Genomic DNA, 72,089 nt, shown 5'->3' with positions numbered 1-72,089 from the left:
CTGGGGAATTGAGTAAGTTATATCAGTTTGTGCATCTCTGTATTTGCTCAGTATTCAACACCTTTAGGACAAAACAACTGATTTTACTGTCTGTACTGTGGCTAGCAATTTTATTACTGAGGATATTTACGATATATTTATACATAGATAGATAGATAGATAGATAGATAGATAGATAGATAGATAGATAGATAGATAGATAGATAGATAGATAGAAAAGGCACTATATAATAGATAAATAGATACATAGTCCCTCACTATTAGTTATTCTCTAAATAATGCACTGCAATCTCAAGATACTGGCCTGCTTAAAAGTTCAAGGTGGATAAATCAAGTGTAAAAAAGATACAGCCAACCAGAATTTTGGAATAATCTATTTACCAAATAACTATTATTATTAAAAAAATGCTGAACAGTCACTATTTAGTTTAGTATACACTTGTAGGGAAACTGGGCTGATGCTTTTCAAATTGCTCTCTTTGTAATTATTTGTCGTGCTTGGTTTCGTTTTGCTGTTACTAAGTCTTGATTTTGATTGTCTTTTCAGTGTCCATAGTGGCATTCAGTATGCTATTCACTAGTGATCAAAAACAATAGAACTATTTTCAAACATATGTTACTTAGATGAAATTGTTGCTGTTTGCCTACTGAATGAGCCATTTTAACAGATATTTTCAGGGTTCACCCAGGTTGGCCAGTTGTCTCAAATCTTTGGGGGCATTAGAGTAAAAGCCTTTAATGGCTGAATGCCATCCTCCATGACATGCAGGAGGACTATTGACCTTATTATAGTCTCATGTCACAGCGCTTATATATGTCTATGCCTCATCTTATGGTTCAGGAAAAACAATCTGCAACTCAGCATTAGCAAGACCAAAGAACTGGTGGTGGACTTCTGAAGTACTATGAAGCATCTGAGACCAGTTGCCATTCAGACATGGATGTCGTGCATTGCTAGAAGTACCTGGGGGTTCACATAAACAACAAAATGGATTGATCTGACAACATAGTGGCTCTGTTCAAGAAGGAGACTTAGGTTTTTTGATGTGTGCAGCAAGCTGCTGGAAATGTCATACCAGTCCATAGTAGCCATTGTGGTGATCTTCACTGTGGTCTCCTGGGGAAGCAACCTGAGCACAAAAGAAGCACAGTACCTGAACAAACATCAAGAAAGCCTGTTCCATCACTGGGCAAACCCTGGACACACTGGATGCTTTTGTGGAAAAGAGAATGATGGAAAAACTGGATGCCATCATGACAGATCTCCTTCATCTCCTCCAGGAGGCGCTCTCTTGTAGCAATTTTAGCTACAGGCTCATTTAACAACAGCATGCTAAGAAGTGTCTCTGTTCACTGCTATCTAAGAAGTGTCTCTGTTCACTGCTATCTAGCAATTCAATGCTTCCACCTGATATATTTGTTAAGTTTATTTTTATTTTTTATTGATTGATTGATTGATTGATTGGCTGTATTATCTGTCCTGCTGCTGTATGCCTTTGAATTTCCCTATTGGATTAATAAAGTTTATCTAATCTAATCTAATCTATATTAGTTAATGTTTCTGTGTTTTTTCAACATTGCACATCTTCTTTCATACTGTATTTGCTATTAAGGTATAACAGGCTATGTTCTTAAATGAAAGTGTATTAAATAAGAATAAATGTAGACTGATATTGACAATTGATATTGGCTAACTGAATTACTAATTACAATATGATGGATAGATAGATAGATAGATAGATAGATAGATAGATAGATAGATAGATAGATAGATAGATAGATAGATAGATACTTAAATGGAAGTGTATTAAATATGAATAAATTTAGACTGATACGGAAAATGAATTCAATTAAAGGACACACTAGCACAGAATATACACTTCATCCTGCTGAGTGGCTCCGTCCCGTCTGTATTGTCTGTTTGCCTCTCCCATGAGTCCTGTGTGAGCGCAGCTTAGAATGTGCATACCAGTTTACATGGATTCATGTACATATAAACATTAAAAGTTGTAAACACTATCCCTATGAACTCAATTTTTTATATTCTGTCCAAAATCACTACTTACTTCACATAGGAACAGAACACACAAAAAGACTTTAGTTTTAATAAAATAACAACAATAATAATAATAGTAATCCAAGGTAGTTGAGTTACATGTTGACTTTGTGTCATCCACTCGCACGATCTGGCCCTGTCCTACTTGGTCAAACACGACTTACTCTAAGAACCTTTTGAGCCCAATGATGTGCTTGCTATGTTGTAACAATCTGGTGGCTCATTAAATCAGGACTGCTCTCACACAAACATCACAGATTGAATCAAAACAGGAGGACAAAGGTGAATCATTGGCATAGATGGCACTTTGAATTATGGAATGAATGCCAGGTGATGTGGGCTGGTGAGAGACAAATTAACTCCTGGATTCAGTTGCCAGCCAAGTGTACAGGCATCCAGGCCCTCACATTGGCACCCTGAAATTCAAAAACGTAGGTGAAAGTGCTCAGGCACACACAGACAAATCTGAGTGGGGTTCAAAAACCAATTAAAAACAACCCCATATGACAATGTCACACATACCCATTAAATTAATAACTTAGGCAGACAAATATTAGCATTATGGTTCACTAGTACTTCCCAGTAAACCCCCCTACCGTGACAGCCCACAAACATTGTTCAGCAGTACATCAAACTCCATTTACTGCAGCACCCAGAACATCATTAAACTCCAGCAAGTTCTACTGTTGTGTTACAATTTCTGCGTTCTCTTATACTTGTAACTTAAAAACTACTAAACAAAAAAAAATGGCAATGAACCAAATATGAAATAAGCCTAAACAAGGCTTTAAATTTTCACATAACTGAAATGCAACACTAAAATAATCAATATGATGCATATCTTTTATAAATTAATTTACAGCAATTTGTCAGATTATTAAACAATTATATAGATTTGCCTTATTTTAACCTATACAATATTTGAATTAAAAATACAGTTTTAACTCAGTTATGATTAATTTTGCCAATAGACATTTTTTCACTTTAATGCAATAATAGCATGCTAACTCTGCATGTGTCACAGCTCTGTAGACATCAAACCAGAGCCTCCACTCTGAATTACCTCTGAATGTTTTCATTATTCGCCCTTAAAAATCCCCACATCACTCAACACAAGCGCAGCTCTCCTGTTAGTGAGGATCAGCCAGAAACTCTCATGTTTCATTTTAGCCAACATTCTTAAAAGTAAAGGTGCCAAAGTGGTCCTCCAGAGCACTGCCACGTGCTAACAATCTTGGGTTCCAAAAGAACCACCCATATAAAGGAGCCAGAAAGAACCTGTACCTGTTTAGATTTGTAACAGGTTCCATAAACAACCATGAATAAATGATAAATAAGATTGATAAAATACCAGTGCATTCGTGATTTTAAGAAGACGGTAACACAGGCTAAGTTCCGATTTTCTTGATCGGTCAGCCACTTTCTAAGTATAGCTTAGTATGCATTAAAGAGTTCTGTTTTGTCCGAACATTTTCAAAGCATAAAGAGCCGATTTCATACGCAAGAAACCCTTCACAGAATGAAATGGTTCTTTGCCAAAAAAAGATTCTGCGAGGAACTACCCAACCCAGTAAAATGCCATTAAAGAGCCGTAATTAATAAGAGGATTGGCACCACGGCAAATCATTAAGAGCAGCTCAAGTGCTCTGCAAAATCTTTACTATTCTCAAACATATATATATATATATATATATATATATATATAAGTAATTAGTAAGTGTTCTCAGTATGCAAACTAGATGTGAACTATTTAAGTTACACAAACATGTTCTTTCAAAATGGAATGTATACACGATTATGTGACATCTGTAGAATAGTTCGTTTGTAGTTACCAAAAATTCTATAACACGTTTTTCCTGGGAGAAAAAAAAAAAACAATGAAACAGTATACCTATAACTATTATTAATATGTGGGCACGTAATAAAAACTGACATTCGGTCCCAATCGCGATCTCTTCACAAACACCAGATAAGTCACAAAGTCAGTAACTGCTGAAAAAGCGCGACCTCTTTTAATTATTCAATGATCTTCCTTTCTCACATATCGGGGGTCTTTCTGTATTGTGAAGCACCTGGGCGAAGAGCTCATTCGGTTCTTGAAAATAATGTATATTCTTTAATTAATCGTGGAAGAATGAAACGAAAAATAAATAAAGCAATTGGAACGTTTTAGTCACTGGCCTTAAAATGAGTAATTTAATTGCCAATTTATTTTTATTTTGCGTTCATCATGGCTAGATTTTAATTGACAAGTTTTGTTAAAGTTTTAATTTAGTTTTGGATGTTTAGAAAAAAAAATTCAGCCCAACGTTATTCTTTTTCGTTAAGCAATATGGGACCGGCAGCCAGTCCTTGTAGCCCCGGCTGTAAAGCAGGAAGCAACCCGGGACTGACGGCAGGCTGGCAGGCAGTCCATTGCAAGCACAGCAAGCTTTTAACAACGACGGGCCATTTGTGAATGAAACGCGATACGGTTCAAAGGGAAAAGAAATAGGCTAATAAAGAAGGTTAAAGCAAAAAAGAGAGAGAGAGAGAGAGAGAGAGAGAAAGGGAAAGAGGGAGAAAGAACTAAAAAAAGAAAGAATGTCAGAAACAAAGATGTTGGTAATAATTACAGTATTTACATTCTTAAACTTTAGCTCATCAAATATTTAAACCCTTTCGTGCACGGCGTCGTGTTATCATTCTCGATTTTATCTAAACGTTACGATGACAGTATTAAATCACATAACTGCTTAATATGATATACTTCTAAAACTTACTGCGTGCGAAACTATTTCTTCATTTTTAGAAAAACACTGACATTTGCGTGCCACATTTTTGTCCCTCAATAGTTTTAAGATTAAACTTCGAAACATTGTCCTGTAAACTACATATCATAAAAATGAATATCTACTTGTAACGATTTCTAAAATTTAAATTATAAGAACTGTCGTTTCATGACAAAGAAAAGTGTTGTATTAAATCAAGTAACAGCGACCAGTTATTGAATATAAATAAAAGCAAACCGTTACTTGTGAAGCGAAGTTACCACAAAATGGTGCACAGTTGTTAATCGTAATATTACTACTAACTTTAAAGATTGCCATTTTAAACCATGCCTATTTCATTCATAGATGTAACCCTTTAATTAATTTTGCGTAGGAGAAATAGTATTTTAATTATTTTAACACAATAACTCGAATCATGTAAACCGGCAATACAGGGACAGTAAAAAATGTTTTCCTATTATAAAAATTACAACGGTTTTCTATTAACTAACCGTACACAGCCTAACAACGTTTTTATTCGAACAGCACTCAACAGCTTAGCTTTAAACAATCTAGACGTACTAAATAAATAGATAAATAAATACAACTGGGCGTCCCTCCCAGGGCTGGTTCTTACAGTTAATCTCAGACTCCCCACAACACAACATTGGAATTAACTAATCGTGAAAGTTGATGGTTTGGTGAAAAAAAATGTAAAAAGTAAATAAAAAATATAAATTCAAAAAATCAGTAAAGTTGAAACGTACAGAAAATTGTAATTAATGCACAAAGAAAAAAGGATCGTTTTCATCACATAGTACGCATTTATTTATATATTTATTTATTATTATTTGATGGATTGGTTGATTGATTGATTTTACGCCCTTCAACTACTATTAAAATAAGATCATTAAAATTATGTGCTTATCAATAATGGTGCATTTTTTCAGCTATGGTCTGCGTTAAAAATAAGAAAATAATATTAATTTTATATTTTCAAATTGTTCTCTACTTTAATGTTATAAAGGTAACCGTTGCAATACTTCATAGCAAAAGTGATTAATGTTTTCCAATTTATGATATCTAAAATTAGTCAAAATAAAATTCTTCACAGCCATTCAGTGTTTAAATACAAGCCATCATATGTGAACACAAAACAGTGTTATCGACGGTACCCGTTTGCATTCTCATTTTTGTGTTCAAAGTAACTATTTTTTATTTTAAGCAATTAATCAGCATAATCCCTCCCCCTATGAACATGAATCATTTATGTTTCTTGTAATTATGCATAGTGTTATCAGCCTTATTGATTGAAACACATGGGGGTTTACTATCCCCCCACTGCCGTTGTGTTCATTTTTTGAACTACTTTAAAGTATATGAACTAAATCTAAGAGTATAAGCGGATTTTTCCTTCCACCATGTTATATTCTCTGTTTAGCTTTAAGCTAATTTGTGTATTAATTGTGAAAACCTTAAATGGACATTTGTGCTAGCGTAATAGGTGAAATGACAAAAGCCTTGAGGTTGTGACCTCTGGTCCTTCAAGTGACCCTTTCGACCTGGGACTCCTGACCTTCTCGGTTAATATATCACAGTGACGTAAAGCAGCAAAAGGGCCACCTAGGATTTAAAAAAAAAAAAAAAAAGAGTTTAAATTCTCTATATTAAGTGTACTTTTGCACTTCGCGTTGTTATCTATTTATAAATGTATTAATCAAAATTGTACAAACTCGCAAATAACAGATAAGTATAACTAACAATTATTATTACTCTCTTTAAAAGTGCCGCTGTTATTTGTGATGAGGTCACAGACATTGCTAATGAAAGATTCAGTTAATGAAATCACTATGCATTTTTATACAAAATAATTTCTTGTGCAAGTAAAAAAAAATAATTAGCAATAATTTCGACAAAACAGTAATGTGTCAAGAAATGAAAAAGTGTATTCTGACTGACACTACGAGAAAATACTATAAATAATAAATAAAATTAAAAAAAAAAAAAACACGCAGCACACGCACCAAAATACAGCAATGGAAAACGAAGGGTAATTCAGAGGGAGAAGCTTTCAGAAGCTACTGAGGAGACGGCAGAAATAAAACACCTTGAGCGAATTAAAGGCAAAGAGGAACATTAAAAGCTAAACCAATTTGGAATTTCAAACAGTTTGAACATTTAATAATAATAATAATAATAATAATAATAATAATTCACAAACTTATCTAAAAGTTATTGGACAGGAATAGAATGTGCATTAAGACATTAAAGATATGTACCTAGAAGCGAAGATCTCAGAAAGAAAGAAAGAAAGAAAGACAATAATTGACTGATGATTTTCCCAAGATCAAGAAAGAAAATATTACATTTTGATATACAGTGCCTTTCCAATGCTCAGGTAGAAAAGAGAGAACACAGTATGACAGCAATTTATAAAATGTTCTGCTTTTGGTAAGTTTTCTAATTGCGTTTAGCTCAACATCAAATTCTTCAGAGGTCTTCTTATAAGTCAAAATAAAGTAACAAAAAGGTTAGACTGGCCAAATTAATAAACCGGCTTGTGCATTGAGAGAAAACGGATACATGTCTTAAGTATTCTTTGCAAAGTGATGGTGACCCGTCCACTGTTGATTTTCTGCATTGTGCTCGGATGTAGTCGGGATAGGCTCCACCCACCTACGACTTCGGGAGAATCGGGTTTAAGCAATGTTATGGGCATGTGAGTGGTATCAGGTTTAAATGTGTGTAGGCTGATTAAACAAATGCTAGTTTAGAAAATGAATAAATAAGTTACCTTGGTGAAATGTAGCTCTGCGGTGGTGCTCTGTCTCTCTCTCTTTATATATATATATATATATATATATATATATATATATATATATATATATATATATATATATATATATATATATATATGTGTGTGTGTGTGTGTGTGTGTGTGTGTGTGTGTGTGTGTGCGTGTGTGTGTGTGCGTGAGTGTGTGTAAGTTGTATTTAAAAATACATTTAATGTACAACATTAAAGTACACAATTACCACAAACATACCCACCCGCCAATACATCGTTTTTGTAATATCTGATAATTTTATTATTTGAAATATATATGAGTAATAATGAACGAAAGAAAACAAGCATGTCCATGAGAAATACCATAAAATTCACAACATTGTATATTATGAGGGTATTTTCTTGGTGCATATAGTCACAAACAAATTGAGTACTTTATAACTTTCCCGGGATACACTGCAGATTAGTAATAATACAGATAAAACTTAATATATATTTAAACAGTACATACAGAAACTACCAGACACACAAGTCTAATTTTACAGTTCGCTAAGTCGCATTTATTAAATCGCATTCACATGCAGATACTCATTTACATTTACATTTGGGGTCAGTTTTAAACCTATACATGTCACGGTACCAAGATTAATCCATGTTGATAGAAACATTTTAAGTATATCCCTAAAAACACAATTAGAGATTAGAATTGGGAAACATTTTCACTTATATCCGTTAACCTTTCAATACCTCTGCTTATAAAGAAGCTCGCTCAGTCAGAGACACGAACACCTTAAAACCTTATCCTAACTCCTGTCACTCCCACAAACGGGCTGACTGCAGTAGCACACGGTGCTCGCGTCCTGTCAAAAAATGCAACACTTGGGACAGACTTAACCACTGCCGCCGACATTTAGAGCAAATTACATCTGTCTTACACATCAATCAATACCTAAATCAAATGTTATGATTAAAAGGCTTCATGCCCCGGGCATTAAATAATCATAACATATTGATAAGGGTTTTGTTTTCCATTCGAGTCGTATTTAGTAAATGAATGCACTTACACTAGTTGAGTCAAACTTCTGAAATACGAGAGAGCCATAGCAACACTTAAACAGAATTCCTCTGATGATAACCTAAACGTGTGTCTTGTCGCTTTTTCTAATTTTTAACGTGTTTTCCTACTTACTTTTAGTGGTATATTTTTTCCCAGATCTGAAAATAAAAACTTGCCGCGCTATGCATTTTTGCATCTTTAAACAATACTGACACGAGCGTTAAAGCTCATAATGTTAAGTGTGGGCAGTACGCCTGAGTGTATGCGTGTATGCCTTTAGTTCTGTGTGCATCGATTAACTCGTATTACCGCCTAACCAATGTTCACTTCGATGTCGCGGTTTTTTTGTAATCACTAGAAATGTGTATTCCTGTCAAATACAAGGAAAGGTTCTCTGAAACTTAGAGGTTTCTGTATACATGCTGGATGTTAATAATTCATTCGGCTCTTTAATGGCATAATGCTTACCGATTTTAATAAATCTTAATGTAAGGCTTAAAATCCTAAAATTCTTAATCAAAACTTTCTAGTCACTATACCTTCAAATTTATTTATTTATGTTTTTTTTACATGATAAATATCCGAGTACATTATTTTTAAGTTGTATCGACTAACCACTTTAAAAAATAATATTGAAATTCGGAAATTGGAAATAACAGAGACAACCTGGACTGTTTTACAGTTTTCCGTTATATATTTCACCAGGCCTGATTTTAAAACAAATATATTTAAATAGGTAGTCTTTACACTGTGTTGCCTGCCAGGGAGGAATTAAAGATATTCTGGTGAAATAGTCTTGGATTGCGACTAAGTAAACAAGTGTGTGTTAAATTTTAAAAAGCGATATAAAAGAAACTGACAAATACGAATGCCTTTATTATCAACATATGCTGGAAACAACCATAATGTTTAACACTATCAAAAATGCAAGGCGATAACATTTGTTTACGGTGAAGTTAACATTAAATGTAAAATATAAACTGATTTGTGGCAAATGTGTCTTCATTAACATTTCTTAAGAAACAAACCCGAACGTTATACAAAATCAAGATACTTGCTTATCATGATTACCTGTTGGTTTTTACTCATCAATTGCTTAATGGCAAACTTACTCTGCACTTCTCGAAAAAGAGTGCATTTGAGAACACTAAACCGATTTTTAAATTACAAATGCATCCAAATAATGTAATTGCCCAAAATACATTGGAAAATAGTTCTATCAAACCACTTCTAGCAGAGGAAACTCGGGCAGTGAAAGTACATCGCCGCTCATACCAACTTGCCATTCTTTTGTTGAACGAGGCTCTTTATACAATCAACTACAACTTCTGTCTTCTATTGTGAGCTTAATAAAAAAAGATTTCACGCTCAAGTCTCCTCTGACAAAGGATACTGATGGCACCATGTTACTCACTCGGAGTCACACGTGTGCATGCAGTTATGTAATAGATAGATAGATAGATAGATAGATAGATAGATAGATAGATAGATAGATAGATAGATAGATAGATAGATAGATATACTGTATTTCCTTAGGCTTCCAAATAAATCAATTGCCCTCCTTTTGTTATATATAAAACTTGTTAATCTGACGTTTAAGAAGTTTTTGTTAGTTGCACTATAAATCGTCGTAAGTTTTTTTTAAGCACACCTACTCAAATGGTAGAAAATCTCAAGAATAATTCTAAAGTCAAAAGTTTAAAAAGATCAAAAACTAAGTACAGTACATCTGCAGATTTAGTTTTTTTTTCCTAAAGTCAGCCAAATTGTGTTATTATTTTAATTTGTTTCTTTAATGCCAGTAGGTACTTTAATACTAACGTTTTAAGTTAAGTATTAATTGTATGGCATATTGAAATGTCATGACAAAGTTTATAATAAGCCACTGGCAGTGAGCCTTTTTCTTTCCTTGCTTTGAAAAGAAACTTCCAATTGATGCTAAGAGGCAATAGGGTCGATGAAGAATGTCCTTTCCGTTTTAGAAACAGTTACTCCGCTTGGGTACAATTACTAGTGCTTAAAGGTAATGACCATTTCTTGAAAGAAAGAGTGTAGAGAAAAACGACGTGTTTCGCCAGTTAAAAAGGATCGATCTATACAAAGTTCAAAGTCCTAGAAAAATGTTCATTGTAAACAACGCGTTACTCTTTAAAAACATAAGACCAGTATTACATTCGGTTTAATATAAACGATTTTACACATAAGAGTTAAATCGTCCGAGGAAATAATCATCAAAGTTTAAGATAATAGAGACACCGCTGACTTTTCAGACTCATGTGTTCAATGACATCCTCAGAGTTGTGGCCTGCTCGTTCCAGCCTCGGCGCCCACTGCTGCCGGGATAGGCACGGTCTCCTCGCAAAAGCAAGAAAATGGCTCGACAAATGGATAGCACATTACATTTAATTAAAATGTAACATGTAGAATGGTTAAATGAATAAACGTGGGTGGAAGCCACTGTTCTAGTTTAAGAGTTTAACCCCTTCTTTTTTTATCCGTGTTCTGTTTAATAAGATGCGACACACATGTATACATTTAATCATTATACAAATATACACATGATGCACTATTATTTATGTATGTACAGATATATCTAGACAGAGATATATTTTACGTTGCGACATGTATATTTTGAAGCGCAAGGTCTCACTGATGACAATAACACGTTCGCAATAAAGTCGTCAGTGGCTGAGCGTCGTGCCAGGCTGCCGGCGAGCAGGAGATGCCGTTCAGTCACAGCCTCCAGCGAATAGGGTTAGAAAAACACACGCCACTTGCTCCCTGCATGCTCTCCCTCTCCCTCTCTCTCTCTCTCTCTCTCTCTCTCTCACTCACTCACTCACTCCATCATTCCTCTCCTTTCCATCCTTGGATTTGCGCTGCGATTATTTGATAGAATTACGAAACAATTCCAGGCACTTACCATGGGTCGGAGAGGGATATTAAAAGGACTATTTCTGAAGATCGCAGTGTAAAGACAGATGCAATGTAAAGCACAAACTGATTGCCAGTAACGCTATAGATTAGCATGGGGTCTGCAGCACACTGATTCTGATCAATACCCCTGCACTCACATACCAGATGGCTGGGGAAGGGACAAAAAAAAAAAAAAGTTCACGTGTAGTCAATCTTTAGGCCTTGCCTTCTTTATGTATAATGTTCTACTAAGGAACACAAATGTAATGGCTCAAGTACTGCAAGAAATGTTAACATTTGTGACAAACTAAAACGGTCCAATACAACTAGTCTTTAAATAATAATAAAAAATGATAACAAAGAACCTTAAAACTAATTCACAATCTACAATCTGCTTTACGCAATTAATGCGATCAAATTCAATGCAACAGTCAATCTGAACTTATATTTTGCATTCTTTAACCTTTCAATCACTGGAAATATCTTGATATTCTGCAGATTTCTATTAAGCCATGAACAGTCATGCGACATGTTTCTATCACATAACTGTGAAAATTAAATGAAGTTAAATGAAGGTCAGATGTTATTTACTGACTACGAGAGTTTTGTATAATTAATAAAAAAAAAAAAAAAAAGGAATAACGTGTTCTGCTGGATTAGCTTTGTTCATAACAATGTTCACCGATTGGGAGCAAAAGATGTGAATCACACAGATTCTTCATTCTGTAAATTAAATTAAAAATTAAATCAAGCCGAATCAAGTTTTGTTTGTCACATACAATTGAAAGGACAGTGCAATGTGCAGTGAAATGCTACACGTGAGTATTTTATTCATTCTCAGTTACCCTCCTGGAACTACAAAATGTTGTTTCATGTCAATTACAAACAAATGTTTTTTTTTATTATTTATCGTTTGATGGTTTCTAAGTTCTTACATTGTGACTTATTGAAAAAAGAAAAAAGGAGTGAAACTAGTCTATAAGGCAATACATTCAATTGCACGAATACTTTTCTATTATAAATACGAAAACATCAATTTAACTTCCGATTTGCTTCTATATATTGAAACAACACGGATATGGTTGTTTATATATTTGCACCCAGATAATCATACCCCGATCTAATATTTCGGATGGCAACTCGCTAACAGGTACAGAGCAGAGGGCAGCAGGGTTTTTTTTTTTGCCACTGTAACTTTTTCTTCAGCAAGCAGCTGAAAGTGCTCCGAAGAGGCTGAGTAGGAGAGACCCCCTGGTCGTCTTTTGACAGCTGATCAAAAAGAAAATAGGTCACGCTTCTCAAACTTCTGTTCACTCTGTCCTTAATTACTGTCTTTTTAAACAATAGCAACATCTGCGCAACCTCAGCCTCCACATGCACCCTGGGCAAAAAGGCACAACCTGTTTCCGACTCATCATTTCTTACTTTAAAATCAAAGTAGAACCGCTGCTATTTTTGTGCAAATGTGCTATTGTTGTCGTAAAGTATAACTTTCTCCTTTAGGTGTATTTAAATGTTAAAAGGTATTAGATAGACGGGATTGGAGCCTGTGTATATGTTGCAAATAATAAGCTTTCCTAAATCCAAAAAGATAATTGTTGGTTATTCCTGTAGTAGCAAGTACTTTAATGATGCAACTTCTTTCAATATTATTAAACACAGGGAAAGTACTGAAACGCCTAAAAGATAAGAAATGAACAAGAAAACAGGCACACAAACAGGAGAACGTAATATTTAGTTTATGATGTTTTATGCTTTATAACAAATTGGTGTGGTGACACTGAGTGGTAAAAATACATAGATAGATAGATAGATAGATAGATAGATAGATAGATAGATAGATAGATAGATAGATAGAACCTTTGCTTGACAAAGATCTATTTCATTTTGTAAGGGTTTCTTTGCATGTGAAATCGGTTCTTTGGGCTTTGTAAAGGTTCCTAATATGTAGACGAAACCGAAATCTTTAATGTAAAGTTGGCTACCTATATATAAGATGGTGATGGATTAAGAAAACCCTAACTTAGCCTGTGTTATTGTATGCAGCAAGAATCCTTTAAAATAGGGAATCCGTTGGTATTTTACAAATGTTATGATCGGTTCCTGGCCATTTATTGAACCTTTTTCGGATTTAAATAATTAAAGGTTCTATCTGGAGCATTCATGTGGATGACTTGGGAAACAAACATGGTTCCCCTATGCCATCGTTCTGAGCAACCATTTAGTCACCTTTAATTTTAGGAGTGTAGATAGATAGATAGATAGATAGATAGATAGATAGATAGATAGATAGATAGAAAAGGCACTATATGATAGATAGATAGATAGATAGATAGATAGATAGATAGATAGATAGATAGATAGATAGGAAATACACTATAGTATAGATAGATAGATAGATAGATAGATAGATAGATAGATAGATAGATAGATAGATAGATAGATAGATAGATAGATAGATCAGGTGAAATTAGTATAGATAGATAGATAGATAGATAGATAGATAGATAGATAGATAGATAGATAGATAGGTTTGATAGCCATTTTATTTTTCCTTATTTTTACAAAGTATTCATCTATCTTTGTTTAGGCGTACTTGTTAATGTAAAACACGATTTGACACTCAAATAACATATCAATTGAAATAACATTATGGTTACTTTTTAAACATTATCTTCACCTTATAGATAGAAATTATATATATTGAAGCTTCGTGCATGATGTGTTTCGTACGCAATTGATTAAAATTTGCCGTCCTCGTAAAAAAGGCAGAAAGTACACGCAGTGTACAGGCTAAAAGCAGAACCCAGTGGGGCGTTAGTCCATTGCAGAGAACACTCCTGCACAAGCACTGGGCCAAGTTGGACTTTCCCATTACACTAACACGCACATTACTGGGGTGTGGGAGAAATCTTAGAAGACTTTAAAAAAGTAAGGTCTTAAAAACTCGACACAGAAAATTTCCTGCAAGGCCGGAACCCGAAACCATTCACTCTTCTGGAGCTGCAAGTGCAGCACCGGGCTGCATCAATGAAGTGACAATACACAGATCAGCTGTGCCTGCAAAGTGCCAATAGAAAAAGGTGGTCTGACAGTTAATGTTTGGCTTTGCTAGTGTATATGTAGATGTTTAACCCACCCACCCAGAATGGCTGTCAAACTTGGGGACCTTTTCAACTCTGGACATGGATCATTCTCATCGTAGAATATAGTCGTGAGCTGTGGAGTACCCGGAAAAGCCTGAAAAACCTACACCATCACGGGTGTGCCTTTAGAGCTGCGAAGCAGCACCGCTAATGACTGCGCCACCATACAGTACTTTATATGTTGTCCTATAAAATACGTTTCCGTTGCATGGGTAAACGCATGCATACAGACCGGTATATATGAATGAGAATGCCTTTAGGTGTTCGGATATATATATATATAGTGAGAGTGACCGTTAATGAACGCCAAATTATTTTACAGTAGCACAATGGAAAGTCTATGTGAGGGTTTAGGATATCATTTCAAATGTTAAGTAGCCCTTACTATTGTAACATGTCTATGGTTTTAGGTAGCCTTTCAGAACTGAGGTATAGTTGCAGACACATGTATGCTATTATACGTCGACTCGCGTGAACCCATGTAAAGATGGATGGATACCTGCACGGTCACTGCTGCCATATCATCTCACTGATTAATGCCACAGCCTTTATCAATCATAAGAACGGGTTGCTAAACGGCAAGGATACCCAGCAGACTTTAGGAGGGCAAATTCCAGATGTAAAAGGCGCTCACGAAGTCTCAACCGAGCCTGCAGAGCCGAGCGCCCCTCCCCCATTTCCTTCTGTCTCTCCCCCTCTCTCTTTCCGTCCCTCCCTGGACGCTGCGGATTGGAAATGCTGCCGGGATGATTATTCAGAAGTGACCAAGCTTAGAAGGGATTGCACGAATTCAAAGCCTGTTAGCGACTGAGACCCACCCACTCCACCGTGCTAGGCTGACCGAGTAGCAAACCCATCCTGGACAGCTCCAGCTGCCTAAACAGAAGACGTAGGAGGAGGAAAGGGCTCGGACATGGCGAGGAAGAGCACTGGCCCGTCTGATAAGGATCGGTAATTTTTTTTTTTTTTGGGGATTTTTTTTTTCAAAAACCCAAGAGGCCTTAAAATCCAATAAAACCCATCCCTGGCATTAAAAAAATACAATAGATCGATGGACTGAATGAAGACTGCCTACAACGCCTATAGATGCCTGGCCAAGGATCTGGATGCTTACGCCATGAACCCAGAGATGACAATGGACAGTATAGGAAGTCTGCATGGTGGAGTAACCCATGATCAGGATTTGATGAGTAGTCCCAGTCCCCATCACGATCGGAGCACTGGAGCATCTTTAAGGATACATCAGGACTTGGCGTCTGCATCTTCGCGAACAGCTATGGTATCTAGCATGGCCACGATTTTGGATGGGGCTGGGGATTACCGTCCGGAATTGTCTCTGCCGCTCCATCACGCAATGAGCATGCCTTGTGATACTTCACCACCTGGGATGGGCATGAGCGGGACCTACACTACATTAACACCCCTTCAGCCGCTGCCACCCATCTCCACAGTATCCGACAAATTCCATCACCCTCATCACCACCACCACCACCATACCCACCACCAGCGTCTTTCTGGAAACGTTAGTGGGAGCTTTACCCTGATGAGGGACGAACGGGGTTTACCAGCAATGAACAATCTTTACACCCCCTACCACAAGGACATGACAGGGATGGGTCAAAGCTTATCCCCACTGGGCAGCAGTCCTCTTGGTAACGGTCTGGGTTCAATCCACAATACCCAACAAAGCCTCCATAACTATGGTGCACATGGGCATGACAAGATGCTCAGTTCCAACTTCGATGCGCACACCGCTATGCTGGCCAGGGGGGATCAGCACCTGTCCAGGGGTCTCGGGGGCCCCTCGGCAGGTATAATGCCCCATTTGAATGGCATGCACCATACTGGCCATCCAGGCCATCCTCAATCTCACGGGCCCGTGTTGGCTTCCAGCCGGGAAAGGCCGCCCTCCTCCTCTGGGACTCAAGGTAACAACTCGGGTCAGTTAGAAGAAATTAACACCAAAGAAGTGGCGCAAAGAATCACGGCTGAACTCAAGAGGTACAGCATCCCTCAGGCGATATTCGCCCAGAGGGTGCTGTGCCGCTCGCAGGGGACTCTCTCAGATCTCTTAAGGAACCCAAAACCTTGGAGTAAACTTAAATCGGGGAGGGAGACCTTTAGGCGAATGTGGAAATGGCTGCAAGAACCCGAGTTTCAAAGGATGTCAGCCTTGAGACTTGCAGGTAAGACAAGGTGGTACGACGGCTTATTACTACTGTAGATTTCGATTGTGCGCCTTTATGCTTTTGTATGATAATCACTAAAATGCCGACCAGGATTCAGTAGGTGTGCTTGTGTGTGTGTGTGTGTGTGTTTTTATGATAAAGTATGTTTGCAACATAAGCATGACAATTTTAAACGTCTTAACCAGAGGCTGAGGTATATGCGCCTGTGCATAAAATTTAAAAATAAAACTGCAGACTGTTTCTGTTTATATTTTGGCATTGCATTAATATTTTACCGGCATATGATTTTTTTAAATCGGTCTTAGCTATACACGAATTTTGTCAACGAATTCTGAGATACATTTGCAATAACCGTTATTTCACAAGAGCGTTGTTTCAGTGACGTCTAATTTGTCTTTTTGCATAACTTTTATCCATCCTGGCCGGTGTTTCATTAATCTTTTAATAGTGCCTTAAACATGCACTGCGAGCCGAGATTTAGTAAAACTATGTATGGCGTTGTTCCTGAAAAAGAGGTTAAAACAGGACTAATAATACAGTCTTTTAATTACTTCATGTCTGAAATGTGTGATTTTAGAAATGTCTGAACCGTTCGGTCTGATCGATACCAAGTGCAAGGCACAAGACAAAAGAACCAGTTATTTGATTCTTGATTTAGTTTTGCATCTCCCGTTATATCATGAAATTGTATATCGGCAATATCTGTTGTGAGGATGCTTAATTGTGCTTACTATGTGTGATTCCGATTCACGGGGTCAGTTTATTGTAGATAAAGTGACTGCCAATGTAACACTCCAGCGATTAGGCCATATAGTCATCCATACGCAGCGAGAAAGACAGTTACGATTTACAAAGAATGGCTGGAGGTTTACTTTTTCTTTGTTATAATGTTGACTGTTACAGCATGAACAGCCCTAAATAACAGATGATGGCTTGAGATTTGTGAGGAAGGTGTTTAGGCTTTTTTCAAGTATAAGTCAATAAGTAAGAGGAGGGTTGCAGACACATAGTTGAATGGTGATTGTTGCTTGGCGAGCAAATGATGGCTCTCGTTGTAATGAAAGCGTGTAATTTTAAAAGAGCTCTGAAAGGGGGTCGCAGAAAGAGAGAGAGAGAGAGAGAGAGACAGAGACCGAGGGAGAAAGAAAAAAAGGACACTGACGAGTCTATCGTAGTTTGTAACGAGTCTTGCGCTCCCTCTAGTGGAAATAAGTGAAATTTTACGTTCCCCCATTCCATTGTTCAATTTTCAAATATTATTTCTAATGTTGCGTTACTGCTGCTTAAAAACTGCTTACTTTTCATTTTCACCATTATAAGCGATTATTAAATATTTACTCTTCAAGGTAGTTATCTTAAAAGAAAAAATATCATAACAGTTCAGTATAAAAAAAAATAACAATGCCGAATGGAATCACGGAAAAATCATTTTTTAAAATGCAGCCCTTCTTGTTTTAATTCACGTATGCTTATTTAAATATTAACAAATCGAATTAGACATAACGCTATCTTAGGCACCGAGGTGCGAACCTTGTCGTTTTTTTAATTATTCAGTTTATTTATTTATTCAATTAGTATTCAATTTATAGAGAAATATTTCGTTAACGCATTATTTTGTTCTGTATGTTGATAACAGCACAAAATTATGAAGAGCAAGTTAAATGAAACGTTTCAAGAGTTTAGTGTTCTTCACAATGCAATTTATCTATCCAATTCCGTTACTCTTCAATTCTCATTTAACGTTTTAAAAAATTAACCCAGCGCGCGCAGGTGAATAGTATTCAGTCCTTTACAAAAATAGACCTAATGAGTTTGTCACTTTGCTTAAATAAACAAGTGAACTGTAAAGTCTGCCATTAAAAATGTGAAAGTAACAGGTCTTAATAGAGCACGTGTCCCCTGTCACTTAATTAATCAACAGAGCAAAACGTGACTGCGCTCTCAGTGTTGGTGCATTTGCCTCACATTAATCCCCACACTCTGTCGGCCTGAGCTCTGTTTTCATAGTCGTTTGTCTGGCTTTAAATGCAGCAGAATAAAACACATTTTCTTTTGAATTTCCATAAGCACCAAATTTGAAATTTGTTTTTAATATATCTTATGGCAATGTTTTGGCATAAGATCGTGTAATACTGGTACACCAATATTTGATTTAATCGAGGAGTTTAATACTGACAGGATATCGAACGTTTCTTAGTGCTTCTTTCTAGCTCATATTAATATCAAAATCTTGAAATCGACTTTTAATTATTGTCATGTCTGAAATTGTGAGAAGAATGAATTAGATTCCGTTAAAACCCAAAAGATTCATCGTATCCTGCCACGGACTGCGGTTTTGGAGGGAGCACATTGTACTCGTTTATCTGTGGGGATTGGGAAAAGATGAGCAGAAGCTGCAGCAGGCAGCTTCAATGAATTATTGATAGAAATCTCTGCATGACCCAGAGCTGGAGCTCAAAACGTCACCTTGCCTTGGGTTAACCAGGCACAATGTAGAGATGGGAGGAATGGGCTTTTGTTCCTTCTGCATCATAAATCATTTATATTCCTCATTGAGAAAAAAAAATGCAATAATAAACCGCGACATTTATTGCCTGTGTTACTCCCAGCGTTTTATAAATGGTTAATTGTAGTATTATGCTAAATATTTGCCTTTGAAACATCTTATTCCGAAAAAGAGTAATAATTTTCTTTTTCTTTCACTGTTTAGAAAAGGAAACAGCAACGCATCCACACAGAATGTGAGTTTATATTCAGGTCCTTCTCACCTGGATAAACTAATCAATTTACCGATTTATCATGATTAAGAAGGGTTAATTTGCACATTGCCCTGCTACATTAAACAAACCAGAACATCGCTCCTTTTTTATGGCGCCGTTACCGTGTCGTACTGTAGACATAATATACCGTTTATCTATAAGGTGATTCAATTACGACGTGATGTCTACATTCAATAAATCCCTGTGTATTGGACGCGATTTTTCATACATAGATTAATTGTATCAACCGATAGACGTCGTTTCTTTTGAATTTAACCTTAGAAATAGCTCGTTGACACTTTTCGTTAAAGGGTATTTCTCCCCAGCACTTCACAAGAACGAGAAACAAAAAAAAAAGTATATGACAATCTACGCCATAATTTTATTTCTTTTTATTTTACATATTTAAGAGTTGCCAGCTTGTTGAAATCGATCGTGGAGCCTAAAACGTGTCTACAGCCACGCATTAAAACTATTTACTTGTTAATCGCTACATACCTTACACAAATTCGGCGAATTTAGTACATTCAATTGTAAAAATGTTCGAATAATTAAATTCGCATGCTGTTGGCTAATCCTTTCATTTTAAGCCCACTAAATAACATCGGGTGACCCGAGTTGCTGGACATTTCTGTATGAATGGTGCTAAACAGGTAAACTCAGTGCCTCAGTGTTATACCCGTCGTCAGCCACTTACTGCTGGCTGTTAGAATAAGTTAAATTAATAATTAAAGAGCCCTACCTTGTTAGCCCCTGCCTGTAGTATTCCCAAGTGAAAGAATAACACCTTCCAAATATGCATTAATGTGAGATCCCTAAGAGCATTGAGGCCAGGCAGGAAAAAAAAATGAAAACACTGGAATATTACCCAATAAGCATTAAAAAAAAAAAGAAAAAAAGTCCCGTTTATTTTTATTCCAATCTTTCAATCGGTGGTTATGTCACTTTCTAAAACAAATGTGTGTATATGGATGTGGATCGATGCGGATAATCTCTTGAAGATTAAAAGGGCATTAATGCTGGCAACAATAACATAAACGTGTGGACCCAGTTCTCATTGATCTGGAACCTGATCCTGGCTGCTTCCAGTAAGGAGTGCGATGGCACTCCTTTCCCAGCACCCGGCTCAACAACCGTCGTGCCCTCCGTCTCATAGTAAGATAATGAAGCAGAAAGAACGCATCAGCCTGACCCCAGACAGGCTAAAGAGTTGACGTTGAGAGAGCGGATTTGAGTAAGAAGCAGCTGATAATAAATAATAAGTAAAAATACCAACATGGAGGAATCATCAGAAAATAACCTGCACCGCAGTAAAGAGGGGAACAAACAGCGGCGTCCAGCAACGGACTACAGTGTAGTGTATCTCATCTCAAATAGCAAGGCAGTGAAGCAGAAGCAAAATGCGCGTAGTGTGCCTGAACAAAGGGCCAACACCTCTGGCCTGCCGGTACTCAGAGTAAGGAGCGGAGACGGCCAAGCGAGAGGAATGGAGAGCCCCGGCGTGCTCGTACTGTAATCGCCTTCCACAGTGGTACTGCCATCCCACAGAGCAACACCGAAGGGAGTGCCAGCTCTCATTAATGTTTAGTTTTTGTCCATTATAACGTGGATTCATAAAAATACTGTGGAAGTTACATACATAAATATGGATTAGGATGTGATTTTTGACTAAAAGATTGACAGACATCTGCTAAATTATGATGACAGCACTCATTTACTGAAAAAATGAAATGCCTCTAATGTCAATTATTTCTTTTTCTGTTGTCTGGTCTTTACAAAAATAATAATCAATTTTGAAAAATATGATCCCTTTTGCTGCCTGTATGTGGTTTCATTTATAATACTAATACTAACACAGTAATGATTTGCATAAATTAAATGGTGTTTTTACTATTGCCATAACTACTACCAAATCTATAATTATAGTTATTACTTTATATGCGTGACTGTAATAAGACACTATTAAAAATGAAAGATCATGATGTATGTTATGGCTAACATTATAGAGCTTCCTACTTCTGTTAATATCAATAAACAATATTAATTATATCAATGACTTGTCATTTTAGTTTAGAGTGGCACAGAGGCTAACACCTCTGCCACAGGGCTGCGGGCTCATTGCTCGTCCCAGTAACTGTGCAGACTTACCAGGTTCCACTGTGTTTGTGTGGGTTTGGTCTGGGGAGTCTGGTTTCCTCATACCTTTCAAAAACGCGTCCATGAAATCATTTGGTGGCACTAAACTGGCCTGCTGTTTGTAGGTGACAGTGTGTGACGTGACGGATATGAGACATTCACCTCCTCCAGGTTGGTTCCTGCCTTGTACCGTTTCTGCTTCACATCCCTTGCGACTCCCTGTCTCATTTAAAAAGTGGGGTTACAGCTGTGACAGTTGGATTAATGTCTCGCTTTATAACATGTATAAATTAAACGCAATAATGATAATTGGATTTCACGTATATTTTTATTAGTTTGGTATTATCAATTATATAACAAATGCACCTTGTCAAGTTCGTAAGTTATATGCTAAAGATACATATTTAATACCATGTTTTTTATTTATATAAGGAGATTAATCAAAAGTATATGCTGAATATACTAGGCTATAATATAAATCTTCCCAATTCATTGAAATACTACAATGTCTTTACATCTGCTACTGCTCTTGCTATGGCTAGGAAAGATACGAGCGACAAGGACATGTTTAATAGTCTTTATAGGTATTATAATTAATAGCGCTAAATGACTACTGAGCATTCCCCAGCTGGAAGTTTCACCTAAATGGTGTGTAAAATAGATTCCCTTACATACTCTCAGGTTTAGGACAATTAGAGATCCCTTAATGAATATATGCTATATAAAACCATTAATTATAATTGTTTTTACCGTAATGCTTCTACGACTTTCTCCTCCATTGGGAAACATAATCTTTGTAATCTCATATGCTCATGTGAAGGCTTAAATGTTCTCGTGTTATGTATCTCGTAATGGTAAAGGTGAAAATTATATTCGAAATATCTGAGCCCGCCATCTCATACATTTCTACAGAACATTTAGAAGAATAATAACTCAATTACTGGTATTGTGCTTTTCCAAAATACATTAATAAACTGCACAATAAGACATAACTGTCTTTCTGGGAAGAAAGGAAAATTTTTAACAATAAAGATGGAAGTCATTTCGGAGTTATATGTTTTGAGTTGTCATTTGAGCTTTTTGGCTTTCCAATACCAGTATTTGTATAATTAGAAAATTCTTTCTATTACATATTTAAGGACAAAATTAAAATGAACTGAATTAAAATAAGAGTACAGCAGAGGACGGGATAAGCAAAGCAAGTAAAACCTTTGAATATTGAATATGTAGTAAATATGTATGTTTACATATAGAACTGCTCGGCATTTTTAGATCATAACTCTAGATTGTAATACACTGTTACTTATATATATGTTTGTAAATCAGGCTTATGCTTCAGAATAAGAGGTAAAGGTAACAGAAAAAGATACTAAGCCCTGTATAAACATGTACACAAAACATGGACTCGATTCTGCAGCAGCTTTTAAAAGAATTGCTGACAGAAGCTTTCATTTTCTTGCTCTTATTTTTATAAAAATATATTAATGTATATCAAACTTTCTAATGCGAGGAGAGAGTCAATATACACCAGGTACTATAAAACTGAATATTTATAAATAAAACTTGAAACCTAAATTTAATAATACGTAACTCTACCAGAATATATATTTAACTCCAGCTTCTATTTTCCCCTCAAAAGTGTAGTTTCTCGATTGGTATCATTGTACAGTGCCTGAAAGAAAAAAAAAAAAAGATTTCATTACACTTTTATTTTTTCACAAAGCCTTTAGTACAAAAATGATAATCTACTGCACTAAGAAAAAAAAAGATACAAACAAAAAAGTAAGAGATGACACTGTCAACAAAAAACTACATTTTAACCCCCTTAAGATGTATGATTTTATATATTTGTAAATGACATAAAGTTCTAAGACTGTCTGTTTCAAAGTGGTAATTATGAAAAGTAAATTCAATCTATACACAGTTCATGCTGTTTGCTGGAGTAAAAAAAAATGACCAAGAGAAAGTAATGGAGTCCAGTTAGTGCAGCGTGACTCTGTGTGTGTGTGTGTGAGTGTTTACTGGTGTAGGCCGTGGTCAAAACCTTCATAATGTAGAGGGATGAAATGCAAACTTCATTGTTTAATTGAAGGAAAAGTATACAATGGTGGTGTCTGCAAAAGGAATCGTGCTACATCACAAATATACACATAGGAATATGAGCCCTTTCTGGTTCCACAAAGAATCATCCACATAAAAAAACAGCAATCTACAAAGAGTATTTTGTTTTGATCAATAACAGGCTGCATAAATAGCCATGAATATATAACAGATTTGTAAAATACCAAACAGGCTTCTGTTTTTAAAAGGACTCTTGAATGCATCCTTTAACACAAGCTAAGTTCAGATTTTCTAGATGTGTCAGTACCTGGCGGTGTAGCCTAATATATATTAAAGATTTCTGTTTTGTCCACATATTAGCCAAAAGAGCAAATTTCATATGAAGAGAACCATTCTAAAGTGTAGATAGATAGATAGATAGATATAAAAGGCACCATATGATAGATAGATGAAAAGGCACCGTATGATTGATAGATAGATAGATAGATAGATAGATAGATAGATAGATAGATAGATAGATAGATAGATAGATGAAAAGGCACCATATGATAGATAGATGAAAAGGCACCATATGATAGATAGATGAAAAGGCACCATATGATAGATAGATAGATAGATAGATAGATAGATAGATAGATAGATAGATAGATAGATAGATAGATAGATAGATAGATGAAAAGGCACCATATGATAGATAGATGAAAAGGCACCATATGATAGATAGATAGATAGATAGATAGATAGATAGATAGATAGATAGATAGATAGATAGATGAAAAGGCACCATATGATAGATAGATGAAAAGGCACCATATGATAGATAGATAGATAGATAGATAGATAGATAGATAGATAGATAGATGTGTTTAAGTATTCATATTCTTATATAAGGATCTGTATATGTGCATGTACTGTATTTGTCTTTCCAGTTCCACTATATTACCTTCAACTCTACCTATAGCCTGTGTTGACTTGTCGAATTGCAATAATCTATATTGTTAGGCAGAGAACATGCTCATAATATCCATGAAAATAACTGTGTATCATATTAGTGGTGGTTGTTGTAGAAGTTGTTGTATTGTGACATGCACAGAGCACAGTGAAATTGTTACTTGTAAGTCAGACTATCATACAACATGCCACTTTCAGTATCAGTTGTTATAATATAAAAAATGGGCTCAATTAATCCAGAGCTCAACATGCAGAAAAACCTTTGCTAACTTATATTTTCTGTAATGTTATTGTGTTATTCATACTGTATTTGAAGATAGTCAGTTACATGTATGTCACTACATGCTTTCAGTTTATGCAGTACATTGATTATCAACATTTTTAAGTACAACATTTGTTCTTAGTAGACAAAATTTGCATTGGTTGCAGTGTATTAACTTTTGCACTTCTTGTTAGTTGAAATGTAAGTGTGATTTGTGAAAAATTGTAGTGAAAGGAGTCAACCTTATCTGTTAATTTTCCACAGTTTTTGCAAGGAACTTTAAATTAGTCAAGTGATCAGTTAGTAAAAATGGTTTAATTAGGTGCATGTTTTTAGCTATTTGTGGGGAAAATGCTTTGCATTAAGTGAAACGAAGAGTAGCAGGATTATGTGCGTAAAGTGTTCTCTAGTTACACTCTTGAAGTTCCCCCACCTATGGAGAGAACATGAATCCATAAATCAAACTTGAATATTGTAAGCAGTGTTAATAAAATGATTTTATTCTGAATAGCAGGTAATACATATTAGATTTCATTCTTTGTGTAAAAGCAAGCATTGTAAAAATAATTTTCTGTTTCCGTAACAGAAAGCAATTTAAATATTACTTGAAGAGCTTCATTATCCATGCCACACATCCCACAGTATTGCGTGACACAGCAGAAGATGCTTATTTTGTCCTGAATGGTAATAAATATTCTTGTAAATCGTTTAATAAATTACATTATTTTATGAACAATAATGTTTCCTCAATTAAGTTTAATAAATGTCTCAAAGCCTGACACAAAGACAAGAAAACACAACATGTCCATCTCAGTATCCAGCACAGTAAGAAAATCTCTGTAAAAGCTCATTTTTACTGACCTAATTAGCAGATATTATCATCGCAGCCAGTCTTGTAAACATGAAGAGGACTATGAATTAAGCACACAGGGCACTTGTTGTGCAGTATTAACTGAACATGACTGCAATAAAACTGTTGCACTGGTGTCGATTATTAAGGCCATGGGAATTTCAGATTAAATCAAAGGATCACAGCTTCAAAAAGAGCAATGAATTAAGACTTTTTGCTGGGATTTGTAAAATAATGTTGCCAGCTTTAAAGCAAGCATTTCATTTAGCTGCTAAGGAAGAACATATTTTTCTTTGTTCCCTTGAGTTTAAAAAAATTAAAATTCAACTCCCTCTACGTTTGATCTGTTAAAAAAGTGTTCAAATGTATTTCTTCAAGGCTTTACTGAGATCACTGGTCATCCACAATGTCAACAGAAACGTACAGCTTTCTGGCTGTCAAGCTCGGCCTCGATGAGAAGCATGCCTTTTGTGGCGTATTGAACAGGCGGGGGGAAAAAATGTTAGATTAGCACATAAAGCAGCTACTAATTTATCCTAAAACTTCCTTCTACAGTTTAGAAAGTGCTGATCTGGTAAGTAGAGCTTACAATAGCTGACATCTGAGCAGATCAACATTTTAGAAAAGACTCAGGTTAGGAAACGGTAGAAATGAACTCCTGAAATGGTTGCTTGTATAAAAGTAAATACACTGCTTTAGCTGCTTTGTTCCTATCTTTCTTTGAAACATTTATCCTTTTTGTTAATATTATTCTAAATGTTATTATGCAATTCTTTGGAATGCTTATTCCTGTCACCTTCAAAGTGAGCTTGTAATGTTTCCTGTGTAGAAACTTATTCTTGTAGTCATCAGCATTTATGTTTCCTTGTTTTTAATTATGTATTTTGCCTCTGCTGTCTCCACCAGGAGGTTTCTGTAAACAAGACGAGGCATCTCAACGACTTATGTTTCCTGGTAAACCATTTTATTTTTACATTTCTTTCACATTTTCACCGCCAAACCTGCACTACTGCATTTTTATTTAAATGTGCACTGTCATTTTCAAGAAAGTTACATACCAGTAGTGTTTATACAGTAGATATTAGACAGAAATGGTGATACTGCATACTTTATGAAATTAATGATGAAGACAGTAAATAATATGTTTACCAAAAGGGAAAGGAAAAGTTAACTGTACTGTATGTGATCACTATGAATTATTTAAAATTTTCTCACTGAAAATTAAGTTACTATGTCTGTCAGTTAGTGCTTATTAAATGAAGCCTTATATGACATATATATACCTGTACTGTATATACATTTCAAATGCCTTACTTTAAAATATATAGATTGAAAAAATATAGATTATTTAAAATATATTTTTTATTCATGCTATTTCTTAAGCGAGACAACTATAACAGGCTATTATTAATGAATAACAGGGAGCATATTAAACAGCAGCAGCAAGCTGCAGATTATCATAATAATGGCACAGTTTTAGAAAATGTGTTTGCTGCACTTGCAACTTATACTTTTAAAAATTCCTTTAGAACCCAATACACTAGAAATACTACAGTATATTCGATGATCAGACATTGTGCACCTCTCAGTAATGATTACATTTGATTTAAATCAGGGTTCTTCATAAAATGTAAGGGCAATACTTTAAAGCAATTAAATCTAAGTCTTATTAAAGACTTGTTAATCTCCATTGCATTATTAATGCAGGGATTGCTAACATTAAACTATATAATACATGTTTTCAGCTTCAAAATTTTTTTTATTCATTTAATTTTAACGCACACAGAATAATTCTTTAAACTGTATTGTTATAGACAGTGTATGGTATTTTTTGTTCAGAGTATTCCTTAATTCAGAAATGATCTCTGGTGTTCTGTGGTATTATTTCCATGAGATTGCACTAGCAGGTTAAACATAATGAGGTGATGTTTGCTGGAGTACAGCCCAGTTCTCTCTAGAACATGGGCACCATTGTCACTGAAAGACAATTTAAGGTCAAACACGTCTTTATCACAATAGGCTGCTTATCTACCGGTGTGGACACCCAGTCTTTCAGGTTTATGACATTAATTTACAAAACTGAATAGACATTTTATATTGCATTTCTTTTTTTTTATAATATCTATATTTGCATGCATGAAGAAATGTTATTAATGTAGTTTGTAATGCAGTGTTGTTGTTGTCTTTTTTTTTCTCCTGAAACCATTTGTAACTGATAAATGTATTTTTTGTTGTCACAACAAATCGAGTTGGGGGTTTGCCTGAATCAACCATGAAGAAAATGGGGGATGGTGAAGTATTATGTGAATGTAAATTGTAAAGGTTAGAAAGGTCAGAGGATAAGCATAATGCTGCTCCTGCAAGATTTCAGTGAATACGTCAACATTTAAGAAGTATAAGGAAGGTCTAGTGCAGCATGATCGGCTCACAGTCAGTGTAAGTAAATATAGTAGGATGAATACAAAAATAATATTTAGGTACGCTAGTCACTTTAGGAAAATATTTAGGAAAATATGAAAGAAAGAAAGAAAGAAAGAAAGAAAGAGGAGCATGCCAATATTTTCTCAAAACCTCACATTTTTATTTCCTAACAAGTCCGATTACTGTGCATTTTGGAGCAGTACAGTATTTGCTTTCAGGATAAGGGGGAGTGCAGAAAAACTAAAAAGATAGATAGATAGATAGATAGATAGATAGATAGATAGATAGATAGATAGATAGATGTGAAACGCTCTGTACAATAGATAGATAGTGAGTTGCAGAGTACTTTATTGTTGCTGTGTGCTATGTTTAACTGTACTGTGCATTGGTGGTGGGAAATGCTTGCCTGAGGAAGAATTTCCCACAATAAACACCCTTTTTGTCTTTTAACTTATGTCCAAGCCTGTGTGTTGGGTGTCTGGGGAGCTGGAGTGCCAATAGTTGTCCAATATGCCACTTTAGAACCATTGAAAAGTGTAGATTGATAGATAAGATAGATAGAATTATGTTCAAGTATTATTAACAATTATACACATACAGATTAGTCATATTCTTATGCTAAAATATTCTTCTATATATTTTACATATTCACAATAAGTATTACTTCAGGAAATAAGTTAAAGGCAAACTCAGCAAACTGAAAGTATTGTTTTAGTTTAGTTAATTGTGCTTCATTTTGCAGTCCTTCTTAAAAGACAACTTGTGCTTACCCATACAGTTCTAATGATCTTTTAAACATTTAAATATTGTCTTTGTAAAACACCACTATTTATTTTTATAATTGTTTTTCTGCATTTTTTTTTTGCCATCTAAATCAATGTTATTTGCATTTATAGTAAACACACTGGTCTTAAAGGGTGTTTTTTTACTCTTTGCTTTGCATTTCCTCTTTTTTATTATTCTTTGATTTTTATTTAAAGCAATTTACTGCCCTAGAATAAGTTTTAGTAATTGCAATAATTATGAGAGGTGTAACGCAGGCCAACATTTTATGGTTAAATCCACATTTTATTAATGTTTTTTAAACAATTAACTACTGTTGGTGATTTTTTGAATGGTTCCTCTGAAGGTTATTGCATGGCTTGGTTAATCTCATTTTAGCTCCTTTCCAGTGTATTTATTTAACTCTCTATTGATAACCATGGTATTGAAAGGGTTTTAAGGAGTTGCCCTTTGCAGAAGTGTTTTTTGAATACAGGGAGTTGCACAGAAGTTGTACAGCTGTGGTTAGGGGACCATTTCAGTGTAGGGTAGAAAATGCCGTTCAAAAATGTTATGGGGTGCATGACACTATGTCTGTGGTGTGCAACAAGGATGCAATATGGTTTATCACCCTCATCTAAGGACATGCAATCTCAGGCTCATGACAGATAAAGATGGCTTTTAAATGTGAGGAATGCACATCAGACAATGAAAGTGAAACTTCAGGAGAGAATATGGATGGACAGATACCAGATGAGAAGATGTCGCTGTCCATGTGTGCGTAATAGCGATGGAGCTCCTTTACCATCTCCTGTCTGTCATTTCCAAGGAGCAGGATGAGGTCTTGGATCTCTCTTTGCTTGTTCTTCTTGATGTTGTAGAAGACTTAAGTGGCACTCAGAGATGAATGCAGAGCAGTGACAATATCCTATGTTATGCCAGCAGAGAAGCACTACAGTAGGTGCGTATTGGTTTTATATTGTGTTTTTACAATTCCTTTTCTATCCTACATTGCATATGTTTAGTATGCAGGCAGTGTTTTATTTATTTGTCAGTGTGAATAAGTAATGCTTCTTTTCCCTAGTTGCAGAGATCATGGAAAAAAGGCTTCATAAATACTGTAAGAGCATAAGAGCATCACACACATTATACAGTATATGAAGTACAGTATAGCTGTTAAGTTGTAGTGCATATTATACCGTGTATTAATAAGCACCTTGGCACTAGCACCTCAGCTTTACACATAAAGATTTCTATGCTGTATGCATATTGTTAGTTTTATACTACTAGTCAAATGTCATTAATTTACACTTTTCAGAAAAGAAAGATAAACCTTGGAATGGATTCTCTTATGTGTTTGATGTGAAGCCAGAGAAACCTATGGTATTGATCATATTGATTCCACCTTTCTGTTTAAAGAGACCACAGAATTAAAGACCCACATTTATGAGAGCTTGACTTCATTTTTTCTATGAATATGCTCCTTAAATATGGTTATTTGATTTAGTACTATGTGGTAATGTAATATAAGCCCTGCTCAGTTTAACATAAACATACAATTCTTACTGAACCAAGTATTAGTTATTGTAATAGATTATTCTTACATATACCTTCTATATACGCCAATTGGCCAATTTAGGGCAATGGGATATTATATTATATTATATTATATTATATTATATTATATTATATTATATTATATTATATTATATTATATTATAAACCAATTTGTACATCCTCTTTTCCAGTTTAAGATCACAGGGAGTTGGAACCAAGTTGGTCAGCTTTGAGCACAAAGAAGGAACCAGCAATAGATGGGATGCAAGTTTATTGCAGGGCACACTCACATAAAAACCCACACTTACTCTTTCTTAACAATTTAAAATCACCAACTAACCTATAATATATTATATTATCTATCTGACTATTTAGCCATTTCCTAAACCCGAATATCCTGAGTAGGGTCACTAGGGAAACTGGACCTATCGCAGCAAATATCAGGTGCAAGGCAAGAACAACCCCATTGACAGCATGACATTCCATCACAGGGTGATATTATATTATATTATATTATATTATATTATATTATATTATATTATATTATATTATATTATATTATATTATATTATTTTCTAACCCACATATTCCAGACCAGGGTCTCAGGGGGTCCTGGAGCCTATCCCAGCAAGCACAGAGTGCAATGCAGAAATAAACCCTGGACAAAGGGCCAGTCCATCACAGGGCAAACACACTCACACCTACAAACCAAACACACACTATGGCTAATTTACCTAACTTGCATATCTTTGTACTGTGATAGAAAACAGGAGTACCCAGAACATGCAAACTCCATGCAAGGAGGACCTGGGGCATGAACACTACTCTTCAAGAGAGCAGCCCTACCACTGAGCCACCGTATATTATATTATATTATATTATATTATATTATATTATATTATATTATATTATATTATATTATATTATATTATATTATCCAATGCATGTTTTACAGAACCTGGACTTATTTCCATATTCACTCCCCCATAAAGGACGAGTTTAGTGCTACCAGTCAAACTAACCAGCTTTTTTGGATGTTTAAAGAAAACTGAGCACCCAGATGAAACCCACAGTGAACAGGCCAGGAAGTGAACCCAGGACTCTGGGGTTCTGTTTCACCAAGCTACTCATATTATATTATACATGTCCTCTGCGATGGCCTGGCACTTCTTCCAGGGATAGACCCCCAGTGCTGCCACAATAGATTCCAGTTCTAACAACCCAGTAATGTAAGGAATAGGTTCAGAAAATATTCACTTCTCAATGCTGATATTTTGAGCTGAAAATTTCATCTTTTTATTTATTGCAAACTTTAGGCGCCTATTTCACCAGTTTATGACAACAGATTTTTTCTGATTGTAGCCTGCATTGTGTCTGTTTTTAGCAATGAATCATAGATGAGACTCTTCTCCTAGGGGATTTTCAAAAAGAAATTACACATACTGTAGCTTTATTAATTTTTGGTATTAATACCAACAGCAAAACCACTCTCAGGATTCAAGACTCTGAAAAGCAACCAAGCAAGCTGGATGGATTCTGCGTTGCCAGAAAAATCTATACCTACTAGAGCTCATGTAAATGAGATTTGCAGGCTTCGAGCTGGTGGCCAGACTGTTGATTTTTGACAAGATTCAGCTCATGAAAGCTGAGGCATCCTTTTGCATGTAGTGACAAAGCATTAGAGCAGATTCTGCTCCATTTAGAATAACAAAGCTCAGTAATAAGTAATAAATAATTAAAGAAACTCACTTTGCACCACAACTCTCTCAACATCCCCTACCCCCTCTTTCCTTAAGCAAATGTGCTTTTACTATAAAATGCAGCCATCCACAGACAGGGTAGGCTGGTGTATGTGTTACATATTTTAAAAGATTACTAAGTGTGACGAATTAATAATCAAAGCACAGATGTACAGTAAATACCATCATGTGAACAGTAGAGTATGTGTCTCGGAAATTAGTTATCAGTTGGCAATGCAAATTCTTTATGGAAAGACAGAGCGAGCAGACCATCTCTGTACAGTATATAATTTAAAATTGATTAAGAAAAAATTGAGATAAGATCTTATACTGTATGGCTCAAAGGAAATTAGACATGAAACGTTGTCAGGCTGTACACATACTGACACACTAAACTTGATTGGTATAGTTTGGTTGTTTGCTAAGCAACATGAATCCAATAATGCTGCACTGCATTACATACATGTTGAATATGCCATGTATGTCAGCTGCTCTTCAGAATATATTTGACAGTTTCACCTCACAGTTTGTGAATCCCTGGGTGAAATCAAAACACATACAAAATTAGCCATGTATGAGCAAGAGTGAATCTGGGAGTGCTCTAAAATTGACTGGAACCATGATTAAGGCTGTTTCCTGTGCTTCCAAGATAAGTACTGGCTCCCAGTAATCTTTAACTGGGTTTGAAAATGGATGTGGAATAGTTTATAAACATGGTTGACAAATACTACATGTTCTAAGGTCTGTTTAGCAGTTAAAACATTTTCACATCTCATTGCAAGTGGCATCATATCAAGATAAATGAGAATTTAACTGGCTTATTCTCCTGCCAGTCTTCACAAAAAATAAATTATAAGAGCATCTGAAGCAACTGGAACCCTCTGTACAAGCCAAATGGTGTTAAATATATAATGTGGGAGGACTATGTGGATACCTTAATCAGTGGCTTATACATTTTTTGAAGGGCACAAACATAATATGGCTGTAACTCTGTACACTTATGTTGCAACAACAGCCAGTGGTTTTCATTGCTGCCAGTCTTCTGGAGTGTGCCATTATACATATATTAAACCATACAAATTATACTATCCATTCACTGAATTGCATACCTACTTGTGGTCTATCTGAAGTTTGTAAGGGTTTTCTAGGATTTTTGGCAGTTTTTTGTCCACATTTCAAAGAGATGGATGTTGAGTTAACTGGAAAATTTAAATAGCTCCTGTGGGGTGTTTGTGTGTGTGTGTGTGTAGAAAGGACCCTGCAATGGGCATGTTTATTGTCTAAGGGCAGTTCTTTCCAAGCAACCAATTGTGCAGGGGTATTTACTGACCATCTGTAATCTTGAATTAGATTAAGAGAGTTACAGTTTTAGAAGGTTATGCAAGCTTTCTTCAAATTATTTCCCCCAGGTCAGGTCAGGTTTGGGGAGAAAGCACTGGTACAACGCATTGCCACACCCACCACACGACGAAACAGCTCGGGATCCTGGTTGGCAACCTCCCAGGCAGAGACGCGGTCCAGTCCCACCCTCCAGAAATTACCATCTATCTGCCGCAGCCAGGTGTTAAGTGGGCATCCCCTTGGAGGACCCTGCGAGCTGGATCACTCTTGGGGAATCGCACCACATGGCCGTAGTGCCGTAACTGACGTTCCCTCACAATACAGGTAATGTGCCTCATTCATGACTCTGTGAGCAACCACTCATTCGACACAAAGTCAAACCAGCAGTACCCAAGAATTCTCCAAAGAGATACAATATTGAAGGGATACTTTCCCCCAGGGACAAAACCTAAATAAATAAATAATAATTACCATTGAGAAGCCAGTTTGTTGAATGCATCCTGATGCTAATGGTTTCTTGTGGTCATCACAGCACGAGTGCACATCTCTAATCAGAACAGCATGGAGGTGTAGTTGTTAGCACTGCTGTCTCACTGCTCTAACACCCACAGCTTCATTCCTAGACATTGCTCTGTTTATGTGGTGTTTGAACATTCTCCTCACATTCACATGGATTTCTCTTGTTACTCTTGCAGTTGTGCATGCTAGGTTGACTGGCCATTGTGAGTTTTTTTCACTATTGTAACATTTTACTGATAATTTTTATGAGCAAAGCTATCTTCTTTATGGTAACCAATGTGATTTCTGTTGCATACTTTGTAATGATCCTTATGCAATTTAAAAGGATGGAGTACAGTATTCGGTGTTCAAGTTATGGACAAAAAAAAAAACACTTTCGATTACATTAGGAGTCAGAGAAAAAAAGTTTTAGCTAGTGTTTCAGACCTTTCGAATTGTGTTTATTGAGTTTAATATTTGCTTTGTGTTTTTATTTGTTTCTCCAGTCTAGCTGCTTTCGGGTTATGACTGTTGGGCCATTTTTCATGACTTCCCAATCACTCCTTTTCTCTGTTCACCTGGTCTACTTCTCTATAGCCATTCTGCTTCAGCCACGTTAATGAAAATGCTTACTAGTGCATTAGTTCAGTGTTTAAGTGTTATACTTTCTAAAAGCACTTTTCAGGTAGACATCTACAGTCAGGCATTTCAATGCTGTGATGTATACTGTCTTGGACATTTGATTGTGACGCCATCATCTCTTTATTGTGAAAATGTTGCTCAGGGATAAGCTTTGAACTGAGCCTACATTTGGTGTTCATTTTTGTTTTGTGGAATGCCTTTCATGTTTCGTATTAGGTTTGATTTTGCTTGACTTTTCACTTTGTTCCTGAATTGTGTTTTTGGTTATCACTTTGCCTTTTTGATCTTTCCCAAGCTTGAATTAAACTGCAAAATATTATGCAGCTCTATTATTGTGATCCTATCCTTCAGCATAATTCCAGCAGGCCATTTACTAAGAAGGGCCTAGTTCAAAAGTAACATTCGGCATATCACTTAACAGGACATATTTGGGTGTAAGCAAGTTATGAGCTAACATTATTTCTAAGTTATTTCTAACATACTGTAATAGCAAGCAAGGTTTAGCACTCAGTACACATTATTTTAAAGAGTTTGTTTTTCACTTTTGAGAGTACAAGAACAGCAAAGTCAAAAATAAGAACATTGTTCAGAAATCTGATTAAATAGTATTTACATTTACCTCAATATCTTGTCCAATTGTTCCTTGAAGAATGGTAGGGTATTCGCAACAAAAGACAGGATTATCCCCACTGCCTGTTTTGAACTATTTGTCTCAGATGTGCATATCATTATTGACCTTCTCCATTTACGTTGGTAATGCCTTTAAGAATTCTAAATACTCAGATCAAGTTTCCACAAAATCTTTATTACCAAAGGCTGAGGAAAATTAGTTCCCTTAAACTCATTAGTCTGAAGAGCATTCAGTTATCATGGCAGACACTCAGTTTGAAGACATGGCTGTTGTTTTGCAAGTGAAGCTTGGTAGCATCAAAAATGTCTTTGCTGGAAAGTATAATAAAACAGATTTATTAATCGAGAATATTGTAATTTCAGTAAATGTGTATAAAATTAAATAACAATTGTTGGAATAGTGATACTTTAGCTATTTCTACATTTAACCTTTTTCAAAGTTAGTAAAAAGAAGTTAGAAGTAGTTAGTAGTAGTAGTAGTTTTAGTTAGTAGTAAGAAGTATGGTAGCCTCTAATTTTGCAAAACTTTGGTGCTGAGAGGTTCAGCACGACTACAAACCACAAAAAACCCTAACCACCCCTTTCAATCCTCATTAACCTCAGATGTTTGTATTGTAGAAGGTTTCCAGAAAGTTGGTCCAATCCAAAGAATTAAACCAAAGATACTGAACTTTCCAACCCCACTGTAAAAAAAATGAAATGCTATCTAGTCTGCCAAGCTTCAAATTAGGACAACGCCAGCTCTCAGGTCTACAGAAGGCAAAGTTTGATTACTAGGCATGGAATAAGTCACTATGGGTGTTATGAGCGAAATCAATTTCAGTTACGATATAAATGTTAATATTTATAATCATCATGCTAATTCTGGTGCTCCAGAAATCACCTTTAAGTTTGAGATCATTGCTGCTCCAATGCAACCAAAAAAAACAGATCTTAAAAGAATTAAAAAGTTAAAATACAAAGGAATTACCAAGAGTATTTGCATTTTTTTCCACCAGGTTATAGTGCAAGAGTAAGTTCAATAATTTAAAACTACACAATTAAAATTGGCTTAATGTATTGGCCTACTGTGCTGTACAACACAGTATATATATATATGTATATACATATAGAAATATCAGAGCTGGGCAAGTTAACGTTATTATCGCGTTAATGCATTAATTAATTAACACTGACGATTATTTTATCGCATGTTAACGCAGTTTTTGTTATTATTATTATTTTGAAAGCCTCTGTCTCTCTAGCGATCGTTAGAGATCAGTGATCTTTTTGTTGCAGCACTTTTCGATACGCTTTTGCTAGAAGGAAAGTTAGCTTTGTTGATTTGACCTCGATTCCCTACTCATGCATGAGAAGCGAAGAGCAAACAGCTTCTATAATGGCATGTGGAGACGAGACACCAAAGTGAATGCTCAAAGCAAAATAATCAGTGGATGACTTTTTCTGTATTATTGCTGAATTGGACTCTGATTTTGATGCAAGTAATCTAGAGATGTAGATCGAAAATGAAAGTGAGGTACCGGCATCAGCTGATCGTGGTGCTGAAAACGTTTGTGTATCTGATGCACCTATGGCAACATTCGCCTGGGGCGACAGACACTTAACGATGGCAGGAGGTACAAATCATATTGCATCTCACTGCAACTGGCACCCCCGCGCACCTGTCTCACAAAGACAGCCGAACAGCCAGCCCACTGTGCATTCCTGCTGGCAGCAACTGACATTTTATGTTGATTTATGTGTGAAACCATTGCTTTGTGCGCTTTTTAGAAAACTGAGTTTTTTGGAAAAAGTATTAGCTCTCAAAGAGTTACTACTGAACATTGACTGTTTATGCTGCTTCCCGATAAAAGAAAATGTTTCTGCTGGTATCTGTTCAGATAAAAAAAGAAAACAGATTTAGAGACGTATCTTGCTGTTGCTTGGAAGGTGCCAGTTATAATGTTGTGATCGTGGCTCCAGACTGTGAGGGTAACTTGTTTTTCTGTAACAAACAAGATAAAACGTTAATGCCCTGGCAGTGGCAAATAGCTTTGGTTTTATATTTGATTTGATTACATGATATATATATATACTGTACATATATATGGTTTAGAATTCTAGCTATCTTTTTAACTGATAAAGTAGATTAGACTTTCTAAACTTCCTGAATGCTATTAACTGTCATTTCTTTGATGATGTAATTGCTTCACCATTTTGTGTCTTTGTTTTTCTAAAAGCATCACTATTTTGTGTAGCTGCTGTCATGGCCGCCACCATTTTTAGTGTCTAGTGTTCATAATCCTGTGCTGTTTTCTAAATGCTTGCTGGATATGTCATGTGACCCATGACATCATAGTAGCCATGGTGTATGAGATGGTGTATGAACAAGCACCCAAAATTTGTAAAAACACAGTGAAGGCTTTGTGAGAGACTAGTGTTCACACAAATTAAAAACTATTTGGGGGAAAAAGTTCTGATTAAGAGTCAATCATAAATGACTTAATAATAATAATCGTATAAGAAATTTAGACAACCCTTTTGCTAGACCACTAAAAGAAAACATTTGTTCACCTCTATCACTTGTAAAATTAATATTTAGTTCAACTGGAAATATACTGTATTTTGTCCATTTCTAAGAATACAGGGAATAGCTATTTGGATGTTAAACATACATATGAACTCAATTTTTCTTATTTTGCAGTTTTTACGTTACTGAAAAACCCCATAGATATGGAAACCACAGATACTAAAACATTGATCCTAAATGGGGTTAGGTTCCGGTAAGGGGGGTAGACAGGGTTGGGCAGACACACTGACTCTCCACTCTCTCCCCTCAAAAGCTCGGTAATTGTCCTTATGCAAGTTCATCTATGGAAACTTTGCCACGACTTTCACTTCCTCTGTAGTCAAGTTCAATATCTTCTAGGTGCTCCACGAGGAGCTGTGATCAACCGCAGCAGTTGATCCAAGGACCTCACTAAACCATCCAGTTGGTAGTAGCAACAAGCAGCAACAAGCAGCAACTACAAAGGGGAGAGACTTAATCAGTGAGAGTTTATGGCCTGCACTTACTGGGAATTTCTTATTCCAGGAGAATAATTGCAAGCCTTGTTCTCATCACGATGGGATCTAACAGCTTACCGACGCCTTTCAGCACCAGACAGACACACATTGATCAATTCAGTGCTTGAAGGCCCGGATATCTAAGGGCATCAGACCTGTTATTGCTCAATCTCATGTTTCGCTGCTATGTGATAGGCCTGTTAGAATTTTTTCTTCTGTGAACAGCAGGAGTAGACCACGGGTGTCACGAAATGAGTTACACTTTTGTAACAGTGGATAAGCAAATGCACAAGATGGGAATATACGAATAGCGAAGATTTACAGTGAAAGAAAAAAGGCTTATAGTTTTGTAAGAAATAGTCATCTTTAAGGAATTCTTAGTTTTAACTCTTTGCCTGTTAGTGGACAGGCGTCCCAAAAGGTAGGCAGTGGAAACAGAAGTTGGGTAGATTAAAATAAAAAGTGTGTTGCTTAAGATTACATTTTAGAATTACAGAAATATATACCATTACTAACTGATAAACCTGAAGGGATTAAATAAACCCTACTGATATAAGGACCCTTGAGCCAGTCTGGGTCTTAAAAGTACGATGTGCGCACATTATATAACGTCTGAACAGAACCTATAACTGAGCAGATTCTATTTCACATTTCTTGAAACAATTCTTATTCTCAGATGATCAAGCAGTTGGTTTTTATTCCAGTCCCACGTAATCAGAGATAAGTCTTCTCAGTAGGATACATCTTGGATTTTTGTGTATATAACGACAGCAACAAAAACAACAGCATTCTCAACACCAAACCCTCAGGGAAAATTCTGATTGAACTAACAGCATATCTTTTGTGAGCAAGTGTACGCAGGCAGTAAATTTATAGGGAAAGTGGTATGACCTTGTAGCCTAGCCATTGGGCCCAAAAGGCTTCAAGTTAAACTCCTGGCAATGGCTTGTTTTTCATTCTGAGTAAATCAACCTGTAAGCGCTCAAACCTTAGAAAAAAAAAAGTCTAAAAATCATAGGACCAACTTCCCTAAGACATGTGTTCATATGACATCTCCTGCAGATGGAGATCCAGCTACACTATGAGAGCTCAGGCACTTTTGGGAGATTACTATGTGCATGGCCTGCACAATGAAATATTCAACAATCAAAAAGAATGCAAAATGAACATCAAACAATAAATACAAAATAACAATAATGTATCACATTAAGTCTGCTGGTAGTAGAATAGGTATGGCACGCTCGATAAACTAGCATCTGAAAAGGTCTTGGTAATAATTGTGTTTAACTGCAAACAAAAAAAAGCCTGTGAGCTCATTAACTAATCCTCAAATTCTGCAAGTCTTTGTAACCAATCTGTTACCTCTCACATCAAGTTCAAAGTCCCTTGATGAACTGTCTGAGTGCAGCAGCATTACTCGCTTATGCATCCCTCCATTTACACAAATCATGCAGATGAAACAGCAAGCCTGTTATTTTGAAATATGTCTGTTTGAGGGCTGTCAGCAGTGTACCTAGGTGCTAATGGCTTGCCATCAGCGCTGTAAGACACAGTAGTTTTTCACCTTCATTGGACTCTGGCTCACTGTAACCTGACGTATACGTCAAAACTGTTTGGCTAATGGTCGGGTATCAACTAAATCATCACAGTAATTGTTTGTATGTTGGCCGATGTATAACATTATGAATGTAGTAATACAATCTAAAAAAATGTTGTGCATTTCTTTAACCGAATAACACAGATAACTTTAACATGTTGCATTATTATATCTTTTTTTAAATGTGTAAAGTATAAAGAGAAGTGTAGCATTTATTTCACTACTTAGAAGTTCATCTCATGAGGTGGAGTAATAATGCAAACCTCCCTGTTTTCTGGTTTTCTTGAGTCACCATGTTTGCTGAGGTTCTTTCTTATGACTCGTTAATTGTCCAGATAAAAATAAATGTAAGTAATCCACTCAAAATAAAGAAGAGAAACAGCAATACAATGAACAAAATAAAAGGTTTATAAATGTCATTATGGTGCTGTTAGTGAAAAATAAAAGGCATGTGGAAAACAGAATTAGTGATTCATATAAAATACTTCAAGTATATTGTAGTACAGCTATAGAATCTTGGGTAGTGGAAAAGTAAATAGAAAAGATTTTGACTAAGGCCATGGCGTCAGTGGGCAGCTTTCAATTTTTTTTTTTAATTTAGAAGTTGAGGTCAAAAGCACAATTTGGTGCAAAGCCAATTTACGAATGAAACTCAATATCATCCCATTTTGCTTTGATGATTATTTCAGGCAGACAAATGCAATCAATGACTGTCTTCAACTGATCTTTCATTTTTTTGGGTTTGGCATTCTCCATGAACATCATGTTGGCACCACTGTTGTAATTTCTCTCTTTTTGTGCAGCTTATTTTATTTTTGAAGATCGTGGCAGAGGTTTGTCTAGCAGCATTGAACAACTGTTGAGCTGAAGTATTGTAAATAGATGCCATCATCATGTATTGAGGTTCAGTCCTGAATCAGATGCCAATTTTTGCTGGTAATGAAACACAGTATGTAAGGCCCTATACTAAGTTTTCGATTAAAAATGCAGACATTAGTCTCCATTTTCTTTTTTTCATCCACAGTTCCTTGGCGTTTTCAACTACTGAAAGAGGAGACTTTTGGAAACGCTCTCCAGAGCTGTATACTTTTGAAAGTACAGCCTCAGGATTGTGGTTGGGTGAAAACACAGACTATAGTCTCACTCTGATTTATTTGTACTTATTACGTGGCCCTTCCCTGATTGGATCCTGCTCATTGCAACATCTCATTCCTTGATTGGTCCCCCTTCATGGAAGAAAAACATATGCCAACATAATAGACATGGATAAGTTGCTTTCTGTGGCACCTGTTGTGCTACTTACTTATACATGTATATAACTAGATTGGATTTTGTACAGTGTGAATGCTGTATACATGTGCAAAAGGCAAATAATTTACTCATTGCTACAATTCTGCAATGAATCCTGTGCCCAGTAGCATTATCATCTCTTCAAAGATTGCTGGTTTCAGGTTAATATGTCTATGGGTTGCTACTAGAAGAGGTGTTGTTGAGGCCTGCAGGGGGCGCTTGTAGATGTTGGTCCCAAATCCCCAGTGCAGACACTGTGCTGTGTAAATGGTGTTGTCCTTCAAATTAGACGTAAAGCCAAGGTCCTGACTTGCTGTGGTCATAAAAGATCCCTGAGAATCCTTCATAAATAGTAGGGTGTATCCCAATGTCCTGGCTAAACTGCCCTGGCCCCCTAATCACACCCGTCTCTGATTGGTTACATCTCTCTCTCACCACTTCACCACCTAAATGCTAATGTGTGGTGCGCGTACAGGCACAAAAATGGCTGCCTTTGCCTCATCCAGATGGATACTATATATTGGTGGTGGTTGAAGTGGCTGCCTACTCTCTGATGCGTCACTCTGAGTAGTGAGAAAAGCACTATATAAATGTATTATTATTATTATTAATATTATTATTATGCTGCGCAAATGTGTTGGCAGATGACCACCGCATATGCTTATTCGGTTGTTTTAGTGTGGACAGAGATATTTTCATAGATGATGTGAAAATGCCTGTGTGAATGGAGATAACTTTCATTTAAAAACTGTTTTAAATGAAAATGTAGATGTGTGGACTTAGGCTGATTTTATGACGTCTTAGGTGTCTTATTTTACCATATGAGGCTCTTCCAAAACTCTTGATTCTTTTTTTTACTGAGAGCACCATCCTAATGTTTTGTGAACCAGAGCAGATCAGTTATTCTCAGAGCGTCAGTTTTTTCATTTGCAACATTTTATTCCTTTGACAGGAGCTGGTCATCTGTTGGGTCACATTGCATCTCATTGCCATTTGTATGCTGGGTAAGGAAAAACTCTAAGGGTTCATAATCTTTAAAAGCAGGTTATTAAAATAAAAAGTATAAAAGCTCCATTACTAGCAGTAGCTGGCTAATTAAGGAGCAATTAGATTGAAAATGTGGAGCAGCTTCTGCTCTCCAGCATCTGAGTTTGACACCCTTGTCCTAGCCCTTTTGCTATTTCATAGGCCAAAAGCTATTTAAATCTATTCTTAAACATAACTGGATTTCACGCTAGTGATGAAAAGCTTGAGAACTTTCATTAAATTGAGTGATCACTGCATAAAAATTGAAGGAAAGGCAGCATTTTAAGAGCAGCCTAAGTTTAACATGCTGCGTTCATTACCTTTGGGTGCACTAGAGATTAACAACTGGAATAGAGGACATTGTGTCCATCAAAACAGGGATTTCATGTTTGGTGTGATAAGTAAAATCTGCATATCTACACATTTAATTAAAGCAATAAAATATTATCTGCGGTTGGCTGGCACCCTGCCCAGGGTTTGTTTCCTGCCTTGTACCCTGTGCTGGCAAGGATTGGCTCCAGCAGACCCCCCTGTGACCTTGTAGTTAGGATATAGCGGGTTTTAGGATGTAGCGGGTTTGATAGTGGATGGATGGATGGAATAAAATATTAATTTTCACTGGCACCTGTCTAAACAAAAAGGTATTCACATAGTAATAGCAACTGTTAAAATTTTAAGAAAAATAGCAATGACTTGCGTCTGACAATACAAGGTTATAGTTGATTGCTATAAGTCTGCTAATTGTTTAGCCACATTAGTTTATAAAAATGTTGTGACAATAGTCTTAACCACAAAGATGCGCAGGCTGGACTGAATGGCAATCCTAAATCAATCCTGTGAGACGAGATACATAAGTGGGCCCCACGTGGACCAGCACCCCAGTGAGATTAGGCCAAGAGAAACCTTTATACATCTCCTATGCCTTGTACATGTGACAATACTACTACTTTATGTGGCAGTATGCTAGATATTTCAAATGTATCATTGACTATAGGTATGTGCATTTTATCATTTGAAAAGTATGCAATGTAACAGCACAATCTGGAGTTTTTATTATTACTTTATATTTGACTGTTGTCTTTGTTTAAATGCAGCCTACAATATCAGGACTAATCACAATTATGAATAATGACAGATTACATGATGTCCTTAAGGTCACAAGGTACGTCAGAAGCTGGAACAGAACCAGCAGCTTCCTAATTTGAAGCAACATGCCTTAAGCATTAGGCCACAATGCCTGCCCCTTTAAATACTTTTTTTTGCAGTGGCACATTTCAATCACGGCCATAAAATTACTAGGGAACAACTAATTTATCCAAACTAAAATTTTTAATCAGTTGATCAAATATTCCAATAACAATTCAATGAGCTCAAACTTGAGTGACAATATCTGCTCATAATATCATCCTGACTCTTACGTAGTGTAGGGGAGTTCAATCATTCAAAGACGACACTGCTTACACATATAAAGCCCCATCCACAGTTCATTTAAAAATGCAGATATCAGTCTCCATTTTAGCCTTTTGTCCATAGCACCCCAGTGTTCTTAAAGCCCCGTATACTTTTCAAAACGCTGATTCAGTGTTGCAGTGTGGATGGGCCAGAATAAAGACCTTTATTAACGATTTGCTCATGCTTATTATGTAGCTCTTTCCTGACTGGATCGTGCACATTACAATGTCTCATTCCCTGACTGGTCACATAAGAAAAACCATAAGCCACCATAGCGGACGCAGAGGAGTTGTTTCCTATGGCGCCTGTTGTGTTGCTTACCTGTGTTTTCTACAGTTTGAATGCTGCATACGGGTGCTAAAATTCTCTGATACAATTAATACCACGCTAGTAGGGTGAAGTTATCAACTACACCATTAGGTATCGCAGTTTTTTTGGCCAAAAATAATGTGTTTGGTGCAGTGCTGCTGCTAGGTTATTCTGAGCTGTAGGCCAAGCTTATTAGTGCACTAACCGACTGTTCGGTAGCTAACCTGTGCGGCTTGGTTTTTTTCCCCAACATGATATTTGCCCTGGGCGAATGGCTAATTCACCTTAATGGTGACGCCAGCCCTGGGTTGGTGCATTTGCTGATTGAAAGCGGCAAGAACCCTATTATTATTGCTGTCTTTTATCTCCATTTTCCTCCATGTTTTATCACTCTTTTCTAGAGTCTTTTTTATTCCTTCTTCCACTTTACTGGCTTAAACTAATTTTGTTTGCCTTTAAAATTCACACAGTGTCTCTGTCCATATTTATTTCTGTTTTGCTTATTTTATTCACTGTCTATAATATTCATGTAAGTAGTGTTCAGTATGATAACCCAGTATATGTGCAACAGCTAGTGAATATTTGCTATGTGAAGCTTTTAGCATATTGAAGAAAGACATTGTTAATTAGAGTCAACATTGTTTATAAATGTAAAAAACACATTCTTTTTTTTAGGATTATAACATAATATTGTCAAACTTACATAATCCGAATGAATACCAGCAGAATGTGGTGCAAGGTGGGAAACAATGCAGAATGTGGCATCTGTCTATCTCTTGTTTTTAGGGGAAGGAGGTTGGGGGCATTCACTGATAGCGTATTGTCGCACCCACCACACCACGAATCACCTGGATTGGAACCCGAGTGTAGTGGGTGGCACCTCAGCACCACAATCAGTATCCTAAACTCTGTCATTTCAACAGCAAGTACCCTGTACGAGAAGAAAAACTAAGCTGTTCTAAAGCATTTAATAAAGAGATGTGTTTTCAAAAGACTCTTAAACACAAGCACATTTGGTGCTGTTTGAATAGATAAAGGGAGATCATTCCACAATATTAATGAGATAAGTATACTGAAAAAGTATAAATGTGGCAAAAAATTAAGATGATGCTGCATTTGTAGATAGATAGATAGATAGATAGATAGATAGATAGATAGATAGATAGATAGATACTTTATTAATCCCAAGGGCAAATTCACATAATCCAGCAGCAGTATACTGATGCAAAAAAAACAATATTAAATTAAATAGTAATAAAAAATCATGTAAAATCAGACAATAACTTTGAGTAATGTGCATAGTGTGGGAGGAACGATCTCCTCAGTCTGTCAGTGTTCAGTGGATGCAGTGGATTCTTCATGTACAATCTAATAAAATTTAATACTTTAAAAATATTCATTGCTTAGTATTATGACTGCCGTTCATTTTATAACCAAAAACAGTTCAAAGTAGTCAAGTCAAGTGGCTGCATTGTCATTCCATCCATAGAGTACTGTTACATATAGTGGTACAAAATAACACGCCGCAGGGCCACAGCACAATATATATATATATATATATATATATATATATATATATATACGTGAATACAAGGGTCAGACAAGTAGAGAAGTGTTCTATACCATACAATAGTAGGTAAATATACAACAGGTAATGAATAGATAGTAATTAATAAATATATAATAACAACAACTACTGTGGTGGGCTGGCACCCTGCCCGGGGTTTGTTTCCTGCCTTGCGCCCTGTGTTGGCTGGGATTGGCTCCAGCAGACCCCCGTGACCCTGTAGTTTGGATATAGCAGGTTGGATAATGGATGGATGGATGGATAACAACAACTAAGCATAAAAACAACAGTAATAACAATCTACTCCATATAAATTCAATATTAGGGTCAGCTCTGAGGGCAGGGGGGCTGGAGAGTCCAGACTGCCAAGGAGTAGAAGCTGTTGCAGAATCTGGTAGAACTGGTTTTGATTTGGCTACAGTACCTTCTGCCAGATGGAAGTGCTACAAAGAGACTATTGGAGTGTTGGAGCGGCGCTAGTCAACACTGTAGGCTTTGCCGGTGCAAAACTTTATAAAGATGTCTTTAATGAAGGGCAGAGCAGTCCCAATGATCTTTTCTGCTGCGTGTGTTATTCCTTTGTTGGACTTTGCAGTCAGAGACACTGCAGTTCCCAAATCAAATGGTACCTTCCTCATTCACCAAAGGAAGCATCTGTTTTGGCTATGGAGGTGGTGTTAACTGGCCAAGTAAGATCAGCTGCCAGGTGCAAACCAAGGACATTGGCGCTCATGAACAACCTCTACTGTAGAGCCCTTGATGTGCAGTGGAATGAGGACAACATGGGCCTTCCTGAATTAGGAATTATTTGTTAGGTTTCAATGCATTTACAAAAAGGTAAAACAAAGTGAACAAGTTAAATCTCGAAACAAGTGAAAGCAAAAAAAGGCTAACAGTAATGAGCACTGAACCAAACACTTACTCATCAAAAACCAAGGAGTACTTGTTACAAGAGGACATGAAACAGGCACACACAATCTCATGTGAGTGAGTTCATCCTTCCATGATACATTTCTAGCTCGGTACACTAGCTAGAGTGAGCCTCTTTTATACATATGTGGACCAGGGCACCTAGATGGCTGAACAAGTGTAGATTATTCATTTATTTTCCAATATTTTTAATCTTTTTATCCCAAATAACCTCAATTTTAAAGTTTGCTCTTGATTTTATTCTTAAGCAGCCCTTTTGTTATTAGTCTGATGGTGTCTTACTTTTCACTGCATTCTTTCTTTGAGAAAATTGAATTTAAATTGTAGACAAATGATAAAAAAAAGTGTCAAATTCTTACACTTAAATTGTTTTTAATTAAACAATGTTATGAACAACACATATTCCCTTATTCCCAAAGCAAATATCTGAATTAAGAAAAATTCTGCTCACACAAATCAACATTTAATGAGATATATATATATATATATATAGGGTTGTTGTGGATCTTCCTGCTTAATAAATTCGACTTTTGAACAATATTGAAAATGCTCTGTATATACAGTAGGATTGTAGTCAGTCTTCCCACTTTTGAAATAAGGTATTTATTTTTTTAGCTTGATAGGTTTTAGAAACTGCTTCACAACATATTTTTTATTTTTGAGAGCCCCTTCTTCATGCCTCATGGCCCTGAATTGAATTAATAAGTTTTTGTTACTTTCATTATTGTTTGTTTAAATATTTGCATAAATCCATCATTGTTAATTACAGTTTGCAATTAATGAAGTATCGCAATATTAGCTTTGAAAAAAGTGGAAACATAAAGAATACAGAACAGGGAAGTCCAACTCCAGTCCTGGAGGGCTGCAGTGGCTGCAAGTTTTCTTTCATGTGACTTTCTTCACCGGTGACCAGTTTCCACTCTTCATTGACGTCTTTTTCCTTCATTTTAATTGCTTTGTTTTTTTTAAGACTCAGTCCTTTACATTTCATCTTTATTCCTTTTATGGCAGCCAACATAAAAGGAGATATGGAGTGAGCCACAGGTGACCAGCTAAGTCAGGGCTCTTAAATGCCAACCAACTTTACTCCAAGCAGTTTCTTAATTAGAAGCAGATTCTTGGTGTTAATTAAACATGTCATCTCATTCCATGTCTTGTTTGTGCTCACATTCCGCCACAGCAGACATTTGTTTTCATCTAAGAGCACTGGCAAATGTTTTGGTTACCTGAGCAGCTCAGCATTACTGAGACCTCCACCTTTCTTTATTTCCAGGTGTTGTGTTATAGACACAGGTTAGTTGGTCATGAGTTGGTTCATTTTGTATCTCATGATTGTTTGGCTGCTAATTAAGGAAAAAAAGAAACAATTAAGGAGTCTCTGTTTTAAACAGCAAGTCAATTAAAACGAAGAGAAAAGAAGTTTATTAGCAAAAACTGGTTACTAATTAAGAACATGGTTAGAATGAAAACCTGCAGCCACTGTGGCCCTCCCGAGCTGGACACCACTGATATAGAACCTACATAGATGACCAATAATTTTACTAAAATAACAAGGCATGCATAACAAAGTATTTGGAGCCAGTGGCTTCTGTTCTAACAGAAGGAGATAAACAATATGGCTATATTTGAAGGGATAGAACTTTAACAGCTAAATAAATGGCTTTCATTGTGGTTAGCATGTTTGCCCACTGGTTAAAGTTGTTGCCTGGCACTGTCGGAAAACCAGGATTTGATTCCAAGTCAGATGACTGCATTTGTGTAGTTTGCACATTCTACTAACGTTTACATGAGATTTCTCTTTGTATTCTAGTTTCCTCCTACATCCCATGTTATTTAATTAGTGACTCTAAATATTTGGTTCAAATTAATTTATTCTTATTATAAGCAAATCCACTTATGAGCCCAGTGCACTTTAACATAATTACAAATATCGTATAAAAAAGAAAATGAAACATAAACACAAAGCGTAATGTTGCAACATAAATAGGAAAGCAACCGTATATACACAGAAATATTTAGCAATTTCCTTGGGCATAATAAAGTTTCATCTGTCTGTCTATTAAAAAGTGCCCCTCATATCTATCTGTCTATCCATAGGGCCTTTCACATCTATCTATCTATCTATCTATCTATCTATCTATCTATCTATCTATCTATCTATCTATCTATCTATTTGAGGCTAAGGATCTGTGCTGGTATCCCGAAGGTTGCCGGTTTGAATCCCTGTCACTGCCAAAAGAGATCCTACTCTGTTGGGCCCTTGAGCAAGGCCCTTAACCTATAATTACTCCAGGAGCGCTGTACAATGGCTGGCCCTGCGCTCTGACCCCAAGGGGTATGCAAAAAACCAAGCAATTTCCTTCTGGATTAATAAAGTATAATAAAATAAATAAATACATAAAATATCTATCTATCTATCTATCTATCTATCTATCTATCTATCTATCTATCTATCTATCTATCTATCTATCTATCTATCTATCATAGGGCCTTTCATATCTATCTATCTATCTATCTATCTATCTATCTATCTATCTATCTATCTATCTATCTATCTATCTATCTGTCTATCCATAGGGCCTTTCAAATCTATCTGTCTAGCTGGCGGACTACATAAACATATGTAGGATGTTTTTATTTCTAAACTCTAACATTCTGAATGGTCATTCCATCTGCAAACATCATAGCTGGAGGTTTTATGCATTAGCTTACAGAGGTCCAATCCAAGGCGTGTTACTGCTTCCTAGAACAAGTTAGATGATGGGTGGACCTTCACTGTCAACACCATTCACATGAGCAATTCAAACTACTGTACAAGCTATAATAGAATGTAGGTATTTTGTTTTCATAAGTGCCTAAGTAGCTGTATTCCTCATATTCTGAGGTCACTGTCTTGGCATTAGGCTATGCAGACTACACATACAGTAGTATTTTATGTAGACACATTTGGAAAAAGTGGTAGTTTTCATTAATAATTGAACATTCCAAAGGTTACACTTCCTAAGTGCTAGCACACGTCTCTCAGACCACAATGCACTTAAAACCTCACATATCTGGGGCTGATTAGGTGTGGCATGGACAAATGGCTAATGTTTCACCTTAACCCAAACTTTATGATGAAAATCTGGAGCTCCTCTTCATTCATTGTATATTAGGGCAGTAGAGACCATTACTACTACTACTACTAACCCTTACTTAGCATTGTTTGTTTTGTAACTTTTAACTGAAAATAACGTTTTATAAACAAATTAATGTTGTCCTAACGGAATCTTTATGTATGGTACCAACAAATGGACGTTCTGTAGGTTTCTAAGTTAATTTGACTTGAACATATTATTTGGAAATACTTTCAACAGAACTTGCTGTGTTCAATTAAAGCAAGACAGCATTACGGTTTTTACACTAAAATTAAAAATGACATAAACCTAAACCCTGGGATCAAATCCCATTCCAATTCTTGTTGGTTAGACTCACTGCCAATTCAAACGATTTGCTTTCCTCTATTCCAACTTCATATTCTATTCCACTAAATATTTACAGAGTTCAAGTAGCATGCCAAGTAAGATTATATTTTATTTACTGAATGTTACCACATTTTTAGCAATACATTTTGACTAAAGTTTTAACAAGTTGAAAACAAATTTTAATTATTAGTTTGCTCCAAAACAAACTGCATTTAATTAGTAACTTAAAACAAGACTCTTATTTTACAAAGACAGCAGGAATTAATTTAATAATTCTCACTGTAGTAGTCGACATTTTAAACCATTATTGAGTCATTCTTAATCACCACTAGCTAAACTTCCCTGAATTGCTGGTATAAATAAAAGGGGAACATTTTTGGAAGTTCAATATGACTAAAAATAACAAACACTAAGGCAAAGACAATTAAAATTAAAAATTAAAATATTAGAGAGAAGCTGTAATCCGGTGAGACAATGAAACTGTTGTTTAGATTTTTTTGAAAAAACAACACTGTACATACCTGTGGTCTTTGGTCAGCAGAAAACATGGTGCTTGCTGACGACAATGTCCTCCTGCTGCCTGATGGGAATTATAGTCCTGCATTGGCTCTGGTTTTTGAGTTGACCACCCCATCTTTATAGCCCCTCTACCTGGTATGACATATACTCTATATTTTTAAGATGGACCAGTGGCAGGGTATGAGCAAACTTTTGTGATAATTGGTTCAGCCGTTTTTGATTAGCAAACAAACTAACAGACTTCCGCTTGTGATTTTATTAATATACTGTACATTAGTTGTGCCACCCATCTAAGACTGGTTGAAATCTAAGCAATCAATGTAGACCTCAGCATTAATATTTGCAGTGTATTATCTATTGAAATGTATTTTGTAATGCATATAAAATGCATTCCAACAGAGGGTGCATCACAACCATTTGTAGAAGTAAAATGCATTACTGCAAATGTTTGTGATGCGCTACATGCCATTTGGTATGTGATTTGTGAAAGCAGTCTTAATGTTTGTGATGTGCCATCTGTTGGAATGACGAATGCACTGCATTTTAGTACTACAAATTCCTAAATACTCCTTTCCCATATCTATGAAAATGAGTTCAAACACTCTAAAAAGCTAGAGCAGTTTACAGCACTCAAGTATGGTAAATTTTAAGACTGGGATGTGAGAATTCCTGGTGGAAACCCTCATCAGCATTAGGAATCATAAAGATTGAGGAGTATAATTTGCACTGCTCGATTGAAGAAGTGCAGCACACACTTTACGTCATTCAGATTCAGTCATTCTCAAAAATGAAAGCACATTTAATGAGGAGCATTGACTGGATAGGGTTAATAGGCTTAAACTGAATGCAGTTTTAGTCACATGCCAGAAGCAAAATATTTTAATTGTTATTATTTTATATTCTTGCTGTACTTCTTTTCTTTAAAGGCCTTGTAGTATTGCATACTAAATTTTGTATAAATTAACTGTACGTTTGTTACTTCATTAAAATGTCAGTGGCATAGCTAGGGGCGGACGGAAGGGGCAGTACGCCCTGGTTGGCACATTTTTGGGGGCGGCATTATTGGCCAAAAGGCTCAGTGCAATTTGTGTGTAACCAGCAGGGTTCGGAAAAATATCACTCATGAATGAAAAAAGTAAAATTCTCTGATTTTTATCCACAAATGCTTCAAAATTTTCAATTTTCATACTGTCCTTCTGTGATGGCGTCAGACACAGCAGAACAAAAAATTAAATATTACACAAATAATAATTTCTAGGAAGATAAACAACTAATTTAAAATTTATAATTTTGTTTTTTTATCAATCCGAACGCGTTCTTGCTCTGCACAGAAAACATCCCCACCTATCACTTGTACACTACACTGGTTCCGGTTTTCACATTATTAAGTTAATAATTAGAACACGGCTTATCAGTGCGTCTATGCGATATTCTTGTATAGTTGATGCTTGTAAATAATTATATGTGAAAAAGTATTGCTGTTTCTCTATATCTGAATAAATCTATGCAAAATTTATCTTAATTTTTCATTTTAATTTTCTATTTAAATAGGTTAATATATTCAGATTTGTTGGAGGGCGGAAAACTGAAGCACCACCCCGCCCTGAGCGGCACAAATTCGAGCTACGGCACTTTTAAATGTTATTCGTGATTTATGTAAATATTAGGCATCTCAATGATGCTGTGATTACAATTTATTGGTTCACAGCTTCAGGGAATCTAGATTTCAGCCCTGACATGGTCGCTCCCATTTAGTGGAGTTTTGTACTTTGTCTTCATGTTTTTATGGAATTTCTCTAACTGTCCTCTCCAACCCTAAATATTTGCAGAAGGTTTCTCATGGTAGGGTCTTAGGGTGACCCTATTCTACTTTATGCTCTTTATTATGTAGACCTTAACAGAAGGCCTCAGATCTCGTACTCTTACCAGATTATCAGGTACTGTAGCTCAGCACCCCCCCACCCACTTCCTTTTACATCTGTGACCGTCAGGAAATTAGGTAAGATTACCAGAATGAGCAGGAAAGAAAGTTACACATTTATTAATGTATTCTATGCCTAAAATAATAACAAATACAAATGTAAGTGTTGGCAAGACAGTATTAATACAACCAGAGTATTAATTGGTTCATCTTACTTAGACTACCACGTGGCTCCATTTTGGCATTTGCTCCTACATAACTTTTTTTGAGATCTTCTTTTAAGATTTTCATAATAAAGAGCATAAAAGGGAAAAGGGTCACCCAACACCATACCATGGCTAAACAGAAGAGTAGGTTGATTTGAACTTTTGTGTAAGTGAAAGTGAGGCTTACAGGGGATCTCCATCCAGGATGGGCCCTCTTTTATGCTCTGTTCTGCCAGGATAGACCCTGACAACTTTTGACGCTTGACTTGAATCAAGCAGGTGCAAAGTTTGAATGGCCCTATGGGCATGCATCCTGCAATGATCCGGCTTCTCCTTCGGAGTTAGCTCAAGTCTCGTGTCAAATGCTTTCAGTGTGATCCAGGTTAGTATTCTGGCCTTTATGGCAGATGGTGGCCAGTTCAGTTTCTATCTCTAAGTCACTGTGAGAATCCTGATCAACTCATTTAACTCATTTAACCAATGATCTATAAACCATAATATATCATGATTTTGTAAATCATATTTATTAAATAAGCCTGCTAAACATAGATTAATAAAAGTAATAAAGGCTCCACTTTCTCACAATATGAGAATAAGAAGGTGCAGCAGCAGATGAATATGCAGTATGACTAATACATTATTTACACTGAATGCTTACTCATGCAGGAGTTTTATTTTATTAGGATTAAAGAACACCTTACTCCTAACTAGGAAACACTTGCACCTCTGGCCCTCAAAAAAAAGGTGGCTCATGCATTTCTTATGAAACTCAGCACCCCAAGGCATTCTGCCAAACATGCCACCTCCTTTTTCGTGCCTTAACAGTATGTATGCCTGTCTTTTGTGCTCAATGCACCATTCTGCATGCCAGCACTGCTGTTCTTTTCACATTGCTGCTTGCCAACCAGGATCCCGAGTTGTTTCGTTGTGTAGTGAGTGCGGCAACACGCTGTACCAGTGCATGCTCCCCAACTTGACTTGACTTGATGAGAAGGACCCGAGGCCCATTTATGTGGCTAAGGTACTTAACTTCTTTAGTCATCTTTGACTTTCATTTGCTTGAAGTGTATGACTTGCATTGCTGGTGATTAATTCAATCAGTCAGCCTATGCAATCTGTTTCATTGTCAGTAGATGTCACGAGGCTCTTTTCATTGCTGTTCTTTTCCCACCAGCCACAGCATATGGCCTTGCCACTGTTGGCTGTGAGAAGGACCCAGAGTCCTATTATATGGGCAAGGTAGCCTGTATCTCCAATTCTTCGGTCACGGTACATGTATCACATCATAAGCTCTCGAGTTAGACTAAGATCAAGGTTCAAGGCCTAGTGGTTCCCGAGTTGCTGCAAGAAAGACGGACAACCGTTAACATTTTATATATATATATATATATATATATATATATATATATATATATATATATATATATATATATATATATATATATATATATATATATATATATACATACACACATACAGAAGATTGAACCCCACATTTTAAAGATGATCTTTCTGGGGTTATGTACTGTATATAATTTCAGTTTTCAGTACATTGGACAGCTCAACACTTAGCAGCTCAACTTCCATTAATACAGCTACTGTCTCTAAAATGGAGGCACCACTGAAACTGCATCATGAAGAGTAAAACAATCACATTCTGAGACTTGTAGAATAATTCGAAAATACAGGAAATATTAAACAGAGCCTTTAAGAAATTATTTTGATTATTATTTCTATTCATAAAACCATTACAAGGCATCAAGGGTAGAAAGAACTTAAAAACTACTGTCAGAAAAAGTGTGTGATTATAAGGTATTAAAAAACATAAAACTAAATACTGCAAATAAAACTGAGCTTGGAAACTCCTTGACAATGTGTTTATTTACATCCTCATTCAGAGTTTCTTCTTACATAATGGTTTTGTACACAATGGAGTACTTAACCTGATTTATATTGATCTCAATTGGTCTCAGTTGTGCATACTTAATTCAGAGAGGTAATCGAATTGATTTTTGAGGCTTTTCCTTTATGGGGCTGTACCAGGGTAGACATACATCGTTCATTGCATATACAAGACAATTTATAAGCACGTTGCCTTTCAATCATTTATATTTCCTTGTTTTCAGCATTTTTTTTCCAATCACCATAATAATGAATGTGTGCATCTGGACTTATGTAATGCTATTGATAATAGGCAAACTTAGATTTACAATGAAAAGAGACAAAAAAAAAGCAAAGAGTGAATATTCAGTGAATGTTATTCATTTAGTACATTTGGCCTTCAGAGTATTTTCTCTGTATTGCAGAAACTGATGAATAATTTTAGAAAAATATTACAGCCTAATTAATTTATTCATTAACTTCAGTGTTCTTTCAAAGAGATATTCATGCATACAAATGGCATATGTAGAAAAAATATCGTTCCTTCACCTTTTCCCTTTTTTCTTCCCCTTTTAGCATGCAAACGCAAAGAACAAGATTCAAGCAAAGAAAGGAGCAATACACCAAAGAAATCCCGTCTGGTTTTCACTGATCTCCAGCGCCGAACACTTCTTGCCATCTTTAAGGAAAACAAGCGTCCCTCTAAGGAGATGCAGATTACAATCTCTCAACAGCTGGGGCTGGAACTGACGACAGTCAGCAACTTCTTCATGAATGCCCGAAGGAGGAGCTTGGATAAATGGATGGACGATGGAAGCCCAGGAGCTTCTTCCTCAACCTCCAGTACTTGTACCAAAGCATGATGGATGGGAGCGCACCAAGCCAAGGCACGCTGCTCGTCTACAATATTTTTAAATTTGCTTTCAAGAAGGACTGCTCACTGGTGAACTTGCAACAGGTTAATGAAACTTGAACACCCCGATTTTATCAGCACCTGATTAAAGCCACTTGCATTCCTTCATGCAGATTAGATTTAGTGAGAATTTGCTTTCTTATTATACTGACAGGAAATTTTAAGCAACCCAGCAGCAAACAGCATACAGTTAAGTAGTACAAAGTCTGCTTCCTTTTTTAGCTCTGCATTTTTGTAATATCCAGTCCACTTTCCAAAGACGTAAAGAAAAGAATTTACCAAAAAATACGTGTAAGGTAGCAGTTGCACAACTGGCAGCAAGTGGCTTAATCCCACCCACCCAACCAGTTTTCAAGAGGTTCCCTTGCCAGTTAGTTTCCATAGATTCCAGTGTCAGGTACTGGCGAGAATGCAAGCACAAATCTTACAAATCTACATAATGCCGGTATTCAGGAACAAATAGGTCTATGTATACTGTCTCAAGTAACATGCATTGACTAGCGCCAGATCTCACTCTGCGAGCTCTCAATAGCTGGTCGAGTATGTGAGCACAATCTTTAAGCACATTTCTTTTGCAATAGAAATAGGGCTGTTTAGTGCATACTGTTCTTCACACATTAGAAAACTCAGGATGCCATTTTTCAAGCAGTTGAAGAACATATTATCTTGATTGTCTTACTCTTAAAGATTTACGTAATTAATCATGAATCTGAAGGTTGCTGCGGCTTCTGGTTTGCATTGTTTCAGTTCATGTTTTCTTAACTCGCAGGTTTAAGTGGAAACTTGCACTTGATACCAAAGTAACTACATATATGTCCACTCATATACTACATTTATTCAATTTAGATAAAAAGGGTATATTTTTGTCAATTAAAAAGTATCCATATTTTTATTTATTTATTTATGTATTTATTTATTTATTTATTACTGTAATTTTCTTACATAACCAAAGACTAAAACAGCCTAAGGCTGTTGAACAAAGAAAAAAAAAAAAGAACAGAAGAATGAAATTAAAAATCGAAACAGGAAACATTAAAGTCATACAATTTAGAACTGGTGCAGTAAATCTCCCTAAAAACTTTTCTCCCATTATTTTTAATTGATAAACTGACAGTACAAAATTAAATCTGCCTTTTTGACTTTCACCCACTCACCTTAAAATGTAATATATATATATATATATATATATATATATATATATATATATATATATATATGAACAATTTACTGAAATTACTAAGAAGGTTCTTGCAGGAGTTTTTAATGTAGTTTAATGGTGTTCTGCCAGGTCTTTTTAGTTGGGCTGGGCTCTGTGACATTCACCCTCATGTATGACTGACAGCATTCTGAGGACTTCAATCTCCTTTTTAGTTACAAGGTCAGGGCTTATCTATATTTTACATTAGAACTGATATGGATGTTTCTCACACAGCTTACATTAAATCCTGTGCACTTCATCTGATTACATTTTTTAAATGGGTGAGCAGCCATTTTGTTGTGTCTTAGTCGCTAAATAAATAAATGAATGTAGGACGTTGGATCAACTTTTAAACTTCTCAGTCTCCACCTGGATCCTGAACGTTGGACTTTGATTGTTACAGTGATGTTTCAAAGAGGAGATAAACTGCACCAGTCTAAAAGATGACTAACCCAGAATGAGATGTGAAGCTTCAAAAAAAAAACAAAACACATTCTTACTGTAAATCGACAGCAAGATATTTTGCCAGTGACCAGTCCTTCCAGGAACATGTGTATCATGTTCAAAAGCAAGCTAAAGGCTTTAAAGACTCTTTAAGGACACTTAAGACTTTTTCTATTTATTGCCGAATCGAAACCAAAGAAATGTTTTTTTCTGCACCTAATTGTTCTGCAACAAACTGTTACTAAAAACTTAAGAAGAAAAAAAAAGATAGCAAAGAATGAAAAAAAGGAGGAAAATAATGAAAATAATCAGAAGAAACACGTCAGGAAAAAAACAAACACACTGTGTTTCCTCAGACGTCTTGGACAATTTCGCGGAAGCAGATTAAAAGAAAGGGTACAACAAGTTTGGAAGCAAAGTCACAGCGGCTTTTGCTTCGCTAGACAGTGCTTTTTGTATCTCTTAAAGTTGAAGATTGTCTTTAACGTGTGCCTATGCAGTTTTTCAAGAACATGGAATTGAACAACCAAAACCTCATCAGCTACAAAACCAAAGATTCATGGATACTCCGAACACTTTTCATTTTTTAAGGTTTTTCTTTTTCTTTTTTTTTTTTTTTTTGCATGACTTTAATGCTCACTCTTCTCACAGGTAACTGGAATCTATCATTTTCTAAAGTACATAAGGAGCTAATTTTAATGGGCATTTCTTTTGGGTTTGTTTTCATACAATATTTTGTATGGGATTTTGAAAAGAATTTCTCTTCTTCTCCAAGCATGAAGTACCGAGATGAGGGAGACCTGGGATGTTTTCTTAGACATGGCTTCTTTTGGTTTGTTTTCTCTCTTTGGAGATTTAGGTGCACATAACAACAGAGGACTAAGATCGTTTAGGGCATTGAAGAGACTTACAGGTATCTTGAAACCTCACATTCACTTTACACTGTCTGCCATATCTCAAACATTTTTAGGTTTTCCTTGCTGTCTTCAATTGTGAGACTGATGGCACAAAAGCAAACTGAAACAGCAACTTGAGCCCATAATGCTAGAGAATATAACACCAGTTTGGAGATGACATATTCACACATCTGGGGTCCCCTGTCCTGGATCTGGAGGGCTACAGTGGCTACCAGCTGTTGTCCAAACCAGTTTCTCAGTTCTAATCCTGTTCTTGTTGTTACTGAGCGTGCCATTCAAATTGATCTCCAATCTGCATGCCAGTACTAACCACCAGTATGTGTTCTGCTTTGCAGTAGAAATCAACAAATTGTTTTGTAGACTGGAGACTTTCCAAATACTGTATTAAAAATGTTAATATACAATGAACAAACATAAAGCTAAAATAACTTCTCAGTTCTTGGCTATTATTCAAGACACACAAGTGAATTAAAAAAAATATAAACACAGACTAAAGATGGTGCCACCAATACAAATATTTATGAATTTGACAAAGGTGTAGAACCCATACTTTTAGTAATAATAAAATGATATGCCTCAACAGGAATTAGAAACTATTATATAAAAAGTTTGGAAAAATCGTAAAAGCACTGCATACCTGAGGTATAGTGAATGGGTAGCATGGCTGCACAATAATCCAAATCCTAGCCTGGCCAATGGCTATGCGGTTTTCCAGATGGATCTTCTATCACAATCCATAGAGTCCCTCCATATCTCTTTTAGTGGCTATCAGAAGTCTTTGGTTTTTCCTAGGCACATTTATATTTTTACTGGCCAAAGTACCTTCCGTTGCCTGGGTATAAATACACGGGAAGAAAAATGTCTTTTGGAAATTCAACATGGCTAAACACAACCCACGACGAGACAAAAAGACATACTGTTAGTTAAAGGATGTAATCCAGCAAGTCAATACCAAATTAATTATGTATAAAATGCTGTATGTATCTTCTACAAAACGTTGTGCTTGCTGATGATAACATCCTCGTCCCAGCATACTTGTGCTGCCTGATGGGAAATGTAGTCGTCATGTCGGTGCTCTTTTTTGAGTTGTGCCCTCCCATCATAACCCCCTTCCCTATACATCATACAGACTTTACTTTAAGTTGGACCAACGACAAGGCACAAGCAATATTTCATGAAAACCAATTTGCCTGTTTTTAGTATCCACAAAGAAATGGCTTACGATTTTATTTATATAGTTTAAATTAATTGCATATTTTTGTTTGACTATCAAGCTTCAAAGGAATGCGTCATGTCTAAACTGCTCAGTTTGTCATTTCATTTCCGGACACATTCAAGAACATGCTATATTGTATCTAATTATCCAAAATAATGATTTGGCCACCGGGCCCTAGTAGTGTTATTAATACTAGATGTATTGGTTTTATAGGAAACACGTTTCTACTTTTTTGTTTTTCCGGAGATGGTGGTTGTAGGCAGAGCAGTGCTTTGGTGATGTTGTGAACCTCTGAACACTTCATAAGCCCTTACCACAGTGCCTAAAGTACCCTAAAAAAAGCCCTTTGGGTTTGCTTGCTTGCTTCTCAAGTTGCTGCTTTTCATTTGCAGAGTTTCACAGCCCTCTCAGTCAAAAAGAGTTTTACTATACAGTTAATGTCACAAATGAAGTCAGTAAAGACTAACTGAACAGTTAATAGTAATGCATTCTCACCTGCCGCACTGGTTAAATAATCATCCTACACCCCTTAAACAAAAATTAGAGGAGAGAGGTCAATAAATAGAGTCATGAATAGTGGGCAACTGTGACAACTAGTCAACAAACAGAAAAGCTGATGGTATTTCAACCTGTAAACGTGTTGTCTAAACTGACAGACAAAAGATATGTTGATGTTCGAGCAAAGGTCTCAAAAATGATGGCTAATCAATTTATAGGAATAATTAAACAAATAAGAATCCCTTATTAGTAAAGATATGGAATAACCAAAGGTCATTTACTGTTAAGAATGTCAAGGTTTAAAAATCTCTACCTAGTCACGATTAAGATTTGTTTAGTCCAATTTCCACTTTTTCTAAAGCACACTAAATCTCCACTTCATTTTATGAAGACACATGTATCTAGAAGAGTGTTGCTCTGTTGGCTGAGCAAAACGGACGTCTCAATATTTAATGCTTGGAAAGGAAGTGGAAATCTTTGGGCACGTCCAAGATGAGTTCAACTTTTAAGAAACACAATCTATTCATCATCTGTTAAATAGAAACTGTTGAAATACGTCGGTTGAATAGCTTTATCTTTCGCTCCCTTCCCTTCTAACATGGTCTATGTTTGTGCACATCTTTCTTACTGCCTTTACCTGCTCTTCTTTGTACTTCTCTCTTACACTCTTATTCTCTTTCTCCTTCTATTTTCTTACTTTTTTTTGTATTAGAGCTTAACCCAAAGATTCAATACAGATGGAACCAGCAGGTCATTCTTTATGGCCTTCTTTATAAACGAAGGGAGCTCTCTTTCTATGGATTACTTTGTAAAGGTTTGGCTCTTCAAGAAATGTGCCAACCAAGGGAGTAAATGCAATGATCCTTCCATTGCTTGTCACAGTACTTCTTTTTTTTTCAGAGCTAAACTATTGTTACGGTTTTCTGTTTTTTGCAATACTTAAAAAGTTTACTTTAGTTGAATTAAAATGCTCTTGAAGACCTGTAAACCCCACACCCCACCCTACCCTACCCTACCCTGATTAGCCAAGGTTTACATTGACCTTATTTTTCATCTCATTTTTTTATAACACTGTTGGAGTTTATTTATTTATGACGACGGTACGTTAGAAGCTGTGAATTATAGTTTTTATACTTAATTATTTAATTTGAATCTTATTTAATTAGATGTAATTGTTTGGGTAAATATTTATGATTATTTAAGAAAATTAGGGGGATAGTGCATCGAAGATGCAGCTGTCATTGTTGTCTTAATTTATGATTAGTTTAGCTAAATGCTTCAAAAAGCAAAGGATGGTGTGTTTGATGAAAAAAAATGTACGTTACATTATGATACCCAATGAACCAAATTTACTGCTTGATTTGTTATTTATTAATTTTTACTTTGTAGCATTTGAAAAAACATTATAAGTTGCCAAAATCTCAGTTTGGAGTAATGTATATCCTTTAGTAGTTAATTGCTTCCCTTTTCCTGTCAAAAAAATCAATCTGTTAAGAAGCAAAGAAAACAAAAACAACAAAAAGAGAAAAAACACACAAGCATCGAACATAAGAGCAGTACATTTTCTGTAATTATTTTATGTTGTACTGAGATCCCTTCACAACAATTAACGCTGTAAATGGACAAAATGATGAAAGATGGACTTCATTTCACTACCCATGAGGATGGGGACACACGTTTAATGAAACTGTTGTCGATTCACCAAAGATTACCCAGAGTACAAAGTGGTTTTCCACGGCTTCACATGGCAAAGGACAAGAAGACAAGTGAAAGAGAATCCCCTTAACTAGCTGCTTCCAAGACTGAATTGTGTGTGTAAAAAAATCTTTCTATTTCTAGTGAGAACCAAAGAGGCTACCTCACTGATTTTTTTTCCATTTGTAATTTTAATCGTGTTGATGATACCAAAGATACCAAAGATTTTTTTCTCTGTGCGGTCTGCGCTTGGCCTAAGCCTTTGTTTTTTATTGTCTCTTCTCTTCTCTCTCTTTCTATCTCTCTCTTTCATAAAAAAAAAAATCAAGTGCACCCTTCCCAATAATAATTGTAGGGAATGGGTAGCCTGTTACAAGTACATGCAACACTATGAAGCCTATGTATGAAGAAAATGGGTTCACCAATTACAGTTTTTCACATTTTATTTTTAGTTTTACCTTAAGGTGGACATTTGGTACGAACAGAACACCCTCATCTTTCCAATTCAAAGGTATGCCTATCATGTAATAGAAGAAGTCTAAAATTGTAATATTTTTTAATTTATGGGTGATAACATTTATTTTATTCCGTGTCTAGGACCAACACCGCATTGTACCGTTCCAGCCATAAGATAATCGATTCTGTCTTGAAAATTGTGGATACACTTTTTTGTGTGTATTATCAATTAATATTAAGTATGATAATAACCCGTGAGTCTTTCCCACTTGTACCTCTAGTTTTCCACACACCAACCATCAGAGAAATCAATTCCTAATATCATCCTCTCATCGTCATATTCCTTAAGATGCCCTAATGTTGAATTATAGAAGTTAACTCTTCTATAAGACACGATTTCAGAATTCAGTAGTTATGTTACGGAACTGTACACGTGATTACCTCCAACTATTTTTTTTAAGGTAACAGCACTTATTTCTTGAATTTTCCAGTGAACCAATTTATAATTAAAAAGGAAACAATTGTGAAATAAACAGCCGGCCCACACACACAGATTACTGCACTTAAGAGAGGCCTCTTTTCATCCAGTAAGTTTAAACACAATATTATACTTTAATAAGTTAAGAACAAATGCAATATTTGGCTTTATTTTAAAGAGTTTATTTTTTCGTACAACATGATCAATTTATATTGGAAAGACTATGTAAGTTATAAAAAAAACTGTACAAGTCAGAATGAATGGCGCGTTTAAATCGTTCAATTTTGTGCACAAAAAGTCAAAACTTAATTGCATATTTTGTTAAAATGTTATTGTTCGCATATTTTTATAAAGGGTTACAGAAGTATATCACTTGAAAAAGTATGCTAAATAAAATCTACACAAATTAGTGGATTTTTAAAAATTCACTACACTCATTTAAATATAGGTGCACTTAATTCCGCATTTGAGCTCATAAAAGTACACGCAGCGTATCGAAATGTCCAATTGTGACATAAGAAAAGATCAAACAAGAAAAGGGTTGGACTTCCCCTTTACTGCCAGTCGCCTATGCACCTCTGTCACTCGGTGGTCTTAACTGATGCCACCTTAGTGGTGGGTGGGTATATACCCTGGAGACTGGAAGGGGCGGAGTCAGCAGAAGGTTGGAGGCGGACTCAGAGGAAATGAAGCCCTCTCCACTGTAGAAAAACAATAGAAACAGGCAGTATGTGGTCCAACCTCAATATCCTTCCCCTCTAATTTGCTCCCCAAGAGTCTTGTAACATGTACATGCATATGACAATATGGCAAGGGGGACTTTTCTGTTGTTTCAATAATACTGTAAAGCAGTACCATGTCGTCACCTGTTCAAACAGATTAGTAAATGTAAAATGTGTGTACTGATCTCTTCTAGAGTAATTTCATAAAACAATCACATTAACTCCCTTCTAAGTACTGTACTTAAATATCCCATCGCAGTAATTTAATATTGGACGGTGAAAAATCTCATTTAATCGCACCACAGGGTATGACATGAATGTTAGTTAGTTAGAGTTTTATTTTCTAATTTTTGCCAAAGGAACTTCTAAGCCATTTAACTTTTTTATGTATAACTTTATAACTTTTGCATAGTCTTCAGGTTCACAACATGCTTACAGGTATCCCATGGTCAGCATTTTCAGACTATGAATAAGCAGAGGGTTATAGATACAGTCATGCTGTGCCCTGAAATTGAAATTTTTAAAAACGCTTCTTCAGTTTACAACATATGATGGACCATAATGTACAGTTGGCTTCATGCATATTTTGCTAAAGGTGAAGTAAATATAACAGGATAATTGGTGAATAGCATTCTCAAGTACACAGGTTTCACTGAAGTAGTGTAATAACGGCTGCTTTTCATTAACCAAAAAAAACAGAAAAACGCTTTAGTTGCAAAGTATGAGATAACCACGGGACGAGTGCCTTGCTTGAACCAAAGCGATGTTTTTTCAAGTCTAGACCTCTCTGTGCTTTCTATTCCTGTGAATACCTCAGCGTCCAATGGACCACTGTCTTTCTTTCTTTGTTATTTTTTTTTGTTTTGTTTTTTTGTTTGGGTGGTCCCTGTACTGTGGTGCTTTGCAATGCAATCACACAAAGAACAAAGACAAACTATGATACCAAAGCTTTTGAAACGTTTGCTTTCCTCTGTTCCTTTCTCCTAATGGTTGCAAAGCTTTAAATAAAGAAATGAATTGTGGCATGGCAATGGCGCAGACCGTGCAATTCCTTACCGAATTTTCTCAGATATACCTCATAGATGATAGTGTTTAGGGTAATGTTATTATAGCGTATGTAATAAATTATTCACTTGTTTTTTTGGTAACTGTGACTTTATGAGAAAAGCTTTATACATTTTAAGTTGTGATTTTTGTAATAGTTGAAGAGATGCGCATACAGAAATGTAATATTTTGATTTCTTTTTTTACTTTTTTTTTATTTTTGGATTGGGGACAGTTGCAGAACGAGCCCAAAAAGTTTACAGTTTCCATTGTTTGATGAAGAAACAATCTTTTCTTTTGTTGTGTTTTAGAATTTGTTACTTTCCACATTTGTCCAACTTGGTCTTACTTGTTCTGTGTTAAGGTGTAGCATTATAATTAGCAACTGCCAAACAGTGCTATTGGCCTAATTTTATGCATGAGGCTATTAACAATTAGCAGTGTGATGCATTGTGATTATTAATATTTTAATTTGAAAACAGATTTTCTTTTTCCTTTGTTAATGGAATTAATTTATGCATGTGAGCCTGTTATTTGTTAAAGATTGTGGCTCGGTTGTGTATATATTGGACTGTGAAGGCTTACACAGTTGAATTGAACGCACTGGTAAATTTGTTGCACAGGGATAGATGTTTTAACCTAATTACAGGAGACTGGTAAGAAGAACCTTACCAAATATTTTCAGACATAAGTAGGCAATTATTTTGGAGAAGTTTGAATTTGCAATACATGAAGTGATCACTTTTTACTAAATTAATATTCAAAATTTTTCAAATTAAGTCTAGAACCGATTGAGTTCTGGTTTCTTAGGCTCACCAAAGACTTGAATCCTTAGCTGCTGTTTTCTGGGAGATGTTCAGTCGCACGTTATTAGCGGAGAGGTAAACCGCAATCTTAAAATAAATCTGCCAAAACATCGAGAACTAACCAAACCGACTGACTGGATTCATCTTTCAGATGTGATTCATCCTCGGCAGGCTAAGCTTTCAAGCGATGAAATATGCTTTATATCTGGCTCTATTTAATTAAACTTAAAAATAGTAATAATTTAGAATACTAAAAGTTATTTTTATGCTACTGAAATTTAATTACTGTATTCATTCTCCTTTATATAATGCAAATCTCTTCTGGCTAAGGCCAAAAAGTCTTTACATGTCATGCAAATATAGGCTATTCCTAAGAAAATATAGGAATGGATATCCACAGATGGATCTTTTACCAAAAATCACGTCATCCTAGTCAGAACAACTCCATGGCAGAGCGTAATTGAATTCATCCACTAATAAAACGCCAGTCAGAGTTCGATGCTCTTTTCTGGATGTCTTGTATATCTGGGCTGCGTTCTCATCCTGCCACTAAGAATGTGGCATTATCTGCTTTCAGAGGTATAAGCAACTATAATACAGCTAATTGAGAAACAACGACGAAAAAGCCTGCTATACATGGCCTTGAAAAGTAACGATTTATAAGCCAGAAGAAACTTAAAGCACTCAGCAGAAGTGTAGTGTAGAAATATTCAATACATCTGCAATTTAGAAATGTGTAACCTTAGGCTTTTTATGTTTCCTATAAATATATATCAGTCCCACATATGGGTGTCTGATTACTGACAATCATCAATTTTCTTGGTTATAAAAGATGAAAGAAGTCAGATGGAGCTTATTTTAAAGGGAAGGCATTCACTTATTAGTCGTATTTCCCTTGGCGACTCTCAACACACAAGAACATAAGCACAGGTGAAATCACATCCATGCAGGAGCAGCCACTTCTTCTTTTGGTTGTTGTTGTTGTTTGCATCTTCTGAAATAAACCAGTCAACTGGCATGGGGGGGGCTCTCAATGGGGGTCAACGAGGGGCTCACATAAAATGAATATACCACCGTGGATTTGTAAATCCGTACCTGGCTCTGCTTCAGTATAAACTACAGTTTTTCACTTTAGATTCAAATGGATCTGTTGTGTCTTACAGCTGGAACAAAATACAAAATCCCCACCGCCTAAACACTGCTAATGTAGCGAATAAATGCAACTGAGCAACAGAACAATATATTTGCTTTACAGCACTTTTTTCCACCACAACAATAGCATACAAATGTCACTTTTCTAACTTCGATTGGCTCTTCCTTGTTCCCTTTTAATGCTAGCATTTCTGCTCCTGCAGTTCTTACTTGTGTTATTGCCAACTGCTCTGAACTGACTGTTGCTCTGAGCAAATCTTAACCAAACAAAAGAAGCAGTCGGGGGAACGTGGCGTTGATTCCAGTTCAGTAGATGAAGCAGTGAAATAATACGATGTGAGAATATCATCAGTAACACGAGGAGACACAGCAGGCTGCACTGGAAGAGCCAATCTGATCAGGTTGTAATGCAGATCAGGAGACGGACTGAACCTTTCTGGAGAAAACACGAGCCTAAGAAAACAGGAGCAATCTAAAGCATTTATTAAATATACCAAAAAAAAAGCAACTCTTGGCCAAGATTTATTTATTTATTTATTTATTGTTAATTGTCATAGCAGGGAGCTTATTTTTTATTACGATTTTACTTTTTGTTCTAATTATGTGCCAAAGATAGGATATTGGAAAGTAGGAGAAACAAAACAATACAATCATTTAGTATGAACCTTGCTTATGGTAAAAGAAACAGAACAAATCTTCCATAATGCTGTTCTTCCAGCATCAGCAGAAACAGAGAATACTGAAAAATGGACATCATGGAGTCACTCGATTTTCTCTGATTTGGCATTCTTGTATTAAGTAAACTGGGATATGAAATACTGCAAACCTTGTGTGCATCAAAAATACCGATTAAAGTCCTGTCCTCTGAAATACGTGGAAGGGAATTGGGTTTAGAGTTTGATTGCATTTTTGTTTTTTTAATGCCGATTTCGTAATGCAACTCTTTACACAAAATATACATTTTTAATAAACATTGTGAATCTCTTAGCTCTTCTATATTCTCTCTGCTTTAATAGTTTTTGAGAATGAATGCATTCGACCCTAAACAATAATTCCAAATTAATTATTTATTGATTTCACAAAATTGCTGAAGTCCAAAACATTTAAGACAATAAAACCAGCAAATAACATCAAAAAGCTTAATGCAACCAAAATGAACATTTATCAATATTATTGAGAAAATTAATTTTAAACAAACAGCAAAATTGTTTCTGCTGTTTATCTGTGTTCTAGAATGATTTACAAATATCAACTTTTTTCAAGTTGCTGGAAAGTTTCTGAGCAAGTAAATATTTGGAAAAATAAAATTGATCATGCCGATATTTTACAATACCAAATTTAGAGTGGGTCAGTAATTATTCTCGTTATGACCATATACAGTATATTTATATTTTACATACACAAATCGTGTATGTATGTTTATATATATTAATATAAATACATAGCAAAAATGACTGTCTGTTTATATATATATATAAATATGTGTAAATGTATACATATCTACACACATATATACGCAACGAGCAAGAGACGGAGAACTGAATACGTAGATTTTCTGTGCACGTGGTTAGGTGTTTTCTTTAAAAGAGACCAAATGCAATGCATAATAGGTTTGCATTATTTCAAAGTCTCTTGGTGTACAAACCCTACATCCAGGTAGGACTTTTAATTAGCAATTGCGCCTCTCTTACCTGTGCAATATTATTAGCTGTGTAAAAAAAAAAAATGGAGTTACAACTTGCTGTATCAATGTTACATGTTTCAACTACTGCATACATTGGAGCTTTTAATATTGTTGAAGTTGTTGATGTATTGGGCACTTTAAAACCTTTGCAGAACATCCCAGTCCTTTTACAGAATATTCAGTTGTGTGTTTGTATACTGTTTTCTATTTGCTGTTTGAACATAATTGCTCATGCATTAGTGTTTTGTCTGCATCATGCTGAAGTTTCTTCCATTCTTTTCTTAGTTCATTTTTATTCCCACTATCATCAAATGGTAGTGCTGTATATTCTGCAATTAATATCAAATAAACGGCTTTGATTCATTCACATTACCTTGGAGAGTGATGACTCTTTTCCTTGCCTCACTCTGTTTCTTCACTTGCTTTTCCTAACAGAGTTCAACTCGACTGATTATACTGCAGTAAGTATACTGTGCTCTATCAAATGAGTAACTCATCTTGTACAATTTTAAGGTACTTTATAGGTAGATTATCCCTATTCTGAATTCATCCCAATAGAATTTCAGAAGGATGGTAATGTGGTGGAGTGATTAACACTGCTAGTCTTCCTGAAGCTGAATCCTGCATCTGGTTGTTGTCCATGTGGAGTTTATATGTTCTGCCAATATATGAGTGGCTTTCCATTCCGCAATTCAGAATCCATGCCTGTTAGCTTAATGAATGAATCCCTAATAGGCCTAATGTGTGTGGGTGTGGGTGTTCATGGACCCTACAGAGGACTGGTTTCTTGTACCCAGAATTTCCCTCGTGTTGTAGAATAAAATCCAAAGCCAGGAAATACAATACATTACAATTTATTTTTGTATAGCTCAGTATCACACAAGAAGTGCCGCAATGGGCTTTAACAGACCCTGCCTTTTGACAGCCCCCCAGCCTTGACTCTCTAAGAAGATAAAGAAAAACTCTTAAAACAACTCTTGTAGGGAAACAAATGAAAGAAACCTTGGGAAAGGCAAATCAAAGAGAGACCCCTTTCCAGGTAGGTTGGGCGTGCAGTGGGTGTCAAGAAGAAGAGGGTCAATACAATGCAATACACAGAACAAAATACAAGTAATCCTCAATACAATATAATACCAAAATAAAAAATATTACAAGCACTGAGCAGAATTCAACAGAAGATGATATCACATAATAGGATTTGCTATGCTAGCTGCCTCCCCCTATTGGCCATTCTACAGCTGAGTCAGTGTGGGCCAGCCAATCCGATGAAAGGACCCCTCTACCCGACGATTCCTGCAACCCTCCATCAGAGATGATTTTACCTTAGGCGATGGGCAGTGGCACCAAGTGTCACATTTGAGTACCGAGAAGTGTGATGATGCGGGTTTGCTGCATGCTTTCATCGTCCATCCGGGAGCCCATTAACCCTGCACCGTCGGTAATGTTAACAATGAGCACGGCAGTGAGGCACAACAAATGGAGCAAGGGGATGGTGTAAAAAGTGTCAAGTGCTTTTATTAAAAACAACAACAAAACAGTGTCCAAATTAAATAAAGTTTAGTGCTTTTCAATAATCTTCAATAAATAAATAATCCATTAAAACAGTTGGGAAGTGTAGGTTAAAAATTCAACAAATAGAAAAACAAAATCCTGGTTAAAATAATGCTGGAAACAGTCCCTTTAAAAATCCAAAGCCTCCCCTGCTTCTCCTATCAGGCTTCTCAACAGGGGAGTCGCCCTTCCTGCAGCTGGCCTTCTCACTACTCAACTGGTCTGGAGGCTTCCCGATCCCTGGCTTCGGTTGCGCTCTCCAGACCGAGACTTGGCTTTTCACCCAACAGCCAGGACACTCATGTTGGGGCTTCTACTTCCAAGCCTCCCGACTCCCGCTGCCTTTGCGGCCTTACGCAACCAGCCATCCTTCTGCCGGTCACTCCTGTTCCTTCATAAAATGCTCAGCTGGAGCGACCACTTCCAACTACCCTAGGTGTTGGCCAAACACCCCTGCTAGGACTCAAGTGTCCAGCTGCCTGCCTGCAAGCCTTTGTTTGCTTGCACCGGCTCTCTCTCCACGCTGCTTCCTGCTCTCCTGCAACCTCTGTCTTTCTTTTTCCTTCCTTTTTCTTCTCTCCCAGCCGCCTCACGCTTCTATTTATGACGGAGAAATGATTCACCTGTGGCAATCAGCAGCTCCCGGGAACAATTACGGATGCGGACAACTCCTCACCTGTGCACTTAAGTGAGACTCGCCTGCACTGCAAATCACCTCAGGAACCACTTCAACCACGCTCACCACGCCCCCTCGGTAAGCCTTGAGTGCGGTGATTATTTATTTTAAAAATGGCTCTTTGACATGCGCTGTGGACCCGCTATACCACAAGAAGAGAAACAGAATAGGTGAGGGTTAGTAACAAATTCTAACTATCATGTTACTTATGTTTTAGTGCTAATGACCAACAACAGAGATGCAGTCCGTATAGTTAATCAGCAGCTCTAGTCAGGATATGCTAAACTGAAGTAGTGAGTCTTCAGCTGGGATTTGAAAGCTGAGACTGAAGGACCATCTCTTATAGTAGCAGGCAGACCACTCCACAGTTTAGGGGCCCTGTAACTAAAAGCTCGACCTCCCACTGTTATTTGATTAATCCTTCGAATCATAAGCAGACTGGCATCTTGAGATCTTAATGTGCACTTTGGTTTGTAAGGTCATGATAAGTTCTGATAAGTAAGCCCGACCTTGGCCATTTAAGGCTTTATATATTGAAAGTAGGATTTTGAAATCTGCCCTAAACTTCGCCAGGAGCCAGTGTAAGGTGTAAGGTATGTGTTCATATTTTCTTGTTCTTGTAATAATTCTTGCAGCAGCATTTTGGATTAACTGGAGGCTGTATAAAGAACAGTTTGAACATCCTGTGAACACTGAATTGCAGTAATCAATCCTACTAGAAATAAATGCATAAATTAATTTCTCAGAATCCTGTTTATTTAGAAAGCACCTTAATTTCCCAACATTTTTAAGATGGGAGAAACATGATTTGGACAACTTTGTAATATGCGCTTTAAATTCAGTGACTTTATTAACACATAATGAAACCAGGCTCTGTCAGCGGAGAGAGTCGATATTCCTGTGCATGAAGACATTTTTATACATAGCTTAAAATAGATCAGAAACTTTGACACCACTGCTTGTGCTAATGGACAACACCTACTGGCACTTTGCCACCTTTGTCTTCTCACCCTTCAGTTAAGCCCACTTTCTCTTAGGTTACGCCCATCCGTGCCCATTATTCATTATGCTAATAGTCAACATCTTTGTTGTCTCCTATCCATATCAACCAACCCTCAACCCCCCCGCCACGTCATAATCATGTCCCGTCTGCTCTTGTGATTATAACATGGGTGCGTAACTTTGAAGAAATGGATTCAGCCTTAAAAAAGAAGTCCCCAGGTGGAGCCACTTCACATACTGCCCGACGATCAATGGCAGCTATTCGACAATTGTTTGGAAGGCGTGTCATTTCAAACAACGGTGACATTCCATGGCCTCCAAGATCCCCAGGTCTCAAAGTGATTTTTTTCTGTGGCGACTTCTTAAAAGCCAAGTGTACAGCACACTGAAATAAAAAGGATGGTTGAAGAGGAAATCACTGGCATTCCTCTTGACATGTTATGTTGAGAAGTGCTGAATTTCTAGAACAGCTGGACAGTTTGACATCTATGGCAGAGCGATGGATGCTGAGCAGGATCCTGTCAGTCATGGAGAATCCACTGCATCCACCGAACAGTGTCATCTCCAGGCAGAGGAGCAGCTTCAGCAACAGACGGCTGTCACTGTTCTGCTCCACTGACAGACTGAGGAGATCATTTCTTAACCCACACTATGCGACTCTTCAGTTCCACCCGGGGTGGCATTAACATTATACAAAGTTATTGTATTTTTATCTCTTTAATTTAATATTGCTTTTTATCAGTATGCTGCTGCTGGAGTATGTGAATTTCCCCTTGGGATTAACAACGTATCTATCTATCTATGTCTGCATGTGAATGCAGGCTCTCCCATCAACAACCCAGGGCCGCTCGTCCACACTAAAACCCACCCGGAGTGCACTGTTTTTAATAAAAATTGCATGGTGCCACAGACCAGAGTTA

The 72,089-nt window shown here is 36.3% G+C and overlaps 1 protein-coding gene across 2 annotated transcripts; it reads left to right on the top strand.

Moving 5' to 3' along the window:
- The first annotated feature begins 15,619 nt into the window (after positions 1–15,619).
- On the top strand, positions 15,620–56,785 carry onecut2 (one cut homeobox 2). Of its 2 annotated transcripts, XM_039750458.1 has the most exons (3): positions 15,620–16,898; positions 26,827–26,874; positions 55,294–56,785. In XM_039750458.1, the coding sequence occupies exons 1-3, from the start codon at positions 15,773–15,775 to the stop codon at positions 55,578–55,580; spliced, it is 1,461 nt and encodes a 486-aa protein (XP_039606392.1). In that variant the 5' UTR covers positions 15,620–15,772; the 3' UTR covers positions 55,581–56,785. The 2 variants fall into 2 exon arrangements, with proteins under 2 accessions (XP_039606392.1, XP_039606393.1); XM_039750459.1 differs by lacking the exon at positions 26,827–26,874.
- The last annotated feature ends 15,304 nt before the right edge of the window (positions 56,786–72,089 follow it).

Source organism: Polypterus senegalus, chromosome 4 (assembly GCF_016835505.1).
Source record: "Polypterus senegalus isolate Bchr_013 chromosome 4, ASM1683550v1, whole genome shotgun sequence".
Lineage (NCBI taxonomy): Eukaryota > Metazoa > Chordata > Cladistia > Polypteriformes > Polypteridae > Polypterus > Polypterus senegalus.
The sequence above is the reverse complement of the archived record's forward strand: the minus strand, read 5'-3'. Positions and strand labels throughout refer to the sequence as shown.

Bases quoted from the DNA above. Each gene is read 5' to 3' on its own strand.
- onecut2 (XM_039750458.1), top strand. From the start codon at position 15,773: ATGAAGACTGCCTACAACGCCTATAGATGCCTGGCCAAGGATCTGGAT. The intron at 16,899-26,826 runs GTAAGACAAGGT...TGTCTCCACCAG, and splicing joins GTCAGCCTTGAGACTTGCAG to GAGGTTTCTGTAAACAAGAC. The intron at 26,875-55,293 runs GTAAACCATTTT...TTCCCCTTTTAG, and splicing joins TCAACGACTTATGTTTCCTG to CATGCAAACGCAAAGAACAA.